Raw genomic sequence first — 60,948 nt, forward strand, 5'->3', positions numbered from 1 at the left:
ACACACAAGACAATGAAACTTTTTTGTTTTATTTTTTTGCCCTGAGAGGGATAGGCAATTCAATCCCAATGTGGCAATAAGCATTTCTAAAAAGTTAACAGAACTGCTTTCATTTCAATATTAGGCAATAAAACAGCATGGTGACAAGACCTACAATGAGGGAAAAAAATCCACTATGATAAGAAATATGGCTATTTCTGTCTAGAGGAACAAAAACATTTTGTAAAGTACCCAGTTCTCTGAAACAAATAATTTTTACTGCTGCATTTACAGTGCTTTATCTTTGGGGAAATCAGTTCCAGAACTATGCTGACCTCCTTTTCCAGAAGCTTTTGGACTTTCTGATTTAAGTGTGATGTAAATGGCATGTGCTGCCACACTGTTGTCCCAAATACACTTTGACACTACAGTTTTAACCATGCTTTTCCAAGTTGTGTTACACAGTTTAAATAGACTGTGTATATGTTGGTTGGATGGGAACTCTGAAGTTCACCTACCCAAATCTCATATTCAGTGGGTTACATTAAAATTCAATGCTATGAGGAAGGAAACTTTCCTGGTGTAAAAGCACACTTAGCTCATGTGTATGAGTGTTCCCAGCTAAACCAGTCCACTTTCTGCAGGAAAAGGGCTTGCAAGAGCAAAATTAAATGCATTGACCTTCTTCTGAGATTTTCTTTAATGAAAAAAGCCTGTAAAACAACTTTGGTGGCTTCCTGAAACAGCAGTAGTCAAGGGCACACATTCACAATCTACTTAAAGGTCTACTAGCACTAAAATATCACAATAGGAAAGGAAGAGTAAATTTGAAGGTTCAGTAATGAAAACTAACAAAATTACACTATTTTTAAACTAGGGAAATATGTTAAGCATTTATTCAGAGTAAAATCCTAGGAAAAAGAAGCATAAGGATGATCACAATATAAACAGATGAAATATGACTAGAGTAGATTAAAAAACAAATCAGGCTTATTCAAAATGCTGATTAAGTGGGCTGTTTTCTTCCCATAAGAAATAAAAGGACTAGTGGTCTTCCTGTGAGAAGGAAATGAACGCACTGAAAATACTAAGGTTCAGGTCACTAGGTAAAGGAGAAAGGAAATGAGAAAGCCTACAGACTGCGGACATTTACATGGGGAGTATTCCCCTCCCTAACACTGAACATCCAACTCAGACTTTTAAGCCTGCATGCAGTGGGACCAACTTCATGGGTCTTGAGAGATGTCTGAGTCAGAGGCTCTGCTCACAGGCAGCACGGGGAGAGTCTGAAAAAAACAAAATACTGAGAGAAAAGAAGTAGATATTTTCTTTGCAGAGTCCATGATCAATTTAGAAACCTATCCCTCAAGTTCAACTTATAATACTATTACCAATTTGTGAATCTTCCAGTTGTGTGCTCCCTATGTTGACAATACTAAAGGTCAGTAGGAGGACTAGCAGCATTTCTTCCTCATGAAATTCGTTCCATTTGGTAACCCACACTGTTACAACTGGTACTTATTTCATCCATTACTCAAAACTGAAATGTGGATTCTCTAATAACAAGGAAGAGACTATAATTTCTGATGAATTATTGTATTTTCCTGAGAAAAACCTGCAGGTTATCTGTAAAATATATAAATACCTACATAAATAAATAAGTCTGGTTATGTAGTAATACACGTTACATACGTGCATGCAAAGAGCAAAAGACATTTGGCTCTGATTTCCTCCCTCTGATCTCCCAGCATGTGCTCTCACAAAACCCTGTCCATGGTTCCTCACTGCACCTTTCTCTGATTTTGAATGGATGATCAGAGGGTATGAGTTTTCTGAGAGCTTATTCTTTAGCAAGGGCTACCTGAAGTGTGAGTTGCACATGGGAAAATTCAGGAATTGCAGGTCTGTCAATAGAGATGATGATGGGATGTGAGGGAGAAAGCATTAGCAGTGTGGAAGCAGTGCATGATGTGGTAAAGGAAGTCTCATCTGAGTTTCATCTTGTTTTCTAACTCAGGAATAAGATGTATAGCATACTCCATTGTTGGACTGCCACTACTGCTGACCTTCTCACTCATAATTAGTATATCTTAACCATTGTTAAAGGAATAGAGGTGATAATTTTGGAAGCAGCTGATGGAAGCATCATCCCACCAGTAACCCGAAACAGATCTCTGATGGAGATCAGTGGCAGACACTGCTGGGGACCTGGGCCACAGACTCTCCCATGCATCTTGTCACACCATCCAGCTGTCCTCATGGTCCCTGTCATCACAGTGGTAAGGGTCTGGAAGAGATAATGGAAAATGGCTCCTTTCCCACCAGGTAAAACTCACACAAGCCCTTTGAGTGAGTTTTAAGCTCTTGTAATTGTCTTTTATGCTGAAACAAAAAAAGACAGGCCTTGATCTTGCAAACACAAAGGCCATCTTATTCCTCTCACCTGAAAAAAAGAAAAAAACCCAATCCCACTGCAGCTTGCAAAACTTTTGCCAGAAATACCTATAAGAGGAAAATTTCATCCTCCTTGTAAAATACAGAATGGAAAACTTCCTCAGGAGAGGAAGCCTAAGTCACACTCTTGTATTCGATAAGCAGAATTTTCAGTCTGGGATCCACATACTCCCTTAGCTCTGGCCCATACAGACACTCAGACACAGCTGCAGAGCCAGGAGTCAGCACTGCAGGAAAGGCTTCCCCTTCTGTCCCTGACAGTGGGTACCAGGCAGGACTTGGCTGAGCCCGAGCCCAAACCCAAACCTGATCGAGCCCAAGCCCAGACCTGGCCAAGCCTAAGCTCAAGGACCATTATCTGCTGTACCTGGGCTGACCCAATGTCCCACCTACCAAATGCTTGGCTTCCTGCATGTTGGTGAAACTAATAACCCTGCTTGAGTCACTGCTCTGGTGAAGGAAAATTTAAAATTAGGCAAGGGTTTGTCAGATTTTCCCTACTGCCAGTCATAACATTCTACATATATCTCCAAGGGAATTCTGCAACCCAGTATTTCGCTGCCAATGGCAGGAACACATACAAAACATTTCAGCAGGAAGATTCTGGTATCCTGTGGGTATCCTCCTAGCCTTCCTCAGGGTGTCATCTTCACTGCATACGCCTACGTATGACCAAGGGACTCAGGAGTGTGTCTGGGCTCCCAGGTTTGGACGCTCACCCTGGCTGTACCCTAACTCCAAACGCAAAGGTAAGCACGAACACCCCCATTCCACCTCCCACAGACGGGCAGTAAGGTGTCCTGCCAGCCCTGAGCACCACGCAGTGACCATTACAAAGATGGTGACACCAGTGGTCCTGCCCAAAAGAACTCGCAGCCTAACGGGGGAGAGCTGCAGTTCCACGTGGTAAACACGTGACATGTATTTGTTTGCTGTGACATTTTGCTTTGAATCTCGCACCGCTAAGCACAAAAGCCAATGATAAAATAAATCACTCGGACACAGTATTGATTCTTGAATGATGATTACATAAAAAAAAAAGTAAATGCTTCGGTGTGTTACATAAATAATTCCCCTCTGGCATCTATTATGCATGTTGCGACCATACCTTTAATTTCATTTACGCAGCTTTTTTTGAGGAAAGACATCTAAATTTTTGCCTCAGCCTATTCCACTCACTTTATACAGTGAAGTACATGCAAAGGAAGGGGAGAAGCAGAGAAAAGAGAGGGAAATTGATTGCTGCCAGCCTGGTAGGGAAACGTTAACCTTGCAGGCTGGAGACAAACAGCAGAGTCATCTGCAACATGCAAACCAGCTTCTTCATTTCCATAGTGAGGCAAAGGAAATGCCCTTCAGAAATTTGCAAAACTACTGCAGTTATAAAAAAGTTGTCTTTAGTGGGATCCTGTGTACAAAAACTAATTTAAAAATAAATACTAGGACTAAATGTATCAGCTAAGCAGTTTCTGACAGAGAAAACTATTCTGGGTGGTTAGTGTTCATGTAACACAGATGCAGACTACTCATCAGTCCCTAAAGGCAACCTCAAGAGAACATTTTCAGCTATCAGAGATGCTAAAACTGCCTCCACTTCAGTATCCCGCCCTCTCCAGTCCCTCTCCTATCCTATATTTCTGTCATGGTCAAAAGACTTTTTATCCAGACAAGATTTCTATCACACTTGATCAAACGGGGCTTGTTCGAATCAGGACTGTGGTGTTGGGCCTATTTCTCAAAGTAATTATATTTCCGAGGTTAATTTGAAGAGGTTTGGCGCAGCTCGACCCAGTTTGCACGAAGAAACACCAGCTTTACATCTACTATCCCATCCAGTACAGCCAGCGGCACTGCTGCGGAAGGGCAGAGCTTGAAACCAGGAGCAGGGAGCACCGCGCCCACCCCTCCGATCCTGTCCGCTTCCCGAGCACGGCTCCGCACCCGCACCCGCGTTCTCAGTCACGCACCGCAACCCGCTCCCCGTGCCATCCCCGGCTGGACCGCCGCCGGCACTCCTGCACCGCTCCCTGCAGCGGAAAGAGTCACCGCCGGGATTCCCACACTGCTCCCCCCGGTCCCGCACAGCGAAAGGTCACTGCCGGCACTCCGGCACGGCTCCCCTCGGTCCCGCAGGGAGAAGGCTCACTGCCGGGATTCCCGCACCGCTCCCCCCTGTCCCGCAGCGGAGACAGTCACCCTGGATGCCTCGCCGGGCGTCCGCTCTCCCCGGGCCCTCCCTGGCGGGCGACGGGGGATCAGTTTAATTGTGACTTTAATTTTAATCTTTTTTCCGTAAGCATCGAGTGGAAAATAATAATAACAACAATAACAATAATAATAACAACAATAACAGTAATAATGATGATGATAAACCCACCATCATAATTTCCTCCACCTATCAATGACAATTACAGAGAATAGTTACCAGCGAGGAGCGGCGCAGCAACAGGCGATGCCGGCAGCGGGGGGTGGGCGCGCTCCCGCTGCCGCAGCCCCTCCGCCCGCTCCCACCGGCGCCGCCGCCTGTGCCCCGTCCGTCCCCCCTGTGGGCACGCCCCAGGACACGCCCCTCCACCGGGAGTCTTGTGGTACGCTGGACAGTCACTGTATTGCTCAATAAAATACAAAATTTAAGGGTACCTCTGTAACGAGTTCTGCTTTAAGCAGAAACACAGAACAGATGCTTCTTCCCCAGCAGCGTTAACGTGGTTTTGATACTGTGCAGCAGAAAGTTCCTGATATTTGGCCACGGTTAGAGTAGAATACAACTTTACCCAGGTTCCTTTGGATCCACATCTGAAGTCTCTCTGTGCCACTGTCCCTCTTCATGATATATTTGTTGTGAATCGGTTCCCACTCCCACTCCCCTGCCTTCAGACCCTGACTTTGGTCTTCTTGCAAAGCAAGGAGAATTGGCAGGGTTCATCACAGACACATCCTTCCTTTGCTCCTGTATCCTTCACCAGGCTGAATTTCCTCACTACTAGTTTTCTTCTTCCCTTCTGCAGCACTGATAAGTCTTGCTGGCTCAACTGTCTGGAGCCTTGAACTAGATTACACCTACAGCAGTGACTACAGCCATATTTTTGTGGCCACAGCCTTTATTCTTCTGTGTTCTGCTTTCATTTTTATTTTTTTCTAGAAACTCACCAAATATAATGGTCAATTTTATCTCATGAGAAAATTGTGTTCCCTCTCCCTTTGACTTGCTTTTATCCTCCTTTCTGTCTCTTGTAGCCTGTACAACTCTACTTTTCTTCACTTCCAGAAGCACTAGGGTTTCTCGTCTGTGTGGCATTTGCTCCACTCCCCCCACTGAGACTCCTGCTTTTCTTCTTATCAGTCCTGCTCATCTCCATAACTTCAGGTCTCCTCTTATGCTTTCACCACCTTCTCTGTCTGTGAGTCAATCCAACATGCTGTGTATATCACTATGAGGAATTCTTTCACTCCACTTCCACCCTAGGCCTTCATTTCTTTCCAATCTGTTCTTCTGCCAGGAATTTTGCAGGCACTGGTCCTCAAGGCACTGATAATTTCTTCTTAACCAAGTCTGTGAACATTTCTCTACATCTTTGATCTGTCAGCCAGTTTCAATAGAGGTTACCTATAAATGGAGAAAACAAGAAGACTTACCTTTAAATGTGTGCCCTAATCAGGTGTGTACTCTCTGTCTTGTTTTTTATTGATGTTGGAAGGAGGCCCAGGGGTTGCCCAGAAAGGTTGTGGTGTCTCCACCTCTGGGTATAGCTCTGATCAATCTGCTCAGACCTCATAGTCAACCCTGCTGTGAGCAGGAGGTTGGACTAGACACATCCTGGGGTATCTTCCAAGCATGCAACGATCCATGAGGGAGGTGCCAGGACCCTTATCTTGAAGAGTAAAAGACTGGAATGCTAAGGTGCAGTGTACCACCAGGGAAGTACAAACATGGTTTATAGAGCATTTTGTTCCTGTTCTTCAAACTCAACTTCTTTGGCTTTTTAAGAAGCCTTGCATTGGAGGAGGGAGGTGTTATTGGGTTGTTTGTTTGTTGTTATTGGGTTGTTTGGTGTTTGGTTGGGTTTTTTTAATATTATATATATATTATGTACAAAATATATAATATATATTATATATTTTATATATATTATATATAATATACATATTATACATATTATATATTCTTCCTCCTATACCTCCAGTTTATTGCAAGGTTACTGTCCCCAGCCTCTGGTTAACATTGTGTCGTGGTATCTCATCTTGTTGCAATATTTGCCCATTTATTCAAACTCAGCGTGGTTATAGTTAATTCCAGGCTTCCTTTTCAATCTTCCCCTGTTTCTCCCATTCTCCAACCACTTGTTTAATTGCCATTCAAGTCCACTAGGTAAGTTTCAAATCTGAATTAATTTCTGCTTATAGGCTTCAGGACTGTCTTTGTTTTTTTCATCACAGTTTTATATAATGCTACACTTCATTTAAATTCATTTTTTCCACATGAAAAATTGCCCCAAAGTCTCAACTTTATCTACATTCAAATTAAATTACTGAAAAAAAATTTTCCTGGAGATGTCCTTGCTTCTAGCTGTGTGTGACAGTTTTCTTAACTTTGTAAATCTTTCTGTGAGCCATTAGCTTCCTGATGGCACTTTCAGTTTCTCTTCAGTCACTTTCATCAGTGCTTTCCCTCTTCTGTTTTCTTTCTGATTTCCAGTTCTTTAGGACTGAGTCTTTATACTGTGTGATGTCTTATATATATTTAGCCCTATAAGGAAAAAATATATAACCAACAAACTCTGCAATTTAGGATGCAGACAATCTTGAAAACTACTGTGAATCAGAGTTTTGCTAAAATTGGCTACTATTTAGAGGATTTCTGAAACCAAATCAGGGAGTCTTTTATTAAAATCAGTGCCATTGTATGCATTCATAAACTAATAGAAACTAGAAAGAAGCATAAATTTGCTACTTGCAGACTTGGCTTTTTACAAGGGTTAACAGTTGCTCTTATTAAATCTGTTTATCAAGCAAAAAACTGTTTCTTGGAAGCTTTCAGAGCTTTCATGGTTGACATGGGACATTTCTGTATTTTACTGTTCCTCCTTTGGCTCGGAGATTAAATACCCTAATTGCGTCACCTTTCGCGACAGACGTCATAGAATTATAAATCCTGGAATCATAGAATATCCTGAGTTGGGAGGGACCCACAAGGATCATCAAAATCCAACTCACAGTGCTGCACAGGACCACTGCAAGTGCTGAAAAACATTCTTTAATGGAAGAATTTGAAGTCAATAGAATAGGCCTTTTTTGTGTTTGTGTGTGTGTCACTGATTTATTTCCTGAAACACTAACGATAAAATAGGAAACCTGTTGAATCAGTCAGTAAGAGAACCAATGCCCTTTTTGGCCACTTCTTATGTTTTGTGACTTTTATCATTTGATTTATTTAAGCAGATATTTATAGCTTAGCACCTTAAGAGATGACTACTTCTTTTGTTTTGCACTGTAAGATTTTTTCTGATTTTTTAAATATCTTCAGTCATCCATCAGGAAAAAAGGGTAAGCAGGAAATGGTTGAGCAGCCAAAACTGTTTCACAGACCTGCCTCCTAAGCTGCTGTCTAAACTGTCTATGCCAAGGAAGAACGTTGAGAAAGGTAAACTGCACAAAGACAGTTCCTGTAGTGCATAGGTAAAAATTCCATGTGTTCTCTAAAATTAACGTAGAAGAAGATAGATTGGCAGTTAAGTTACTAGTGCAAAGCAGTGTGAATGAGACTGCAGTATGACCCACATGACCTGCATCTTTTTGGGATGCTCTTCTTGTAAATAGGGGAAGAGTCTTCTGGGCAGGTCCTGGAAGCAGAGCCTTCCACCTATCAGACTTGAATACTACCCACTGGATAACAGAGGCACTCTCCCTAGCTCATCAAAAAATATGAGAGATAACGTGGAAAACTGCTGGCATCAAGAAAAATTAAATTAGAGCACGTGGAGTCAGACCACAGGGGAAGTGAGATACAACCTAGATTCAGAAAAAATGAAAAAAATTACGTTGTGGTGGATGGACCTGCTCTTCTCAGAATATACATCCCTGTGAAAAGACAAATTTTGGCTTATATTATTTTATGCTTATCAGGGGTTTCTAATTAAAACCAAGGACTTGCCATGCAGGATGCTTCAGAAATAACCAGGCCATCTGTGTGCCTACATATATGAATGTAAAGATCTTTCCAGTTTATATAAAGTAGCTATTGATTAAATATTTAAGGACTAACCTTTAAAAATAAATGTGCAAAACAATAACATGATCTCTAATCAAAACATTTTAACCTAAGTAATACAAAAACAAGATGAAAACTAGGCACCACTCCTTAAAACAGAACTGTAGAAAAGGACCCTGGCATATGTACAGGTTCATTGACTTCTGTCAACATCATCAAGCTCCAGAATCTACTGCAGAAGAACAGCATACAGAAAACTTACAATGTTTTTTCTCAGATCAGCACAGTAGAACAAAGTTGCAGCATGAAAAAACAATGCTGTCCCTTTGAATTGAGATAAAGAGACCAAATCAAGTTTTGTTTTTTAATCCATTTAGCTTCTGTAATTCTACAGAAGTATTTAAATAGCTAAAACTCCTCAATATTCAAATAGTCAATAAAGCAGGTAAAGAGAAAGAAAATAAATTAAAATGATTTTTATTATGTTTGAGAGAAATGGTAATTTGAATTTTCATTTTGTTAGAATACTGTCATACTATATTTCTTATCATCATTATGTAATATTAAATTAGAAAGAATAACAATAATATATTAAAAGTAATACCTTTATAACAGTATGAAAAATAGTAAAGAAAATTCAGTTAGAGAAGTAAGGTTGAAAAATCAGATAATACAATTATTGTTCCTTTGATATTATTAAGCCCTTCTGAATATTAGTTTGAAAGGCTGGTAAAATCTGCTTCTCTACAATACAGTTCCAGTCTGGTGCTGCCCAAACAGATGTAAATATTTCTGGCTTGTATCCTGAAACAAAGTTCTGTTGTGATGGCTCTTGTTGCAGTAGTACTTGTTAGTGATGAATGCTATTTATAGATTGCGTATATGTACAGTAAACATGACAAAAATCTAACAGCTCACTTTAAAGTTTGTTTAAGGATCATTTGCTCTAAATGTAACTATCATACCTGAAAGATATTTATACAGCAGCATTCCCACTGATCAGCAAGTAACACTTCATCAACGGTAATTCCATCATTTTGGTGGATGGAATTGTTTTGTGCTTCATGAAGTGTGAGACTGAAACCTAAGAGCAGAAGCCCTGGGCTAGAAAAAAAAATAATGTCATGTGGTCTAAGTGTCTTTTCCCCACAGGGGAGTGTAGAAAGTGAGGATGTAACAAAATGAAGTTGATTGAAAAGGCAGCAGAAATGTCATGGGGGTGGACTGTGCCCAGCTGAGGGTTGAAAGCTGTCAGTCACTGTGGTGGGTCAAGAAAACCAAGGAGGTAAGCCAGTAGCCCCAGATTTCTTTGAGAACCGAGTTGTAGCAGAGAGCTATAAAGAGTGACTTCTGCCTCAGAAGGACCCTGGAAATGAATCTTCCTAGTAAAAGGTACAGAGCACAAACCTTGTGGAACTGAACAGGCTGAATGAAGGATAATTTACTAAGTATTTCTTTGTTGATAAAAATGTTCAGAACTAACTGACTGCTGGCTGCAGTACTGTTCTGGGGACCAGCTAAGGAATCAATGGTCCTCCCGAATGAGGTCTTTGGAGATAGCCCTGACAGAAATATCCAAAATCCAATTTTAATGTGAGGTGTATGAAATGAACCTTTGACACATTTAGTTTCCATGGCACAGTTTTGGTAGGAAGGATGTCTTCTGTGAGAAGCTGCCAGAAGCTTCCCCCATGTCCAACAGAGTCAATGCCAGCTGGCTCCAGGATGGATCTGCCGATGGCCAAAGCCGAGCCCATCAGCAACAGTGGTAGCACCTGTGGGATAGGAGATTTAAGAAGGGAAAAAATGTTATTGCACAGAAGCAATTGTAGCCAGAGATGAAATGACTGAGAATACCTGACAGAAACAGCCCTGCAGACACCAAGGTCAGTGAAGAAGGAGGAGGAGGAGGAGGTGATCCAGGTGCTAGAACACAGATTCCCCTACAGCCTGTGGTGAAGACCATGGTGAGGCAGCTGTGCTCCTGCAGCCTATGGGAAGTTCTCATGTCAGAGGTGTGTGTGGAGAACTCCCATGGGAGAGACCCACGCTGGAGCAGGGGAAGAGTGCAAAGAGACCCAAGAGGAAGGAGCATCAGAGACAATGTGACAACTGACCACAATCCCCATTCCCCATCCTCCTGCATCACTGAGGGGGAGGACATAGAGAAATCAGGAGTCAATTAAGCCCAGAAAGGCAGATGTGAGGGGAAGGTGGCTTAAGATTTTGTTTTATTTTTCATTACTCTACTCTGATTCAATTGCTAATAAATTCAGCTAATTTCCCCAAGTCAATTCTGTTTTCCCCATGATGCTAACTGGTGAATGATCTCTCCCTATCCTTATCTCAACCCACAAGACTGTCATTATATTTTCCCTCCCTGTGTAGCCCAGAGTAGTTTTGGTGGGCACCTGGCATACAGCCAGGGTCAACCCCCCGCAGTGGTGTAGGACACTAGGGCTCAGTGCCAGCTGTTGCATTAAGGATATAAAAATCTAGCAGAAAATAAAGCCCCTTGAACTCCAGCTGGTCCTCAAAGATCAGAGGGGCTGGGTGTGCCTGGGCTTAATTTCTGATTATAGCAAATTTGGCACTACCAGCCAGGTCAAATTCAATAAGAACTTGTATGATCCAGATTCAAAAACAGGGCAGTTTATTGAAGCAACAGGAAAGCAGGTTCAGAATTGTTGGGGGTAAATGCACTGAGTGTTAATATTTGTCGGTACTGAAGGTATAGTAACAGAGATCTATTAGCGACCTACATATTCTAAATACATGTATAATATATCTGCTCCAACACAGTTGAAGGTGCAAAGCTCACCTCAGCATCCCTTCAGGGAGGAGGAGAAACACAGTCCATTGACCAATCCAGAGCAGGCAGAGGTTCTTCCCCTTCTCTTTTTTCTTTTTTTTTTTTTAGTCCCAAAATTCCCCTTGTATCATAATATAATTTTGGCCTTTCTTGATAAGGTAGAACAAACACTTTCTATAAGTGGAGTTTTGGTGACTGTGGTCATACATGTAAGGCATGTTAACTTTTCATTTGCATTCTTAGAGGGGTGAAAGTTTGTATGCAAATTTGGCTTAATGAGGGTCTTGGTTAATTTTGGTCAGAATTTACAGTCGACACAAGAGGTAGAATAAACACTTTGATCATCCTCCACATGCTGAGGTGACAGTAAAGGCTGTCTGAGCTTCACCAGAGAATCTGTGCACGCATCCTTGTCTCCTTAACAGACCAGATCTGAAACAAGGCTTGTTACACACAATGAAGGAAGAGTGAGGCCAATGGACAGTACAGTGGTGTGAGTGCTCTTTGTGCCTCACTGCAACAACATCAGGCTGTGAGGCCTCTGTTTTATTCCAGATATTGTCCCATTGTTAGCCCTTGCTTGAGCCAGGTTCAAGGTAAGCTAGAGGCCCAGGTCGTGTTTGTCACAATCAGCCTCATCAATTCTTCATAGATTTAAGGCACGTCTGACAGTTTAACCCATTACCCACCCAATGACCACAGTCACACAAGCACACATGCCTATAAAAGGCATCAGAAATTCTGTGAAGCTGCCTGTGACTGAAATTCTGTGAAGTGCCTGATCCTACAGTCACTGTTGAGACAATTTTTAGAAGCTGATTTCCTTGTTCCTTTCACAGTCCAACCACAACTGACTTCACTTTCGTCATCGTACTTTAAACACAGCCCTTCCATGGCGCTTTTTTCATATGGAATCTGCCCAAGTTGCCTTTCCCATTTGGTAAGATTAGCATGAGGTTTAAGTGATACGGGGAACACAATAGAGCACACAGGGCAACATTCACCGAAGGAACCCCATCTACTTCTCAGGTCAAAGATCACATTGCATTGGCACATGACTCCTTGCAAATGGATTGAAGATCCCTAAAGAGGGACTTGTCAGTGATATAAATGGTCATATTTCACACATAGTAGAACAAACACTGCTCATTCATTCTTTGTTAAACTCACAAGGTGCCTCTGAAAACCTGCCCTTTCTGTCCTGCTCTTCTACTATCCAACTCTTCTACTGCATACTTCACATCATTCAAAACAGTGTGTAGTGAATTGCATTTGTGTTGAAAAAAAAAGACTAACGTATTTTGCAATTGGCAGCACTGAGATGCTTAGTCTTAATTGTTGGTACATTTTCTCTGAACAAGAAAAATCCATATAGGGCATGGAGAATTTGTAACACAATCTTTTCCTCAAAAACGATGCCAGAGCATGCCTCATTATAAATGTCTTTTTTCCTCTTGTTTTCAGCAGGAGGGATTTTTGGACAGTATCTAACTAGGGTAATAAAGGGCACAAATTATGAAAATAGAAGAGTCTGGCAGTGCTCAAGGGCAAGTCAGGCAGACAGATGCTTCCTGCAGCAATGAGCACATATTCCACAGTCCCTTGAAAATTTAAGAATAACAACCCTGCATATTGGTCTTCACCAGGCATAAACGCAAGTATTCCTGTCTAGCCAGGCAGCAAAATGCCAAACCAGCTTTGTGTGGTGCTGACATAACTTGGGTTGAATTACACTTTCACAATAGGTGTAGTGCTGGTCAAGTGCCATGAAAGTTATCCAGAATGCATCAGGAAGAAGACGAGACACAGTAAAGGTACAAATGAAATGGCAAAATAAGGTGAGACAGAAGAAAGGAGAAATAAACAATGGAGAACTTAAGGCAAGGGTACTATAGAAAAAAGCATGTAAATCAGTTATCCCACAGCTACAATAATATTAAGTTTTAAATCATTAATATTTAGTTTTAAATAATTCTAAGCACTTCTATTTCATGCAGTGACAGCCTAAGAACTACAAGATCATTTTTCAAGGTTACAGTTCCAAAAGATGCTTTGAATGAAAGCTGCTATTGACTCTTAAACACAACAACATGAGTAATGCATCTTTAAAGGATATATCTGAAGGCTAAAAGCAATTTTCTGCTACAAGAAGTGACACAACATTTCCACTTGGGACCTAGACATCAGTTTTTCCCCAAACTGTCTTGTTCATATTACATCTCTTGACTGTTTCACAGGTACCATCACCTGTATGTCTGCATTGGATTTTCGTTTTTGCTGGCAGTGGTTTTCATCTTTCAAATCACATGTTGTAGATTTTAGTTTACACAAAACAAAGAAAGATTTTCATTTGGATTTTTAATTTTAATGAAATATAGACAATGCTGTCTTACTCTGACTATAATCGTCTGTTACTACCCTGGTACTTCAGCACTGAAGCATTGCTTTTCTTGCAAAATGGATGCCAGGAATCTGAGAAAATTCTAAACTCCAGTGAAGTATATAAATTCTCTTTCATTATATTAATCTTGATTATTTGCATTCATCTACCTACTTATTATAACATAAATTTTATTGGAACACTTAGATTTAGATTTGATATTACTAGAGGCATTAATAAGTAATGTATGTTATATTGGTATACCTTATTGTATATCTGTCATGAAAAGGATTGTCTGGTTTACACAGAACCAGATGCAGATTATATACATTAACATGCATTTGAAATTATATGTGACAATAGTTAAATATTATCTCAGCATCTATGTAGTTTGAGACAGTGTATGTAATAATAATAATAATAATTTTAATATGCATAAGCAGTGCTCTCCTATCAGAGTTTGTATAAAATTTCCTAGGTTAGAAATGAAAGAAAGAATTTAATAAAAGAGCAACAAACTGAAAAATAATTTCTCTGCCTGGGCTCTGGAGATGTTTTGGATTGCATGTTTGGATGGTTTGGATCCTCTCTAGGGGATGACTAGAGTCCAGAATTTGACTAGGCTTCTTGAGTGAGTATATTCAATATGCCTTAGGAAGGTTACAAAGGGAAGCCTAACACAGTTGGAACAACATGGGAGAGTGGGATAAAAAGAAAATGCAAGCCAAAAATAACAGAGTTTAGAGACAGCCACAGAACTGGGCCAATTATTTCATTGCACAATTAGGAAAGCCTGAACCAGGGCACTGACAAGAGAGAGATGACCTCGCTGCTCTCAATGACTGCAGGTGTAGAGCTTGTGTGTTAGTGTCTGTGCTCTATTTCATGTTGGTTCCCTGATCATCTACATTGCAAAAATATTCATTTGTCTCCAGTTTTTCTTGGTGGGAGCAAACAGTTTCTTCTAAAACAAAACTCTACTGTAGCGCTGTGGGTGGTTCATGCAGATGGCCAGCCTACGAAGCAGAACGGTCAAGACTGCACATGATTTGTCCCCTTTTTCCGTATTAATTGAATGATTTAGGGCTTGTCATCCTCTACCCTCTTGTATGTTAAGTGTTCTCGCTTTACTTTAGACTCTCTAATCTAAAAAAAACATCCTACCTTGCAGAATAATACTTATGCATGAAAGCAGAGAGAACACTGGTGGATGAGCAGAGTGGGTACTGGTGCATTAGAGACTGAACACGACCCAGCAATATATGCTGACAGCCCAGAAAGCCAACTCTATCCTGGACTGCATCAAAAGTGTCATGGACAGCAGGTTGAGTCCACTCTCCTGAGACCCCAAGTGGAGTACTGAGTCCAGCTTTGGCCATGCCCAAAATAAGAAGGACATAGGCCTGGAGCAGGTCCAGAGCAGGCTATGAAGATGATCAGAGAAATGGAACATCTCTCCTATAAGGAACAGCTGAGACAGTTGGGATTGTTCTTCCTGAAGAAGAGAAGGCTCCGGGGAGACCTTATAGTTTATAGCCTTCCAGTACGTCAAGGGTCTTACAGGAAAGATGGGAACAAACTTTTTAGCAGGGCCTGTTTCAATAGCACAAGGGGTAATGGTTTCAAACTAAAAGAGGGCAGATTTAGATTAGATATAAGGAAGAAATTTCTTATGATGGTTTCCCCTGATCGGGCCCAGGACTGTGTCTCCCTGGGCAAAGGCTATCCTTGGATGATTTAGAGTTGTAGATGCAGGCTGGAAGGGAGTTTTGGAGGTTATACATGTCCACATACTCCTGATTTGTATCAAAAGGAAAGAGAAACTGTATTTCTAAACCATGTGCGGTTATTTTCAAACTGTGTGAAGTGCTGGTGCGATAAGAATTAAAATGGGAACCCACCGAATAGAAACTGTAGAAAAAGAATTATTCATACATGAGATAGTGTTGCTCTTTGTTGACCTTAGTGTTGATGTTGTCTATGCACAGGTCTAATGCATTCAGCTACACACACCCCTGTCCCTCTAGATAACCCAGGTATTTAAATTATCATTAGAAAAATCTCGTATGTACAGTTGTGTCTAGAATGTAAAGTGCACTGTGAGAAACATATAGCATTTTTTATATACATACCAGCTTGGTTTATTAATTCATCAAACAGGACTTAGGACATTATATAACTGTGGTCAAGTTGACTGTGGACGTAATGTGAAGAGCCTATAAATGCCTAGTGGTCCCTAAAACTACTGAAAACTGAAATATCTGAACACTGAAGAGAACCAGCTCTCTGCTTTGCCATCTGGGATTGTGAATCTTCCACTAAAATCCTCAGAATGGAAAATAACTTTATACACCCCTTGTTCTGAAAGAAAAGATTCAGAATTAGCTTCAGAAGCTCACTCATCTGGCTGCCCTTTGCTTCTCCAGAAATAATCTAAAGGAAAGATACCTACACAACACAGAAGATAATAAAAAAATTGGATGAGTAATACAGTAGTATGTCCCATTTCCTTGCTCCCTCCCCTGAGGAATATTGTGAGCAAGAAATATACATAGATGGCCCCTAATCAGTAACTGTACAAGTATTTGGAGAGTGGAAGTTCATAACTGGTCTACTCTTTCACATGAAATTAATGTTGATCAAAGCCTGCTATTATATTACATGGGGTATATCATGGTTTCCAGCCAGCTATGCTCAGTTCAGATTCTGAGTGTAGCTGAATGAACATGAAACTACTTTTAAGGGAGATTCATTAGGTATGCAAATATTTTCTTGTATCTATGGTTCCTAGGACTTTACACTGCCACCTGTCCTCCAGCTTCATATTGTGGCTATGCATCAAACCAGTCTGTTTGGAAGGGCAATTGACCTGAAGCTCATGGCTGAGACAAAAATTATATCGGTTCCATTTCTGGGAATTGCAGAATCATTTTCTTCCCTCTGTCTCCACCTCATTCCACTGTACAGTTCATCTTTCTATTTTTGATGTATCTGTCTGCTTCTTCCCCATGGGAGCCACACAGACTTGTGCATTAAGACTAGCGTAATTACTTCTTTGCAATGGTGAGGGCCTCTGCTAAAGTGGAGCTGAAGAAGTTTAAGCACCTTCTTTAGTGACGAACCACAGTAATTTTAGGCCAGTTAATTTCTTTAATCTGCATTTATGAGTGAGGAGGTTGAGTTGCTACGGCTGTGGATATAATCTTAGAAGGATGATGCAAAGATTTTTTCCCAGTTTCTTCCCCAATATAGTTTTACTGTCTGTGATTGCTGCAGTGGACCTTGGTATGGCAAAGCACTTTGGCTCATCTGACATTACAGGAACATACTTCAATTTGGAAGACTTCCTTTTTGTTTCCATGCTTACCCATCATTATTCCACAGAAACCTCATGTTCAGTACTTTGTGGAAAGGATCTGAATTGCAGCAGAGGAACTCTGGACAGGATAAAATAGTCAAGATATACAAGATCTCATGTTATGTTACGTTATTCTGTTGGACAACCTAAGACTCAGCTGGAGTGATGAGATCAGTGCTTTCAGCTCTGAATGGTCTGTTTCATATCAAAGAGTATGCAGTTGTGTCAGAATGAAAGGCAGACTCAGCCCTATGTAAAATCAATAAAGTTATATGCTGACCCTGTGCTTCCTCCAGTGTTACCTAGAGAGGGATCAAATTCTTTCTCTCTGCTAGCATTATGTCATTTTACATCATAAGACTTGACATTGCTTAAAAAAAAAAAGGATAACTTTATTCCTGGACTACAAATTACATATAGGACCTATTTGTCAAAACTGCAACATTTTTGCAAACTATAGAAGGTCTTGTAAATAAATCTCGGCATTTCTTGTAAATACATTTCTTTTTTACTGTGGGAAATATGGTGGTCCCCAAATCTGAAATGCCTCATGTTTTTTCTAAACACAAAACCCCCAAACAAACAAAACCCCATTGCCTAAGTGATGACAAAGACAGTCTGCAACAAAACTGGAATCAGAGCTCCAGCTTCTGATTTGTTACCCCTTAACCACAGTACTGCTCAGTGATGCTTCGTATTCTTTCCCACATACTACAACTTCTAATGATACAATATACAAACACAGTGAAACTCAATTGCTGTTTCAATTTTAAAAATAAAAACTGCAACCCTTGATTTTATTATAATTCATTTAACAAGACAGATAACAGAATTATTAAGTGTGACAGATTTTCATATTTTTTGGTTAAATTACAAAAATTCAGCATTTTTTCACAGCTACAGTTGAAGGGTTTTGTGCTCATCTCTGTAACAAACATTGTACTTTTGCCTATTCTAAAGCAAACATTTCCTACATTGAAGGATTTTTATCACAGATCTGTAACAGACTTTGGACCCTGATGCACTGAAGTCAGTGCCTGAGATTTCCCTGGCTGTGGAATACCCACAACTACAACCTGGACAGAACAAGAGAAAGGGACTTTCCAGTATGGCCCTGTGGGGCTGTCCCAAGCCTGGTGTTTTCACAACCTTCATTTGGAAGTGCCTTGGATTTGTTGTGTGTCTTAAGAGCCACTCCATATTGTTTGACTTGAGGTTGGAAAGTCTGCAAATGGCTTTTCACAGATGTTGTATATACAGCACTATAAAGGCAGGTGGGACTCTCAGACAGAGGAGGGAAATGCTGAGGGAGAGATGAAAAACTATTGACACAGGTCTTCTTTGTATCCGAGCACTCCTATGGACAGATGGACACCTGTGCCCCAGTGATAGGAACACAGTATTTGTCCCAAAATAATTGCTGGATAAATTGCATCAGTAGCATCAAGGACAGAGCCTAACACACAGGCCTCCTGCTTCTATGAGCATTGAGCCGCAAAGGCAGGTGCCTTCTGCTGACTTCTTGCTCCAGCCCTATGAATATTGCATGCCTGATGACAGCTATGTAGCTGTAGTAGCCCCCCTCTTTCTCTCCCCACCACTGCTTCTCCTTTCCACAGCATATCACTTTATTCCTATTGATTTGTGACTGGTGAGCTCTTCTGCAACAAAGTTACAAGTAGTGAAACCGCCTCATACTCAGTCTCAGAAGGAATGCTTTTCACCTCCGGGTAAGTGCTCCAACCTCTGCTCAGTTGGGCAGTTTCCTTTCTCCCTTCCTCCTAATCAATCTCAAGTGAACTCCACGTTGTCCTTGTGTGGTTTCTACAGAACAGTAACCCATCTGTGCATGCAGCAGCGAGTTTTCAAGTGCCTCAGGGAGCTACAAGGAGAATTTAGATGCCTGTGGACAAAGGCCAAGCCAGGGATGCAGCCATGCTTCTCTGTGTTAATACATCTGAAATCATGTTTCTGTGGAGCTGAAGGATGGAAGTAACTTTGTGACTCTTTCTTCATTTGCTATACTAATCATAGTGAAAAACTCAACTACTCATTTCCGCTGGGATTTTAACTGAGGCCAGTTAATCTCTGTACAAGTACCCAGGTACAGGCTGCCAGAAATGGGGGTAGACAGCAGTGGGGACTGGGAGTGAAACTAGAGACATTTAAATGTAGAAGCAGAAATGGATGTTGCAGAAAGAGAACTGAAAGAGGGAATTCAGAGGTTAAGCAAAACTCAGGGACATTACACTGAAGAGGGAAGATCTGAAGAAGTTTATGCAAATGATAATCAGCATTATTCAAACACAGAAAACAGGGCAATGTGTCACTTGCGTAAAGATTGCCATTGGCTAAGTGTTAAAGCTTCACATACAGAGGAGAAAATTGATCTAGACACCAAAGCAGTTTCACTGCCTACCATGGAGCAGGTAGTCTGAACAACCACTCCATCATTTTGAGAGGAGCAGGAAAGGAAAAGGTCCATGGTTAAGAAGGAAGAGAGATTTTTCTTTTTCTTCCAAGTTGTTTGTGACTGATGTATTCCAGAAGATTTGTGCACACTGTAGAGCCCATGGCTGAAATTCAGAAATAAGCCATGAACTAGCAAGATGCCCAGTAAAATTAACAGCAACCTTTGGCTTTCTCTCACCTGTTCCTGGCTGCTTATTGTGAGGAAAATGAACTGACACTGGAGAGTACAGTAGGTGCTTCTGCAAGGCGGGATGCAGGCATAGATAAACATGGATACATGTGATCTCCTGTGCTCTGGGCTCAAAGCTGGCTGGCAGAGGAGAAGTTGTGAGCTGCAGTTACATTGTCTTCCATGCAAATTTATAGTAGTAGTAGTAGTAGCAGCAGCAGCAGCAGCAGCAGCAGTATCTCAAGTGCAGCACTCCTTTACCCTCTGGCTTCCAAGTGAGAGCTAGGCTGTGCCAGACACATGGAGGACCATTCCTCCATGTCTTCCAAAGAAAAAATGTTCCCTAATATTGAGCTGCTAGGGATATCTAAGGATAACTTTGAGCAATTTCTTCCATTATTTTAGGAATGGCTGTAAAGCTTCCCAGGACTAATTAATAGGAAGTGTTTTCAGACTGAAAGACCTACAAATGCATTCAGGATTTCTGGCCCAGATTCCCAGCCTATCTGCCAGGCTCCAGGGGCAGAGGGATGTACTTTGCATTGCTAACCTGGCAGCAGCAGAGAGAGTTGGCATTCAGTGTATCTTTCACAAAACATGAATAATAAAAGGAGTCAAGGGAATATAGGAATAGAAGTGGGCAAGCTTGGAGAAGTGAGAATGAGGTGCCAGAGCTGGATGCAAACACACAGTGCAGCTGTGTTCCGCAGCCACTAAAACGGCTGGGAGTGTGGGCATTGCTTCTTGGGGATGAACCTGTGCTCATCTCCAGCTTGGGGTGGCTCTGCAGACGCACCTTTGGAACGGAGAGCAGCACGAACGCAGCAATACAGCATTGTCGAACTCAGCAATCTGGGTTCTTCCCCTGGTTCCGGGCAGGATTTGCAGTTTATGTGGCTACGGCTACAGTGAGGTCTGTTTGCCCAGAAGGTGGTGTCCCAGCCATTCCTGTACCCTCCTTATGCTGCAGCACTGGAACCCACCTGAGCTGCGTACAACCAGCCCCCTCTAGTGGCACTTGTCTCGTGAAGTTCTGATGTTTTGTGAAACTGGGCTGGGATTTTTTGGTTTTTTTATACATATAGTGACATAGAATCACAGATTCACAGGGGTTTAAACTGTTTGACCCGCCTACAGTCTCTCTTACCCTACAGAGCAAGGCATATGGAGCAAGTCATCTTCTGAAGTACCTGTGACAGAGTGAAATGAAAATTATGATCAAACTGTTTAAATGTGAACGAAGCTTCTGCTTGGGAATACACAGCTTTTAACTTTAACACTAATGCTTCTATCACCTCCTCTGTGAAATTCTTCAAACCTCATTTGCTTTCCTCTTCATCAAGATCACTTCCAAACACACCTTTAAATGTAAAGCTAGTGTCAGAGGAGATCCACCCCCTAAACTACACTTGAGCATTTTAGTAGCAGTATTTATTGCACTGTAACTTAAGGTATCTGACCCACATTCTGGACCATAGGCATCATATTTTACATGTGATGGGCTACATACAGAGCTCATGTTTACACAGTTCCTCAGAGGAATGGAAAAGATTAAAATTACATCCAGTTTGTGCTGGGGACCTAAGTTTGATCTTCCCACTAACTCAGGATTTTGAAATGGTGTACTCTGAAGGCAGAGGATGAAGCTTTGGTGAAGTAAGAAGTTTATTCTTCTCTTGTTTTATCAGAAAACCTCTAACTACATAATTCTGACTTTCACATTGTGTTTAGATAGTGCAGAAATTACTTATTACTGGGTGATCAATACACAGCATTCTTGCTTCTTAAATGTAGCCTGATTTGAGACAAGATGTAATTTAGCCAAAGTTAATATTGGCATTTCTTGATGGTTTTGCATTGGGCCCTGCTCCTACAAACACACACGTGTGTGTGTGTGTGTGTGTGTGTGTGTGTGTGTAAAAGGAGGTATGTGTGGACATACCTGTACAGGCAGATAGGGATAGAGGGGAAGGAACCTTTTTGCTGAAAGTCCTTCATCAATTCACTTCTGTGGTCAGCTGGAACGTGGCTTAAGGGTGCAGGTAATAAGAATGGTGTGGCAAGACACCCCAAGAGCTCTTCCCTTTATATGCAGAGGACAAGGTAGCTGTGAGAGACATACACCCATGCACTGATTTTGCACAGCCAGTGGGGAGGTTTTGGGCCACAGATAACTGACTGCATGGCCTCTCCCATTGCTTTCAGGGGAAAAGCCAATGATTGAGGACTGTGTACTGCCTCTCTTGGCCATGTGGCTACACCTGTGGCATTTTGTACCTGTAAAATACAGACTAGGCCAACACACATGGATCGTTGACAGACCAGCTGGAGCATGAGGTGCGGTTGCCTAGTCCATTCTGGAGTGTGCCCTCCTCCCAGGAAGCAACATTTCCTGCAACCGGATTCTGAGTTAGGCAAGCACAGGAAAGATGTGTGTGCAGGGGGCGTGAAGTGAAGCTTACAACAGGAAAAACTGCAATCATCTGTCCTTAACAGCACTGGGCTGTTGCCCCATCAGACCTACAAAACTCCCAAGAGACTTGCTCCTGCTGTTCTGAGTATTTGCTTTTCACTCTTATCTGCTCCCTGCTTTGTCTTGCTGAGCTGAGCACACTTGATTATTCCTGTCATCCACAATAGCCCCATCTCCTGTGCCATCTACACTGTCTCTTGGAGTCCAGCAGAGCAAGCACCTTGCACCTCTCACAATGAGAGGAAAACTGAAGTTTCTGCTTTATTGATTGAGGCTTTGGGGAAGGGAGGTGAACAGATACAAGTCACTGCTCTCCTCATTCTTCCTGCTTGTGAACTGTGCCAAAATCCCTTTGGAGGTCAAGGCACATCTTTCTGATCAACATATGAAACACACCCCTCTTCATTCCTTTCTTGCCTCTCATCTTGGCTTAGGGCAAAGTCCTTGGGCAGTGCACAGGGTAGAATTTCAGTGATGTCTTACTTTTCAGTGTTCAGTTGCCTGTGACCGATATACCTATATGCAGGCACAGAGCTGACCTTTAAATACCAGACTTGCCACTGGGGGTTTCTACAGGCAAATTATAACCCATACATATAACGAGAAGCTCAAGTTTATATATATAAATTCCACAATTTCCTGCAGGGTCAATGCATAAACTACCACATGGTGGGTGATACACTATGCCTAAACGTATTGTTTGAGTGGCACCTTCAGCTCTCAGCCTCAGTGTGACCCTGGAACCTCTTTCTCACTCTGTGATTCACAGGTGTCAAATGCTGTAGCACTGCATGTCCTAGTACAAATCCCCCTTCTTGCTTCATTCTGAAACATGCTTAGCAGAGAGGAGAGAGGGGACAACTATTTATTTGCAAAAAGCAGAAAGTCCCTGGGTCAGCTCTTATTTCACCATGATAGAAACAGAAATGATTAAGTTTCAGCAACTTTCCTTTTGTTTCTCATTCCCCTCATTCGGGCAGAACCCTGGAGAGAAGCCAATTTTCATTAGACAGGTTTTTGTACACATACTTGGTCAGACAGGATGAGTTAGTGGCAAACAGTAAATACCAGCTGCCCCCCATCCTTGAATGAGTAGTGCTGGAAATGATCTATGGCACAGCATAGTGACAGGACCAGCACGTAGGTTTTATGCCATCTGCTGCCAAATTTGGATGGTAGGTTTTGTTTGAGAAATCTGCCCTAAGGCAGTTTCAGTATTTCTTTTCCTGGTAAGACCTGGTGGACATAAAAGACTGTCAGCACCTATGGATTTTTTGACGTTGCAAACAGCATCCTAAGGACAGCCAGATACTATAGCAGGTGTGGTCACAGTCCACATGTTCATTTTTTCATGACACACAGTAAATGGCATTTCTAGAACTAGAGCATGTGTGACTCTCTGGATTATAAAAAACGAGGATTTACAATCAATTTTTTTTCTGGGACAAAAGCATGTGCTTGTGTTCTGTCCTAAAGAGGATGCAGGAAACAAAGGTGTGCGCTAGCTCATTCTTACACCATCAGAAAGAGCTTTGGTCCTCTAAGCTTGACTGGAATTGTGAATTCCTTGGACTGGGAAGTTAAGTATGTGAACAAAGGTCATTGGGAAACAGTCATAGTTTAGATGTTGAAAGGTGTTTCAGGTTTCACTGGCAGTCAGGTCAAGTTGGAAATAAGGATGAGTAGTGAAATGGTACCTGGTAGAGAACAGTGGGGATTTCAGTCATGAAGAAAAGTGAAAAGTCTTAGTAATAGTCAAAAGCTAATACATGTGATATGTGCTGGAAAATTAGAGTTCTTTGGATCGCTCCTCTGGAGGTAGAACAGGGATAGAGAGTAGGAGAGGACTTCGGAGAGCGATAAATGCCCAGGTGAGACAGTGGCCAGAGGCAATAAGCTTGCTGGCACTAAGGTGCACCTTCTTGGCAGGTAAGGTGAGAAGGAAGGAATGCTGAAAGCTCCAGACAAGCACCTGTGGCAGGTGCTAGAGGAAGAGGGGAGGAAATGCAGAGAAAAAAGGTGTGACTGGGGAAGCTATGAACCCCTGGGAAAGTAGGAGTGAACAGCGTGTCTGCGGGAACCCAGAGAAGAAAGGATGGGGTAGGATGGTCTGAAGAGCTTCCCTGTGGAAAGGAGACCCGAAAAGACAAAAATGTAAGGAAGATTGCTGGGAAAATATGAGAGTAATGTCATCATGTTCCTTTGGTGAGCACTCAGCACAGTGCTGAGACAAGACCACCATGAAGGCAGGCCCGTAGCCCAGCATCAAAGGCTAGATCAAGACCCAGTAGACAGGCTGTTTCTGGATATCCCCATCTCGTAGCAGGAGCAACTGGAAGATTGACTTGGGGAAGCATCTTGGCCATCTCCAGCCAGCATGTGCTGGAGCAGCAGTTGTGCACATTTGCTGTGTGAAAGGGGAAGCAACTAGCCAGAAAGCAATTTTGAAATAGGAAGTGTGCAGGATATGCTGGTAGTTATTTCTGCTTTCCCATCAACCTGTCAAATACGAAAATCGTGGGGATTAAGAGTAGGGGGGCCCAGCCTATTCAGCTCCGGCACAGACCTTGTGCCTGACTGCTGGGACTTACAGAAGAAGCCCTACTACAGCAGACACAGTGCTATTCAACAAGGAGAGTGAGCTAGGCATCTTTGAAGGCAATTAGAGTGGAGTGTGGGGCAATCAGATCTCCATGTTGAGCAGACTCTGAGAAGGATGGTTGATAAGTGGTGCTGTTAACATGTTGACTAATAAATTGATGAAACATATGAAAATTCAATTTTTCTTCACTACGGGGACCAGATGACCTCTTCATCCGTCTCTGTGCATTTCATCCTTCCGGAGTCAAGGTTAGAAATGAAAGATGCTCCTCTGCTCAGTCTGCTGGTCTACATCTGAGATGTGCTTCCGTCTGTACCATCACCTTCCTCAGGGCTGTTTAAGCCTCGCTTCAACTGTATTTTGCTATGCACAAAATGATGCAAACACTTTTCTCCAATTACACGTTATCTCATCTCATCTCATCATATTTTCCTACTTCAGTGACTTCTCAATCTTTTGTTACACTTCAAAGTAGCCCTCTGGCTCTCTTTCAGTCACAGACCCACAAACATTTTTTCTAGTGTGACACAGCACAACATGCTGATCATGTTAGTGCTGTGCTGGCACAGGAAAATGCTGTGCCAAAGCATTTTCCTGTGAGAGGAACATTGCAATTGCAGCCAGATGTTACCAGGGTCTGAGTTAGCTTAGGAAATCTTCTGTGTACAGGAGAAGCACAGACATATCCTCTGTGCTGTGTTAGCACATAAACTACTACTCACCTTCTTTTGTCTCATCCATGAAACATGCTGGAGACCTAAAAACATAACATATTCCAGTAAAACCATTCCAGCTTTGATTTAGTTTCACCTTCTGAGAATCCAGGGAGGGAGAACTTGATTTACAGTAACTGTTGGACCAAGATGAGAGCACAGTAAAATGGCTCCCAGTTCCAGGTGAGGCAAATAAATTCTCCTTTACCACATCATGCTCCTTGATGCACAACAGCAGCACTTCAGCAGTCACTGACTCACTTTGTACTGACCACAACACTGCATTCCTTCTGATTTATGCAAGGCACTATGATCCCTTTCTTCTAGGAATTACTGCTTGGTGCTGTCTCCTAAGGCAGAACACAGGTCTTCCCAAGGACCTGCCAACACTTATCATTTCTTCAGGCTGACAACACCTTAATGAATTTGCTTGTCTTCTTTTTTCCCCCAACATCTTCTTCAGTATCATCCTTAGGTTATGGAATAGCAGAAGTATTTTATTATATTATTTATTTTATAAGGAGCACATCTCATAAAGGAATTTATCTGGGCTGTTAAGAGGTAAAAATGGCTTAAAAAGTGAATAAAACAGGCAGGCCTAGGAGAAGAGGGGCTGGTAACTTTGGAGATTTATGTCTGTTTCATTTTGCCTCTATGGACAACTGGAAATGCCTTGGCTAAAATAGCAGAGAAAGGAATCCGAAAGGAACTGCTGCTGCTGCTGCTTGGGGGAGTGAGGCAAGTGAGATCATTTCAGATATGTGACACAGAGGCAGTGGGAGCAGCTGTCAAAAATCAGTCTAGCTTAACTCCTACAAATGTCCATTGTCCAAACAACTACATGTGTTTTCAGATCCTGCACCATTCACAGCATCAGCAACAAATTATCAGGATGGATAATTTATTTGGTGCAGAGCTTCTTTGACTGCTGTCAGTCTTGCTCAGCTCTCTCTACACTCCACTAAAGTGTACACTAACCAAGCCTTTCTTGTAAATCTATTTCCTACCTCTCCTTTTCCTCCTTTACTGATCAGATTTCTTTAATGACCTCCTGCTTTTGCAATCTTCAGGAGACTTTTCAGTCTGGTCAGACAGATAACACAATGTGTGATGAAACATGGAGCTTTCACATACAAAACAAAAGGGTCAGGCAGCTTTCTTCAGAATCAAGAGGGAGAGCAAATACACTAGACTAAAGGATATCATGATTACATGAGAGTTGAACCATGTAAGTAAAACTGGCATCTTAGAGAGAAGACATCAGGTGTTTTTCAGAGTATTCAGCTCACTGGCCTAAAAGAAAATTATATCAAGCAGCAGTCACAGAACAAATGTGGGGAAATAGGGGTAATTTTCCTTTAAAAAATTAAAAACATGAATACAGGCCTAGTAAGGGATGAAAGACTGCTACTGAAGGAGTTTGTGTATTCTGTGTCCAAAAGCAAACAACATATAATTTCTCAAAGAACACATTGATATTTTCCTTCTCTTAAAGTGAATGGGTGTGACAGACATCCCTGGAATTACATGGACCCATAAAAATATATAAGTACTTGACGTACTTGCTTACAGTTGCAACAAGACCTGTATTTGTGAGACCATACTATGCCTGACAATTGGTATTATTCTGTTGTTTACAATAATAGCTGTATGATGCATCATGAAAATGCAGTACATTGCAGTCAGAATTTAAGTCTTAGCAAAGCACTTCCACCTCCAGACAACTAACAACTGAAGTGAAGAGGGAAAATACAACAAATCAGTATAAATAACTAACCAGTGGAAACCCAGGTAAAATTGTTAGCTGCAAGAGTGAGATGTTGGTATTGTGTTCCTTTAAAAACTGCCTTGATCTGAATTCTGCTGTGGAGTGAGGGCAGGCAGTTAACTAGGAATAGGTTTCTCTGCCTCTAATGCCCCTGAGAGTGCTCCTCAAAGGTGCTCCTGTTGTATCCACGTGGCACCATGGAAACCCACAGTTAGGAATGAGCTTTGATCATCATTGCTCAGGCAAACAGAAAGTGTGACAATGCCCTTTCTTTCCCTAGCTGAGGAGTCAGGTCTCGTCACTGTCCCCTGTGAAACACGTTCAGCTTTCTAGCTAGCAGGCAGCTTTTTCTGAACCAGCCCAACTCCCTGGTGAGATTGTCTAACCCTTTAATGTCTGCTCCTATCAAAGAATTCAGAGCTTACACATGTAGGATTTCACTTTCTGCAAAGAAGTTCACTGTAGTCATATACCTTTTCTTTCTGAAAAATAATCTTGTCTTGGATCTGCCTTATCATCTGGTTTAGCCTCAGAAATGACCATAGAGATATGCTCAGGATGAGCACAGCATTGATCTAGGGAGCTTAGTGAGTCTCAAAACTTAATTCAAAGAACTTGGCAACATCTAAAGATATTTAGTGGGTTTGTAGCACAGAAGTCATCCCTTTCTGTCCAAGCCACTTTATCACCAAATACAGAAAGATATTTGCATGCTTTCAGTTATGCTATATGCTATCCTAGGATGAAAGCTGTTAAGAAACTCTCACCTCAGCGACACTGAGAGCACCTTGTGGCTACAGGTTTAGTCACCCATGCTTTGCTTCTCAACAGAGAAGATATTCAGGGTAAATAGCCTCAGCATGTTCCTGTGGTATCTTGTGCTGACACCAGAACAGAAGAATGTGGGTTTGGTATGACCCTCCTCCAGACATAACAGTCAAGAACCCTATCCCCTCAAATGCAGCAAATTGTGGCCTCTGTTGTTCCTTCCAACTTGGGACCAACCTGCTGGCATCTCACAACTTAGTCCTTCTTACTCTAGCTTCAGCAGCAGAACATTTTGACTAGTTTTACTTGGTTTACAAGCGTGTTGATACTCTTGGGCCTTTCGCTTTCTGTTAGCTATACAAACTCATTGAGGATCTCCTCTTGCTGCAATCTATGTTGTGGTATGTAGCAACAATTAGTCTGGATAAGCTGCACAGGCTCTAGAGAGACCTGGACTGAACTGAGCAAATGTAAAGTATCAACACTTGGTGCATGAAACTCCCACTCTGATGCTCCCCCTCCTGCGTACTGCTACTGCTTATTAAGACTTGAACATTCATGAAAAGCGCAGCCAGAAACCAGATCAGCTCTTCTGAATTAATGAATAGTGAAAAATATGTATTCAGTTGCCCTGCAGGTTATCCCACAGAAGGATCATTCAAGTCAACTCCTTAATAAGAACAAAATCCCTGCAGCAAGGCCTTTCATGTGATTCAGTTAACTGTGCACCCAATCTACATGAGAATTTACTCTTGTGTAACATTAAATACAGTCAGCTGCACAAGCAAGCTCTTTCTTACCCCATCTTACCCTGCACTGGTGATCTTCAGTAAGAGATGCTAATCTTGCTTCAGACCAGTAGGTAGGCAAGCTGCTTTTGGCCACAGGAAAAATAGCTTAGTGGAAGTGTTAGTGAGTTTAGTAGTATCATTACCATTAACGTGGAGGCAAACTTACAAAGTTCCAGGTAACAGATCCTTTCCTTGCTAAAAGGTGGAGCAAGTAGGTGAGGAGAAGAAGCACAAAGCACAAAAATGATAGCAACAAATTCAAAATATTAAAAGCACACCAGTAGAGAGATTAGAACTTTGGTATGTGCTTTCAAGTTCTGGGGTTTCTCTGTTCATTGGTACTTCATAGCACAAACAGAAAAATGGTTTTACAGGTTCAAGCAGCTATTCTACCTTTCTGAAGGCAAGGGCTGCTTCCTCAGCCAGTTTCATTAGAAGTAACCAATCAGGCAGGGAAAGCAAGCTGCTTTCCATTTCCAGCACTTCCCCTTTAGGCAAGGACTCAGTCTGCAAGTGTGAGGGTGGATTTAAACAGGAGCTCTCTCCTGATCATTCACTGCCTCTCCTCACATTTATAAGTGTTCTGGAAAGAAACTTCTAGAGCAGATACTGGGTGTAACTGGCAAGATGTTGGCAGTGAGGGACTGCATGGTGGCTTCTCTGTGAAGAGGTCAGGACTGCCCCATGCCAGACACAACCGCTTCTAGCCAGCTCTGATGGACCCACTGCAGAACACAGCCAAGCACCTCAGCCAAGATGGTGCTACCTCTAAGTGTATTTAAAAAAGGGCATGAGAAACAGCAGTACAAACACCAAGGCCAGTAAAAAAAGGAGGGGGAGGAGGTGCTCTAGGCACCAGAACACAGATTCCCCTGCAGTCCATGGAAAGGGTCCCACTGGAGCAAACAGATACCACCTGAAGGAACTACATCTTCCTGGAGAGCCCATGCAGGAGCAGGTTTATCCTGAAGGACTGCAGTCCATGGGAAGGACCCACATTGGAGCAGGTAAACAGTGGAAGGAGGAAGAAGCAGCAGAAAGTAGCAGTTATAGCACTGACAGCAATGCCAATTTCCCATTTCCCTGCACCATTTGGGACAGGGGATAAGGTAGAAGAGTTGGGAGTGAAGAGAAGTTGAACCTGGAAAAATGGGTGGGTGAGGTAGGGGAAAACCACTCTTCTAATCTTTGCTTTTCACCACCATACTCAATTTCTAATTGGCAATAAATTTAATTTTCCCCAATTCAAGTCTGTTTCACCCATGACAGTAGTTGGTAAGTGATATCCCGTCTGTATTTTGACCTGTGAGCTCTTCCATCTTGTTTTCTCCCTCTCTCCTCTGGAGGAATGGGGGTGAGAGAGCAGCTGAGTGAACACCTAGCAGTAGGCCAAGGTCAACCCACCACAAGCTGTTGAATAGATCTGTTTAAAAGAAGCTTAAAATCCACTGGTTCACATTAAGCATTTGCCATAACAATTCCAGATCAGCATCTGCCTAAAACTTGCAGACAAGCTTTTCCTATTTATTGTAGAGCTTTTCAGAGAATGATTTTGTACATTACCACTTTTTCCCCATTTCCAAAATCTGACACAGATAACGATTTTGAATGCTCATTTACTATCTATACATTATCTGCAGAATTACAGAGATGAACCATTTTTCTATGAAAAAATATAATACTAAAAATCTTACATACAAAGACAAAACATAGCAACAAAAGGCTGCCCACAGAATTAACATCCAGTCTTTCTGTCACCAGTTAGGATGAAATTCCTTTCGGGTGAGTTTTCAATGAGGATATTAAAGTTGTTGTTTGGTTTTTGTTTAGCCTCCCCTCCCATAAAGGGGATATGCATTAAAAACAGTAATGTCTAAAACAACATTATTTAGTTTTTAGTCATGCATTTGAAGATTTGGCTTTGAGCACCTTCTGAAGTTAGCAGTCAGAGGAATTCAGTTTCACTGAAGTACCAGCGACGGAGTTTCTGAAGGTGTCCTCCGAGCTGAGATCCGCAGACATCTGGGGCAGCTTCCAGATCTGAAGCATGCTTTGTGAAAGCATGTTTTGCACTCTGTTTATACATACAGAATAGCATTCAGGGAAAAAAAAAATTAATCAATAGCTGTGTTCCTTGAATGATGTTCTATCAAATACATACAAGTACAAAAGTAAACAGAAGCAGTGCAAGGCCAGGACAACCACCACCACTGCAATAATTTACAATGAATGCAAGCAAGATCGGATAAAACAGCTCTCTCTCATGCCCAGACCCAAAATAATAGCCTACCCCCGGGAGCATAATCATGCTCAGGCAAATCCCTGGTTTTGTGCTCTGAATTCACTGATGCAAAACAGCTGCCAGAGGCTGATTTTCAAAGATACACGCTGTCCACAGTTTCCAAATGCACATCCAGGTTTTCAAATACACATGCTTTCAGTGAAGCTAGTTCTCAAAGTTTAAAATAAGTTCAAACAGTTTAACGCACCAAAATTCTGCCAAGGAAGAAAGTAAAAACATTCACTCTGGAACATACCTGTGCACCTTTTACATTTGGCAGTCTGATATGGAAAGAGCAGGTCTGCGCTCTGACAGAATTCACAGATAAACCCCTTCGCTTGACAGAGCTACAACGACAGCAAAAGGGTTGAATTTAGATCCAAGAAAAAATTATATGGGAATGGTAGCAGGGATATTCCTCATACTAGCAGCCGCAAGGACATTAAAAGCCCTAGCTTTTCCTTACCTCACAGCCATCTACATGGGAGATAGAGCTCTTCAGAATATCTTTAAGAAGGGGCAGTAACTGCCCTCGTTTGATCTTCACTAGATCATCCAGTGAGAAGAGATGCAGCCCATCTGTCAGATGGCTGGGGACCTGTTCAAATTCTTTCAGTACACTGCAAAGAGAAATGGAACCCAATCCAAGCTACAAAAAGTTGTTTTTCAAGTATATTTCAAGAATAAGCCTCTTTCACTTCTCTAGTCACACAGGGGTTATACAAGGCAAGTTCATGCTAAATCCTACCTCCCCTCCCAGTCTGAAATCACTTTAACAAAAACTGGGGTTTGGGATTTAGAATAAACTGTCTGCTTTAAATGTGCATTCCTCAGGCATTGGAATTGCCATACACAGTTATCCCAGCAATTCTTAAATAACGTGTAAAGGGTTCTCTCCTACTTCAGGAACAGTAGGTAAAATCCCATATAGTATCTAATATAATAAGCTAGGTTTATTTATTTTCATTTGCAAAGAGAACATTGATGAGTTTTGTCCTATGTAGGTCACCACTGGGTGCTTGTACTGAGTGGGTGAATGCTGAAAATACAGCTCCTGCTTTTAAAATATCACTGATGTAGATACAGGTACAGTGAGAATTCTAATGCTTATTTCTATAATGGAATCACAGGTGGTTGATCAGAAGAGAGACATAAAAATACATTTTTTCTTAATTTTGGTGACTAACACATAATTGATGCATAAAAGAGGCTTATATCAAAGAGGGAACAGAACCTACTTATAAAGCTTATTTTGCTTAAGTCTGTTTTTAAAAAGGTCAGCAATTCTGCAGTGAAGGTCTTATTATTCACATGTCTACGTATTAGTTAAGCCCATAGTTTGGGAAGGTGAACACCACAAATCTTTCATTTGCAGCAACAAGCAAGGTCGTGTTTTGGTCTTTATCACTTTTGGTTACTACTTTCATTTGAATAAGTTTATAGAAAAAACTGAATTTAGCATTATGACAGAGTCTTGGAAGAAATGTTTAAACCCATGAGGAACACATTTGTTAACTTAAAAAAATCTAATTTTTTTTAAAGATAAATATTCTCAGAGAGATAAGTATCTTTGACCTTTTAAGAATGAGTGAGAACTTAAGAGAGATGGAGCAGGAAAAAAAACATACACCAAATTAAAATCATTCAACATCTAAACCCAAGAAACAGAAAGCTACTATATAAAACCTGTACTTCACTCAACATCTGCAGTGCAATGAAGGCAATTTTGTTATTAGAATTTTCTCTAATGATCACATTAAGTTATTTAAAACTGGACTCTAATGTCACTAGAGAAGAAGGCTCTATAAGCACCTCGTACATTTTACTAAGCTATTTTTCACGTACAATCATGGTCCATACCTTTCACCAAACCTGCAGGTTTTCAAAAGCTTTTTCAAATGAAAAAGCTGTTCTTGGGCCTCCTAAAAGATGAAGGGGAAAAGACAATCAATTTTCAAATTAAAAACAATTGCATTTATATATTCATAAATGAGAAACTTGAGTCAGCAACTCTTGCAACTACATCAAACCATATCTAAAAATAGGAACTTCATACTTAGCACAGAATTAAACAACTGGATTTTCTAATGCACAGAAGACCAAGGTGGGCAAAGGCTGTTTTTATTTCCCGACAATTAAGCAAGTCCTAATGCTACAAATGACTCCATGTCTGCACACCAAGATGTTAGACCCAAACCTGTGTAAGAACAGGTAAGTGTCTCCTCAGCCAAGAAGGAAGCACATGGCTACTTGTAATATTCAGTAGAACACCCTTCCTCAAGCTGTAGGAGGTACAGCCCTTAGATGAGCCAAAGGTGTTTTCTCCAATGGCCCACAAAATTAAGGAGTCATTCAAAACTCTCAGAACTTTGCAACAGCCGAAAACTATGGAGAGGTAAATATCTACTGTTGGAGCCCAACTCTCCTTCATGAACTGAAACTGCAAACCAATAAGGAAACAATTCTCAAAGACAACAAGACAGACCTCTGGCATAATCTTCATCTGAGGTTAAAGAGAACAAGTCCCAAAAGCAGTGATGGACAAGCAAGAGAAACCAACTCTCCTCCTTCACACATACACATAGAGCAAAGGACACCCTGCCCTAAGGAGTTTTTCCCAAAAGTCTCTGACCCATAAATTCCTAATAAAAAAAGGCTGCACTTACCCTCACCCTGTCCATTTCTTTACTTTTTGTGTAGAGGGTTTTGTTAATACAGGACACATTGAAAATTGGGTGCTGCCATATGCTGTCCAATAGGTGTTTGGAGAAGTTGCATACATAGTATTTTTTGAAGTCCCATTTTGAAAGTATTCGGGCAGGAATAGAAGACTGGGCATAGCTGTGGCAGCAGTCACAAAAGTATTTTCCCAGGTAGTCACAATAGCGGAGTCTCCTGATATATTCTGCAAGTAGACAGGAATGAAATTGTGACTATTTCTAAAATAGGAAATTTAGATTTAGAAATTTTATGGGACATATCTCTTGTTTGTATGCCTATTCTGTCTTAATAATTCCAATCTACTGGAGTGAGGGGAAAGGGATTTTTTAAAGTAGAGCATTTTATTATTGTGGCAAACACATGCACAAGCTCTGAACTTTGCATTAGAACAGAAAGCCTTCCTCGTTTCCACATTTGTTGAACTGATTATAATTATCACCCTGAGATCTTAAAGAAACTATTGCTGCTTTACCCACAAAAGAGACACATGATAAAAAACAAAACAAAAAACTTCCACCAATTTTGGAGTCACATTTGTATAATAGTTTTTCATATAAAGAGTTTTGTGGGTTTTTCCCAGCTATTACAGCATCTCAGACTTGCTTGAATAAATGTGCTGCCATAGATTGTTGATACTTTACAGGCCAAATGCTGCTCTTGTGAGCTGACCCAGAACAAGTCTTGGTCGCCACTTCAAAGATTTCTTAGGTAAGGTCTGTTTGTCAGATCTGTAAATAATTGTGCTTTTGACCAGTTCTCACGAAGTATCACAAATAAAAAATTAAAAAGACACCCTGAAAGAGCAAAACCACACATTCCATAAGCTTGCATAAAGTTTCTGGCATAGAAAAAGAATTATTGGAAGAAACAATTGGAAGATGTAAAACCAGCACTTTCCAGCGTGGAAGCTTGATTTTTTTAATAGTTTTTCCTGTTTTGTTGTTGACTGTCATGAATTTTTATTGTATATGAGAAGGACATCTATCAAGTATTGTATTCCGTCCACAATGAGAAACTCCAGACACTAGAAAGATCCCACTGTCTGTTTTACTATTGCAGGCACATCCAACAATGAGATTTTTTTTCTAGCTCAGATAATTTTACATCTGCATTGGTGAAGATTGTGGTCTGATTACTAGTAATGCACTAAGTAGGGGTTTTTTTCTGCTTTTGGTAATACTTACTGCTTTCTATCGGGGTTCCGCAACCAACACACGTGAAGTTTTGAGCAGCCACCACTGCATCTCTCCTGTGTACAGAGGCAAATAGTTAGACCTTTCAGCATTCAAAATACAGTTTTAGTTAACTTTCTTCCAAAGTACAAAAGAGCTACACTGGCACCAATGAAAATGCCCCAACTTAGGAGCTGAGTTCTACTCCTCCACATGAAGAAGGGGGGTTCTGTAAGGAGATGTAGATTATTATTTTAGTGGGAGACCCTCTAAGCTCTTCTGTGGAGAACACAAAATCAAATACAGGTTGCTGAAAGAATTAAATTATTTTACATTTCTTAAGATGGCATCAGTATCAAGTGGTTAGGAGAGGGGAAAGTCCACATGTGCAACTGAAAAAGCAAACAAACCTGCGGCAACACAAGGATTAGCCAGTTTGCCTTCTGTGTGCACTTTACAGCACCTCATGCAGGGTGAGACAGCAATTTCCCCAAACATGACCTGTTTTCCTCCCCACTTTCTGAAAACCTACTATCCATAAAATATTAGCAGGAAAGTGGGGAAAGTCAAGAATATTCTTCAGGTAGTGTCACAAAATGAAATTTTTAGGAGCCATCTAAGTATGCTGCCACTCTAACACCAAATGGTATGTGCATTATCACATGCAGAAGCGCACACGCCATGTTAATCAGGACATGCCAACAGACAGAAAAAGATGGTATCTGCTTTCTAGTGAGGCTGGTGACAGGTACTGCAGAACGTTGTGCCATGCACTAGCTCTAACCTTAGGATCTCTTAGTCACCCAAGCTCCTTCCATCAACTTCCCCCCTGCTATACTAAATGACAATGCTCAGATCCCTCAAAACTTACTTGACTGAAGGATGAATATTAAATATAATCTGAGATCTTGGTGGGGACCAGCCAGAAGATCCTCTTAATTTGGATATGATCTTTATTTCTTCAGCCAGATTCAAACTAGACTCAAGTTCTCTTGGAATCTCTTCTTTCAGCACAGACTATTGGGAAAGATAAACTTGTGAACACAACCAGCCCATCAGCTGGACATATGTTAAATGCTATGGGAGATGTTTATCTCCCTTTATACTCCAGGATTCTAAAGTTCAGTTTTCACCTGCATGTAGTCCACCCTTAGTTAAACTCCCTCATATCAGTCCCAGAAGAAAGCACATTCTGATCGTTCACAACTCCACGTCTTAAATATATTGAAAATTGCTGAAGAAAGGAGACATTTTCTAAAAATTTATCTAAAGTGAAGCAATAAACTGTAAGCACTCATCTATATTTGTTTGGGTTTTGTTTTCTGGTCTTTTTTTAATTTAGCTTCCCCCTTTTGCTAGCAGTGAAGCAGCTGTAGTGAGACAATGATTATTTGGGGAACTGAATAAAGAGCTTGTTGTTTTCAGATCAGACTCACTCTCTGCTTAGATGAGCTCAGGCAATCAGACAGCTGAACTACAGAGTCTGTCTGCAACCAGTATTTTCTGAAAGCTCTGCACAACTCCTGGGCTGTTGCTTCAGCAGAATTGCTGCCTGGTTCAAAAGATGATCTGAAAGTTAAGGAATACAGTCAGTGAAAAATAGCAGCATGCCATCAGCATCTCCAGTGCCTCTTCCACATCCTTGAAAAGTTTTCTCCCATCCCGTCATTTCTACCCTCTTTCTTTGATACACCCAGGCCCTTGAAGAGCCACAGACACCACCCTCCAGCAAGACTCAGGGACCAGAGAAACACTCTGCTAAGCCAAGGGCCACAGACATTTGCTGTCAAGCAGCATTCCTTCCCCTTCTTTGGAAGGACCAACTTTACCACTCCCACACCTTTCCCTGCCCCAGCCAGAAAAACCACCAGAAAGCTGCTCCAGCAGAAAACGTAGTGACACCGGGGTTTATATTAGAGATACACACCTTTTATCTGGAGTGACAGACAGATTTTCAAGGTCTTCAAGTTCTGTGGTAAAGGAGAAAACACTATCAAGCCATCTAAGAAACAAAGCTTCTGTTACTCAGCACTGTTTTACATCTACCTTCTGTATTACCACAGTGTCAGTTTCATATATATTCATCTTTACAACATCCCTGCTGGATGCAGGAAATAACCTCAATCCTAGTTGTAAAACAGGCATAAGGAGTGTTATCTCCTCTGCATATCTCTGACATCTGTAAATGAAGAAGACTCCCCAACACCTGTGCATCCTAACATCACCATCAGCCTCCCTTCAAGAGCAGAAGTCCTAAGGACAGAAAGTGTCTGCTAGTCAAGGTCCAACCATAAGGCACCTGATGTAAGTAATAACATACAGAGCCAAGAGAGTGCACACTGATTTTCTTGGACACTGACAGATACTTGGAGACACTGATCACAAACTTACCAGCTAATGCTATAAGCAAGTTAGTAACAGGTGAGATGAATGGAATTAAAGCACACACTTCTTCATTATGTTTATATAGACACAATATGCTTATACCAACAAGGTATTGGTAGCATTAGTTTTGGCCATTCTTATTGCTCTCAAGACAAACGTTTTCCCATTCATATATCTCAAAGTAGCTCTTGCTACTAGGAATGGAGTTTTGAGAGCTAGTTTTCATTCTTTGATCAGGGAAAGAAGAGGTGAAAAAATAAATCTCTAAAACCAAAGAGAGCAATAAACCCCCTATTTTTTATCAGGAAAAAATAAAACAGAGGTTAAATGCAGGCTCTTTTAAGGGTTTCTATTTCTGTATGTGTTAAACCCAGAAGCTAACCAAAGAAAAATCAGGATGTCCTGACGAGAAGCAAAACACATGATGATAAGGGAACAGAGACATTCTGCTCTAGTCCTGAAGCAGAGGGAGGGCTGCCAAAAACCTAGTCAACCTGTTTAATCAGGAAATGATCATATCCTAAATTCTCTTAAACAATGTTCCTATAAGTGGCTGAGGCTGTGCCAGTTTCACATTTTTCTCACCTATATTCCTTGGGTTTAATCCTTAGTCATAACTTCAGTCCCTGTGTTGGGTTTGCATGGCAAAATTTTGGTAGAGGGGGGCTACTGAGATGGCTTCTGTGAGAAGCTGCCAGATGTTTCCCTTATGTCTGACAGAGCCAATGCCAGCCAGCTCCAAGACGAATCCACTGTTGGACAAGCCTGAGCCCATGAGCCATAGTGGTAGCATCTCTAGACATAACAGAGTTTTAAGATGGGGTGAAAAAAAACCTGTACAGTTGCAGCTGCAGAGAGGTGTGAGAACGTGAGAGGAACAGTTCTGCAGACACCAAGGTCAGTGAAGAAGGAGGGGCAGGAGAGTAGAGATTCCCCTGCAGCCCATGGTACAGACCATGGTGAAGCAGCTGTGTCCCTGCAGCCCATGGAAGTCCATGGGGGAGCAGAGACCCACCTGCAGCCTGTGGAGGAGCCCACTCTGAGGCAGATGGATGTCTGAAGGAGGCTGAGACCCAGAGGGAAGCCCATGCTGTAGCAGGCTCCTGGCAGGACCCGTGGGAAGCACCAGGAGGTAGAGAAATAGGGAATTAAGTTTATCCCAGGAAGGCGGGGGGGGGGGAGGAAGGTACTTTGAAATTTGGTTTTATTTCTCATTACCCTACTCTGATTTGATTGGCAATAAATTAAACTAATTTCCCCAAGGTGACTGTGTTTTGCCTGTGACAGTAATTGGTGAATGATCTCTCCTTGTCCTGATCTTGACCTACAAGCCTTTCCTTGTATTTTCTGTCCCCTTTCTAGTGGAGGGGGGGAGTGACATAGTGGTTTGGTGGTCACTTGGTATCCAGCCAGGGCCAGCCCACCACACTCTCAAATCAGCAAAGATATTCTTTTCTAGAAAGGAAATCCTGCACCAGTCTGGTATTTCTGCATGTGTTTTAATAAGGAACCATCGTTGTTTCCATTTTCTCATGTTATTTCTCCTTCAATAACCTCTAGAAAGTCAATGGAATTCCCAAGCAATGGAATAGATTCAGCTGAACAATAAATCTGTTTTTGCAGTTATAATTTTAAAGTCTTACCGATAATTACATATTCATCCTCTGAGTCACTGTGGCAACAAAATCTGGTAACCTCATGATGTGATGGTAGATGCACTGGGGAGCTGACAGGCAGCAAAGCACAGCCTGTCCAGGAAAAAAGACAGTCAGTTAAACTTTTCCAGCATATAAGTATCTGCAATTATACTTACATTTTTCATCACTTAACAAAACTTTAGCACACAGACTGTAGTTATGGAGCAATTTTAATTATTTATTTCTATACATACACAGAGGAAGACAGTCTGTCATACAGTATATCCTTCAGTTTCTCAGCAAGAAGCTTCGAGTGAAAGACCAAAATCTTTTATATTATCAGCAGTCTCTCCCCTTCTCACATGCAAGCACACCGTTCATTTTTCCACAGAAGTTACGACATTTAGACTTGAGACTTATGATCCATCACTAAGAGCTGTATTACTCAAGTAACTAAAATCTACTTTAAAAATGTGTGTGCTGACTCAAGCATTACAGTGCCAGGAGCATTTATTATTTGCCTGAAACTATATGTGAATGAACACTCTGGGCAGTTTCATACAAACTAATTGCATGGCCTGATCTGCATACTGTAGAAGTAAGCATAGAATTAAAAAGTCAGGCTGCAAATCCTTAAAAAAAAAAAGGATTTAAGCAGAAAGAAAATTAGCCAACTACAGGCACTCTTTTTGGATAGTCATGCTTGTTATGTAGCACGTGAACCTTATATTTTCTTTTAAATGTATAAAATAATTTAATTATAATAATTAAAACATAGATGTGAGCATTCAAAAGGAAATATTTGACCCACAGGAAAAACACTTGTGGTATAATGATCCTTGAGGGGTACAGCTCTCCAGAGAGATGGGTAACAGAGGATTTGATTCCATGCAGTACCCCAATTAATTTAGTATTTTCTTGCACAAAAACAAACGGCAAAGGCTTTCAGACAAGGTTACATTCTAGACTAAGTAACTTGCCTTCATAACCACTGTCTGAAGAGGCAACAGAAGAATCAGACTTCTTTACTTCAGGGTAAGAATTTAACTCCGAATCAGTGTGATAGCTGCCATCTGATCCACTTGTTTCTTCCACACCCCAGGACTCTGCTTGTTGACTTAAGATATTACATTTCATTTTTTCTAGTGATGCTATAATCATATCTGCAACAAAGAAGTGTGCGTTTTCCTGGACACAAGAATGGAATGCTCATTACTACCCAGCATATTTGATATTTACTTAAGATGAATTGAAATATATAATCTCCCCCTGTACTTTTTCAACTCTGTAAATAAAAATGTAAACCTATCCCACCTTTCATTTAAACACATTAAAAAACCTCCAAGGGAAATTCAGAGACAACATGCAAAAGTCAACTGCCCAGATAATTGTCTCACCCTTGATTAAAACATACAATTTACTTTTATCTTAGCCATCTATTAGATAAAAATAAACTTCATTACGTGACTAACTGATGAATATGTATGCATTTTAGGAGCAAAGTCTTCTAGTTACACTACATTATTTAGTATGCAAGTGTGCATCCATGTAACCTATTTAATATGATTTAATTTCCAGTAAAGGTGTACAAGCAGTTTTGCACACATGCTAGCTTGGAGGGGGTCAGAAGTGGTAAGTTTTGGAGGGACTGCAGATCTTCAGGCAGTGGATAGTACAAGAGCTAGTAAAATGCTTTCATGTGTTAAGAGTTGAGGCAGTGAAGTAGGGAATATGCAGTGAGATAGCTTACATGGTCAACTCAACGCTACATAGAAAGTCTGTGATAAGGGTAAGCGGAAACCTGGCTCCCCTAGGCTTCGTACTGCCTTCAACAAAAGGTAGCTGTTTCAAAGTTTCACTGTAGAATGTCCCTTGTCATCTTGCCTGCCCGGGTCACCCATTCTCTAGGAAAACAGACCACTGAGACATCCAGACAAACCTGGGGCTCCCTGTCCCAACGTCACTGTTGTATTGTTTGCTTCCTGTGGGCTAACACCAGCCCCACCTGTGCTACTGCAATTGGCATGGGCACAGCTTCCCAAACCAGCCTCAGCTCAAAAGTGGATGCATCATGGTGTAGTGGTTTGAGCCAGGTTTTCCCCCTGAATCTAAGAAAGTGGTAACCCCCAGGGGGTGGTGACCCTTGGGGCTTTACCCAATCAGTGCTCCTGCAAAATATAAACATATCTCTGGAGACCGGAAGAGAAGCAGTGGTACTTGTTGTAAGAAGAAGAGGTGGCCATGTTGTAGAGGCCACGAGGAGAAGGGGCTCCGGCCCCTTGGGGGCCTCTGCCCCCCCAGCCCCAGTTGGGGGGCTGCAGGGACTTGGAACAGTGTTAGCTGGACTGAGTGCCTGTGGCTAGGAGCTGGGAGAGTTTTCTCCCCTGTAAGCAGAAGTGGGAGACGCTGGGAGCAGCGACGGAGCAGCAGCAGAACAGCAGTGTCCGAAGAGCAGTGGCAAAGAGCCAACTGATAAGAACCAAGAGAAGCAGCAGATGCCGGTATGCAACTGAAGCAGACAGAGAGCTGTCTGAGGAAACTAAAAGAGCCAGCAGCAGAAAGCAAGACAAGAGACCCGAGCTAGCAGCAGGAAGAGAGTTTCGGAGGGTAAGAACTGGACAAACCAAAACCCCCAAACTCGCCAGAGACCCCTCTGAGAAAGAGGAGGGGGTGGTGGACTGAGAGGAGTCCTAAAGTGCAGTATGCACTGCTGAGAGGAGCTAGGAAGCTCCGGCCTCCTGAGAGCTCAGCCAGGATGGCCAAAGGAATGTGTGTGGAGGGGGTGATCTTGGGTTTCCCCCCCCTCCTTGCTGCAGCTTCAGAGAAGCTGGCAGCCATCTTTGGGGCAGAGCACAGAAGCTCTGAGAAGGGGCTTGATTTCCCCTGAGGATACCAGACCGTCACGGAGACCCCGGTGCTTCGTGATATGACCATGGTGTAGCGGCCGTGTCTGGGGTTACGCAGCCCATGGAAAGACCCCTTGTTTGGAGACGGGGGCCGAGAGAGACTTGGAAACCTCCCTCGTGTGTGCTGGCAGAGAGCCAGCAACTGTTTCTGGTGGAAGAGAAGAAGAGAGCCTGCTGCCTAGAGAGGAAGACCTGCTGCTCACAGACTGGAAGGGGTCTTTTCTTCTTCTTCTCTCCTGGACTTTTATTTGGAGGGAGAAGAGATTCGGCCCATTGTAAATATTACTGTCATGGTAGAGATAGATATAGGGTTAAGATTGTATGCAGTGTATTACAGTATTTATTTATGTGTATAGTCTTTGTAATATATTCCTTCCCCCCATATTGAGTCTTGTGTTTTTGTCTGGAAAACCCATTTCACATGGGGTTGAGACTGTGGGAGGGGGGCTAGGAATCAGAACTGGATTTTGGGCCTGCTCAAACCATGACACATGGAGAGACAGGTGCACTCAGGCACATGGGTGTAAACCAAGAGATGCCCAGAATACTCTCCCTCTCTCCCCTCAACTGCATCATGCAAACCTAAACTTATGTCTAAAACGTTGTGGAAGTATCTAAGGCTAGAGATTCTGAGTACAGAATAATTAAAGCTTTATAAAAGTGGCTTATGTTCAGAAAATTGTACCACTTGACATCAGTATTTATGACATACCCTCAACTTGTATGGGAAGCATGAAGAAAGACATCAGTGTTTAGAAATAGCTAAATCTCAAGGAGCACAGTATACTAGCAGTTTTCTTATTGCTCACAGGTAAATACATTTAGACAAGATTAGTTTCAACATTAGAGAGCACCCACCAAGTCCCTGTAGGTGTTTAAAAAGACTTTTATCTTTTCCCTAACACTGATTAACATCACTTGCTTGGTACACAGTTTCTCCAGAGACAACTTTGAATGAACTTCAGAAGTCCAGGAGTTTGCTACATTAGAAAAGAAATAATTAAACAGCTTTTCTTCCTTTTGGGAGATTTCTCCTACTCTGAAGATTTGAAAAGTCTCAAGTTAGGGGCAGAGCAGCCCCTATCAGCATGTCCTGCTGATAAAAGCAATTACGAGTGTAAGAGAGAGCTACATTGTAAAAAGCTGGAACAGAATACAAGGACTCCTGTACTCAGCATGACTATCAACTTTCACCTTTGCCTACTGATATCTCCCTCACCCTAGGAAGCAGTCCCAACTCAGCTGTGACACACCAACCTTCTCATTTCTGTTCTCCCCCACTAACATCAACGGAAAGTCCCTCTAAGATTCTCTGGCCCATTTCCTTCCTGGCACACAACTACAACTTGACTACAACTCTCAGACTTGCAGACACCACACATACCTTAGTTTTCAGTCCTAAAGTTCAAAGAGATTATTTAACAACCTAGAAGTATTTTTGTGTTTTGGGGTTTTTTGCTTGTTTGGGTTTTTTCTGGTTTGGTTTCTATAAAGGCAGCATTTGCAGCTCATTTTGACTGAGCTCTTACTATCTTCTAACCTGTAATCACATCAGGTCCCAGTCCCCTGCACAGAAGTAGTAGCTGATATGATCTTGACTCACTCAATACTTGTCAGTCTGTGGTTTCTAATCCAGATACCTAATCACTGGTCTCCTGGTGACTGAAATCAAATTACTTTTGTTCTCATTCTCACATTATAGACAGAAACCTTGTCTCCTTTCTGAAACACCTTTCATAAAAAAGCAACGCGAAAAGCTAATTCACAAGTTTGTTTGGCGTATGATTTAGTGGGTCGCAGTTTTTTGTTTGAAATGCACCTTAAGGATGCTGAGAGCTTCAAACCAAATGCAGAACTTGTCACTCCAGTGAAACCAGTGCTGTGTACAAAGATGATTACTTCCTGGGCCCAGGACATGGGACCATTTACAGTCCAACAAAAAAATCTCCTTTTCCAGGTACATTTTTAAAGCTCTTTTGTATTAAGTCCTACTTGTTGCAATTCATTAACCCCTCTTTTCCCACTGCTAGGAAAGATTAATATTTAGCACACAGAGTGATGTGTGACAGCATTATCTCCTGTTCTTTAGCTCTGTTTATAAGCTTGAGTGGACTGCCTATCTGTCAACACACCTAAGACTGTTTGGGCCCCTTATTAGAAACCATGAGAAACTTCTTAAATTACTGCAGTTTTTTGAGTTATTGTGCCTGTTATTCATACTGTAACTCTTTGACAGCAATCTCACATGATCATCATAAGCAGACGCAAAAAAAAAGCCAGCTTCTCCCATCTTCTAACAGTAAAAGCATGAGGTAAATCCCATCCATATGCACATAGCTGCAACAAATTCTATGTAACATATTGTAATATAACTTTAAAGTTACTAGAGTTATCCTATTTTTCTCAAGAGATGTGCAGGAAAATAATGGAATGAAAAGTGGAAATGTACAGTGTTCCTAAATAAGTCCATTATTTTAAAATAATTAAAATGTTTAATTAAGGGGATTTAGAGTAGAAAATAAATTATAAAATAGGCATGTTAGGTTTGTAGGTTCACCCACAGAGGGCAAGAAGAGGGAAAATACAGTATTTGTAAAGATTAGTACATCTATCAGGAAGTTCTTTTATTGAGAAACACCTCTTGTCATTTGGTTTTGCAACTGTAAAATGGAAAAAACAGTACGATGATAGTATTTGTTGTCCTCACCTTCTCCACATCCTCTGGAAGCATGCAGATGTCCTGCAATGAACGATTCAAGGGTATAGCACTTATGCTCAAAAGAGAAGTAGAACCTGTGGGTATAACAAGAACTTTTATTAGTTATTTCTTCCTCTGCAGCTCACAGGATGTGTGCAGACTGATTTTCAGAAAGCAAAGTAAACTTTCTTTCCCAAACAGAACACCGCTGGGGCTGGAGGTTGTGGTGGAAGTTAAAGAGGAGAGAAATGTGAGGGACACACCGGCATTTAAACTACTTTGGTAACCTGAAGCACAAGCATCAACTATCAGAGAAACATAGTTTAAACGTCATGTGGTGACAGCACTGCACTCCCACACCAGTCCTCTGTCAGCTACAGCCTAAGCTGCTGGGGACAACCACAGGCAGAACATGAGGCTGGGTTTACAGTGATGTTCTGCAGTTGGCAACACAGCCAGCTGACACTGTGCTCTTCTCGTTCACAATTCCTGGAACAAAAAGAAATCTCACTGCTGACGCAGAGAGACGCATCAGCCTGAAAAGATTCCCTGTGTCACTGCTGTGACTACAGCAAGTTTAGAAAACACTTTGCCATTATGTTTCCATACCCCAAGGAAATCTCTCTCCTGTTTCCAAATGCAACCCATACTGCATGGTAATAAGTACATTAGCTGCACTACTCCCTGCTTTCCAGAATACCAGTTTTCTTCTCCTGGCATTCACTGATGAGTATGGTTAAGCATATGAAACAAAATTAATCTCTTTTTCCCCCGATAAGAACTTTTCACTGTGCAGCAGAGCGCACATTAGGTTTTTTATAGATGAACCACGGACAGCTTTTTATACGTAAATATACGTATAGCTGTAATATTCTTTCCCAGAAAACTGAAGGTGTGAGATCATGCCCTCAGAAGCATTTGGCCAATGCTCTCAGGCACATGATGAGGTTCTTGGAGCGTCCTGAGTAGGGCCAAGAGTTAGACTCGATAATCCTCATGGTTCCAACTCAGTGTATTCAATGATTCTATATATTGTTTTCAAAGCACTCACAGCTACTGCTACAAGAAATTTACTGGAAAGATGATAAAGATTATATATAATGTCTATGAATGTACACACTAATGAGATACGAAAGAAAACAACTGACACTGACAGGTGTTTACTACCTCTTCTTTCACCTTAAACTCAAGCAATTTCTCTTTCATTCTCGTGATGTTTTCAGGATAAAACAGACTGTAAGTAAATGGCCACCACACACAGTATTTAAAGCCTTTGCAGATAGTATGGCTTAATCAAAGGCTTTTTATTTTAAAAATTGTCATTTTTAAATTTGTTTAAAATTCACAGAAAGGCTAAAGAGGTCCCACAAAATATGATCGTAATTTATAAAAACTTTTTCTACAACTAAGGGGCACTGACTCTCAGGCCTAGTTTAGATTATTTATAATGCCTTATTTATAGAAGCCACGTTATGCAGCCCTGAGCATTGATTACATCAGGCTGAAAAGTCAATACTGTGCTTGAGCGTAGCAATGTAGTGTTTTTGTACAGAATTATTAATACCTCCATTGTGTATACCATGAAGGAAAAATGAAAAGCCTGTCAATATGACTTTTCAAAACAGATTTAATGGCCTAATTAGGCTATTTTCATACCTACTGGATGATTCATCTTACCGGATAAGCAATGCTAAAAGCTCTAAATGCTAAAAGGTTGATAAAAGCCTACATTCTCATCTGTTAAGATAACAAACACTACTCTCTGAACTAAAAATAATAAGCAGAAATAAGGAAATGAGAAAATTATTCCTTTCTCTTTCAAATATAAGATACAACTCATCCTAAATGTAATTTTGAAATCTAATGGGAGCTTTCTCTTTTGCTCACCTCTTGCATCCCATTTGTGTCTTAAAGTAAAAAGAATGTTAAGTGAGAAGAAGCACAGGAAGGAAGCTGGGTCTGATGCAGAAAAATTATCAGGTTGCCACCGTGCTCCTGAACATTATTGCCTGGAAGCTGCTGGGGTTGAGGAAAGAGCCCTAAAGAGCCAAAGAAGGAAGTGACCTTGATGTACGTAGAGGTCAAAAGCAAGAACAAGCCCTGTGAACTGTCAGTGACACATCAGCCACAACAAAGCCCCCAGCAAACTGCAAACTCCGTCACAAACTCTTCATTAACAATGACAGAGCCTTTTCAGAACGTTGCATGAGGTCACCAGAGAATGGCCCTTAAATATATAAACAAGGCCTAACAGAAATCTCCTAGGACCAGTAGAAAAATCTCACTAAACACAAACATTAAACCCCACTGAAAAAAAAATTATTTATTCTGATTTAAGTTATATTATGTAATTTTCTTACATCTTGTGCATCTGTCACCAATTCTCCTGTGAGAAACCACCTCTGAGATAGCAATAGAAAGGATAGTAAGTCGGGAAATGCTATTCCACAATTCCTTCCTTCAAATTAGGCATTTTGTTTCTTCTTTTTCATTTTGCTATTTGCTTTTCATATCTTCATAGTCCTGGACAACGCAGGAGACCTCCCTCCCCAGGCTACCCAGTAGCAAGTTAAATGGCTAAAAGCAACAAGGAATGATGAAATGCAGAAGTTTTCACTTTGTACAGGCCAGAGTCTAAAGCAGAGAAAGCCCACCACATTATGCAGTGCCTAACAGGATCCTTTACTCCTATTTTTAGTAAAATCAAGGATGCTACTTTTTCAGTCACTTGGCTGCCACATTCCTCCCTTTGCTTTCTGGAGAGCCAGCAGTACTACTAACCCAACACAAGCTTGTGGCACGTCCGACTCGTGCCAGAAGATCGAGTCATACACAATTTATTTGCTCTTACACACGTGCCTCTCAGTCTCCGCTGACCCCGAGAGCCTGGGCTGTGTTTTCCAGACCCAGTTACCCAAACCCGCGTGACTGGTTGCAGCCAGCCCAAACTGCTGGGTGCGGTTTCCTTCTCTCTGATGGGCACTTCTCAAAGGCACTGAGCCAACAAAACACCCAGCAGAAGGAAACAACCATAATCGTCACCTAACTGTTGACGACAGCCTATCCTGGATGACAAAGGTGTAATTATTAAGAGCTCCCAGTCCTGTAATGGCACGTTCCTGTTTGAGTTCTGACTGCCAATTTGAGACCTTGGAGGAGCTCTGGGTGAATAGCTAGGAAGGATCAGAACTTGGAAGTGGTTCTCAACGGAGTTCCAGTCTAGGACTACTACTGACCAAAGGGAGAAGAAAAAAACCAAAACAGAAACAAAAAAAACAAATGCTAGCCTCTGTCATTTTTATTTCTAATAGAAAGGCAGGATGAAAACTCCCTGCTGTTTGCTTTTATTCCAGTAGAAAAATCAGGCCTCAGCTGCAGCATCTTTCTGAGGCTCAATGTCTATCATCACAGAATCATAGAATGGTTTGGGTTGGAAGGGACCTTAAAGATTATGTAGTTCCAACCCCCTGCCATGGGCAGGGATGCCACTCACTAGATCAGGTTGCTCAGGAACCCCTCCAACCTGGCCTTGAACACTGCCAGGGACAGGGTATCCACAACTTCCTCAGAGAACCTGTTTTGGTGCCTCACTCACAGCCAAACCAGCTGCTCCCCTATCCATCTCTGGGGCACATGCCAAAAATTTCCACTGAATGGCTCCTTACGGAGCTGCCCCGAGCCCCCTGACACTGCATGGACAGAAGGCACCCTGCTCAGGGGGCACCTTCTGCCAGCAGCCCTCAGCTGGTGTCTCTTCACAGACAACACACAGGATTTCTGTATGGTTGGAAACTGGTGATGCGTAAAAAGATCCTCTTCTGTCTTGGCTGGGGGTTTGTGTCTCTAAGACCTCAGGTGCACTTGGAAACGGGAAAAGGAAAAACAGTCCCACTCTGGCACAAGCCTATTTAGTCGTAACAAGAATGGATGGTAATGCCCTGCCTCCAAAATCCCAGAAGCCAAGGACTCCCTCTCCTCCAGCTAATGCCAAACACAAGGTGACTCAGGGAGCCCACGCACACCAGTAAATCACTACCCAGTGCCCCGATTCATGCTCTCTGCTATTGGGAGAAGGGTAACAGTGAAAACAAGACAAAGTTGGTAGAAAGCCCATCCAGTGCACGTTCTACATTGCTCACAGCTCAGCAATTTTTACATTTTACCAACAGTTGCATATTACAGAAGCATTTCTGCATCACGAGAGATGCCTACCACAAGCATGAGAGTCTCCTGTTTTACCAAGTCCAACCTTCTGGTTCTCGTTGTTTTTTAAGCTTTCCCTTTCTCCCCTCTCTCCTATTTTGAATGACAGCATTTGTCTAATTTGCAATCACCATAAGCAAGGCCTACTTCAATTACAGTTGTCTTTCCTAGTGCAAAAATCTTACAACAAAAATGCACCTGCAAAGTTACCTGTTGGATTGACTGGCTCTGACTGGGGAAAGCCACTGGGAGAACTGCTGTCACTGTTGCTGAAGGGCACAGGCTCCAAGGCATCAGGGTATTGCACTAGATCTGCTGGCTTACCAACAGTTGAATTGGAAAGAAACCTTGTCAAAGTCAAGTCTCTTTCAGGGGAAGTATAACATGCTTTTCCAGAATGCACAACAGCCGATGTGACAGTGCCTCCTGTTAAAGTCACCTGGGTAAAGCAGTCCTGCTTCAGAGGGGACACGTCTGAAAGAGTGAAACCGTTCAAGGAGGATGCAGCGGGATCTCCACCAGAGAAACGGGGACAAAAAAAAGTATCCAGCAAAGGTTTGGAGGAATCAGAGTCTGTGTTGTTCCAACATGCCCGGTGCCTTGTAAACCGAATGTCTGTTTGCGTACAGGCAGCGTTGCGATGCGCAGAATCGCTGTCGCTGTCATCGTGGCTATCCCCAGCACTGCTTTCTTCCCACTGCTCCATATCACTGTCCGGATGCTCTGCTCCCTGCATTGTGTTCTGCTCCAGCACCAAAGAGGGCTTCAAACCAGATGCATTTAAAACAGACATGAGAATGTCTTTGATAGCTTCAGCATTGTTTGGATATGATCCAAAACTTCCAGCATGTCCAATCACTGCTGGCCTTGAAGATTCATCTGTTCAGAAAAAGGAAGAAACCAAAAGGTTAAGAAACAGTCCTAAGAAAAGGTTAATATACAATGTGAACAAAATGCACGTGAATAAAATTATTTTTGACACAGGCAAGAAGACAGGAAAGAGATGAATTCACTCACCACTCAGTGCTGCCTCTTCCTACAAGAAAGCTCTTGCTTTCTGTACACAGGAAGCAATTCTGTCATTGATAAGGCTAGGCAATAAAGCAACAGTAAAGTATTCTGCTGTTAGCCAAACACAATTAGCTAAGACTTTAATGGTGACTGATTGTCAGCGCGCTCAAAAACATCGCTGTTCTACAAAACAGGATGAGGTATAGCTACTGATACAGGTACTGGTCCTATTGCCAGTAAAAGAGAAGATTACATTATAGCAACACAGATGGAGGATCAATAGAGCAAAAAGAAAAAAAAAATATCCTTAGTCACAGGGTAATAAAAAGTCAAGTGCTTCTGTGCTTCAGTTCATTCAGACACTCTTTCTCATGAGGAAATGGCTAAAGTAACCTTCAATCCATTATTTATAGGGGTGGCAACATTTACATGAACCTATAAAAACCTTAACTCTGTCACAAGTTCATTACAATGCCTCTGAAGGAATCAAAAACACTGCCTGCCAAGATCCTGTGTGATCCACTGCAAAACTGTAGTTCAACAGAAAACTGAAAAACTGCTTTTAGTGGCAGATATGGCAACATTAGCAGGGCACAGAAGCACACACTGCAACCAGTAGCTGTTGAAGAATAAGTTGAAGTCCTGTACCTTGAAAAAAAACGCCTCAAAGGAACTGCCATAATCCAAGTAATTGAGAGATTAGACACAACCTCTATGTTCAAGAAGGAACCACTGACCATATCAACACAATGAAGTTAACAATTGTCTCCTTTGGGTAAGATAAGTGGTTGTAAAATTCTAAGAATAGATACAATCAAGAAGAATAATTTCCAGGACAAAGAACTCCTACCTAGGACCACAAGGAATGTTAAACACTGCTGGTGAAAAAAGCAGCAAGTCTTGTAGACTGCAGACTTTGCCCAGAGGTTGCTCTCCTTGAACATATCTCAACAGAAAACAGTAAACTTCTGCACGAGTCACTCACCTGGAAGCCAGCATGCACTCAAACAACATAAGAAAGTTTACAAATTAAAACAAAAACCCTCACATACTTCGGAATAGCAAGTCTATATAAAGACCAGCTCTCATCAAGAAAAAGCTGAAAAAATTGAGAACATCACGTATAAGCTAGACTGTGAGAGCTGTTAGCAAAGCTATCCTAGTAAAGCCAGATCAAAAACAGCTGAAGAGCATGTCAGTAACTGGGATCAGTCACCTGCCACTTAGGACAGATCTCTTGCAGAAATAGCAGCAAAACTGTGCATTTTACCAGCTGCATCTGCAAAGAAATACCTTGCCAATGTAGCCGGCCATGGCAGTACAAGGGCAGGAATGGGAAAATTAAAACTAGCTGACTTTCAAGCAAACATATTTCAATCTTTTTAGGAAAAGAAAGCTATTTTGGTAATACACACAAATACCTTAACTTGGGCTGCAAACATCATCTTTTCCATGCAAAATAAAACATTTAGTGTTAGAATAAAAAAAAAAAAAATAATTGAATTGTATGGGTTGAAAGGGAATTGAAAGATCACCTGGTTGCAACCCCCTGCCATGGGCAGGGACACCTTCCACTAGACCAGGTTGCTCAAAGCCCCATCCAAGCTGGCCTTCCAAGAATGGGTCATCCACAACTTCTCTCGGCAACCTAATGCAGTGCCTCACCAATCCCCTAGTAAAGAATTTCTTCCTAATATCTAATCTAAATCTACCCTTCCAGTTTACAACTATTTCCCCTTCTGTCACTACATGCTATTGTCCCTCTCCAACATTCTTTTTGGCCCCCTTTAGGTACTGGAAGGTAGCTAGAAGGTTTCTCTGGAGCCTTTTCTTCTCCAGGCTGAACAACCCCAACCCTCCCAGCCTGTCTTCATAGGAGAGGTGCTCCCGCTCTCTGAGCATCTTCATGATCTACTCTGGACTTGCTCCAACAGGTCCAAGTTCTTCTTATGTTGTTGGCCCCAAGAGCTGGATGCAGTACTCCAGTTGGGGTCTTACAAGAGCAGTGGGGCAGAATCACCTCCCTTGCCCTACTGGCCACGCTGCTTTTGATGTAGCTCAGGATACAGTTGGGTCGCTGGGCTGCAAGCGCACACTGCTGGGTCATACTGAGCTTCTCATCAATCAACATCCCAAGTATTACTCCTCAGGGCTGCTCTCAATCCATTCTCTGCCCAGCCTGTATTTGTGCTTGGGATTGCCCCAACCTAGATGCAGGACCTTAAACTTGGTCGTCTTCAACCTTCATGAGGTCAGCACAGGCCCACCCCTCAAGTCTGTCAAGGTCCCTCTGGATGGCATCCCTTCCCTTCAGCCTGTTGACCACACCACACAGCTTAGTGTCATTTGAAAACGTGCTGAGGGTGTGCTCAATCCCGCAACTGTCTTCAATTCTTCTGCTCTGCTCTCCTATCGCAAAGCCACTCCAGTAGCCTTTCCATCCCCTTTCCTCCTTTGTCATCTCCACTTCTCTAGCATCATGGTACATCTCTAGTACTAATCATACAACCATGCTGACTAAATCTGCTAAATCCTAGTTCTCAGTGGATTATAAGAGAAAAAAGAACAAGTTTTAAAAATTTAGTTTGTTCTTCTGCTCTGCAAATCTTTAAAAAAAACCCAACCCCATAGAAACAAAACAAACAAAAAACTAAACCAACCAAACAAGAAATAAAAAAACAATCCGAACCCAAACACCCTACTTTAAGGTACTATCAGAAATAAGTTAGTTCCAATTAAAAAAAAAATCTCAAAATCAGTTTTGTAACTGATACTCGTGAGTAATTATGATAATCTGCTAAAATCTGAGAAACTATTTCCTGAATGAAGAAGTTAACCTTCCAAGGATCATCCAAACAGTTCAAGTATTTTACTCATGAGCACACAAAATGTCAATGTAAGTAAAATGGCGAGACTGTCATTTAAAAGACAAAAAGCACTCATACTTTCAAATTGTATAATATATTTTGACATTGTACAACCCTCAAAGCCAATAAACAAGCAACCCTCTTCAATCAGACTATAGTCTTTAGTACACCCAAACACTGATAGCTTTTGTTACCACTACAAGCACCAGCAAAACACCCCCCAGGGAGGCATTTTAGAACTAACTGGCTGGCATACCTGAGAGAACAGAGATTTGAGGTGTTGGAGCAAGGCAGCTAATCCTCGTTGAGGGATCTGAAGAACACGCTGACTCAGTGAAAGCCACCTTTAGGCTTTCGTGGTTTAACTAGAACAAGAACACAGAGGCAGACAATTTTGTTATAAGACAACAACACTCTGTTAATGATAATCTCTGTCCCACGCTCATCCCAGCAGGAAGAACACTGTTCTGCCTGTCGACAGTCACCTAACCACTCCCTCCGTTTCTGGCTGTCTGACAATCTCCCCAGAAGCATGCACTGTCTGAAGAGCACTGGCATCTCAGCTCTGCATCTCTCATTTTACTCCAGAATGCAGGTGACCATAAGAAACTCTCCACAGTAGGAGGATTAAACACGTGTATAAGGCATATACAAGACAAAATCCTGAATCAGAAGTCTGTGTATCTGCCAAAACAACAGCAATGAAGTAGAAAAGAACTGAAGGAACCACCAATCTGTATCTGGAAGCATGGGCCTATTTAGATGTATACAAGGTATAAGCTAAATCTATGAAGCCCCAACTCCATGAACACCTGATCCACGTGCTACTTGATGTCCCAGCTCTAAAAACTGGGAGGAAGCGTGGTCATGTCATCTACTTTGATAGAATACACTACCTGTGGTTCACATCAGCAAGGCAGCTGACTCAGCATAAAGAAGCACCACAGATAAATAATATTCAGCCTGGCATACAGCCTGGTTTTATTTGGTCAGTATAAGCTGACCAAAACTTTGAACTGACTGAACAGGTTTGTACCAGATCAGCACTTCACTTTCTGCAGTCGTGATGCTTCCAATTCAGTATTTTTACCACCAAAGCTGGATTTACGATATTGTCAAACCACTGCAAACTGAATCAGGGAAGCAGTTTAATGCAGATAATGAGGGGCTAATTCCAACAAAGGAGTAAGATGCACACAGCAAAGCAAAATGTTAACTCCATAAGCTCACAAATTCCATGGGGAGGACCCCATCCGCTACCTCAGGTATGTCAGGGACCTTAAGAGCACATCACAGAAACCTGGGAAATCAAAGGGATGCCCTGCTCTGACATGTGCATTATTAAAAGGCACTTCACCAAGGAGTACCTCGTGCCTTCTCCCCACATCAGTGAGAAGTATCCACATAAAGGCATCCCCAGGATTCCTGTCACCCTCCTCCGCACCCCGTGAAAAGGGAGTTAATGGTGTGCTGTTCTCTGCTGCCCTGTTTCGTTGACCTTTACACTCCCTACATGGAAAAGTGAGGTGACTCAGGGTGCAGATCTCATCCAGATACTCCTCAGACCCACAGAAAGCAGAAGAAATTAAAACCCACATAGAAATTATCTTTTAACTGAAGAACAACATTTCAGGCCAAAAATAGTATGCTGAATTTAAAATATTAAGCATTTGATTATGCAAGTGCTTAGAAAAATACTCTTTTCAGTATCCGATGGTGTTCTTCCCCTTCTTTTGAGAAACCAGCATGTAAGCAGGCTTTATACACAACATATTGTCAATATTATGGAATAAAGTAGGAACTATTTTTGATTACTTCTATTAAATTAAAAAAATTCTTATCAATATCAGCAATTAACAGACTCTACCTCTTAGGATGCAAGTATCCCAACTGCCTCATACCAGCATAAATGGAGTACTGATAAGTAAACATAACTATCAAGAGTGATAAGTTTTAAGATTTTTATCTCTTTTTAAACAACCCTCACATGTCTTCGGTCTTATCAGATGCAACCAGTGTTCTGTGAATTCAGATAAAATATTTCCATTTACTTTCATAATGTTACAATTTGAACAACATTGGGTGTGAGCCGCCTTAGTTATCAAACAACTACCATCTTCATAGCAAAAAAGAAGTCAGCCTTTCCCCCCTCAATACTGGGACAGTATTTCCCAAGTTAAGTCTGTATTGAAGCCTCCAGCATTTAAAAAATAAAGTATTTACTACAACCACTGACAACTAAAAGAAGTTTTTTGAAACAAGTCCCCTCAGTCAACGAGCACACTGAGCCACCACTTGAGCTCCCTTGACTCACCTTTTCAGAGCAGGGGTGCTTGAAGACTTCTGGTCTGCTGTAGCTGGCGAGTGCTACTGCATCGAGAGACATGATGGGAGAGCTTTCATTTTTTGGTGCTGTTAAGTATCTGGAAGTAATAGAGAAATCATTACAGTCACCACCACGTTATCCGTGGTTCTCCATCTGTTTTGCAGACTCCGCAGTTAATATTCTGAACTGTTTTCCGTCTTGATTTGGCATGCTTATAAGCTTACCGAAAAGCAGAGCTCAGCAACAATGGAAATGTGCTAAAAAAGGCCTAACTTAGAGGTCTGGAGGTTTGTTGTTTTCTGCAGTTTTTTTTAAACAACACAACAGGAACGCCTACTACATGCATAAGACGAAGGTATTGATCTGTAGTACCCCGCAGTTGGCTGCAAAAGGAAGAAGAGAAGGAGCCGGCTGGGCAGCAGCGAAGCCCCCGTGCTCCGGCTCCGCAGCAGACGCTGCTCCCCCCACCCTGCTCCGGGCAGGGCAAGGCACCGGTGATGGAAACAACCCAGCGTTGTCCCCGGCACGCACGGGAGGGCTCAGCCTGCCGCACCGCTCTGGGCAGCGCTTCATCCGGAGGGAGACACCGAAACATCCCGCGGCCCCAACCAGACACGCCATGCTCCCCGCAAGGCACCGACTGCCCGCCCGTCCGTCCCCGGCTCCCCATTCCCGGGTTCCCGTTCCCACCTGCAGCCGCGGCGCCCGCCTCCCTCCTGCCCTCCGAGGCACTGCGCGGATGCTGTCGATGCCACCGCCGCAGCCTGCCCGCTCGCCGTCCCTCCCACCCTCGGCCCGCCGGCCCGCCTCCCCTCCCTCCCTCTCTCTGTCTGCCCTCCCTCCCGAGGCGGAGCCCAAACCGAACAACTCCGAACAAATCTACACAACAAAAAGTATTTTCGAAGGGCGGCTCTTAGCTGTGTTCTTGTCTGGTTTGGAGTAAAGGAGGCTGAGGGGTGACCTCGTTGCTCTCTGCAACTTCCTGAGGAGGGGAAGTGGAGAGGGAGAGAGTGTAATTCTTCTTTTTGGTACCCAGCGACAGGATGTGTGGGAATGGTTCAAAGTTGTTCCTGAAGTTTACACTGGACACTGGAAAGCATTTTTTTTTCCTGAGCGGGCTTCCTAGAGAGATGGTCAATGCCCTAAGGCTGTCTGGGTTTAAGAGGCATTTGGACAGTGCCTTTATCAACGTGCTTTAACTCGGCCAGCCCTCAATTAGGCAGTTGGACTAGAGGATTGTCATAGGTTCTTTCCAAATGGAATGTCTATTCTATTATATTCTAAAACCAAACAAACCCAAGACAAGTCAACTGAGGGTGAATGGAGGGTGTTTTCTCAGTCGGTGAGGCCTGCTGAGGCCAATGGGCAACACGAATAGACACACCTCAAGAATCAGCTTTATCTGAGGATTTGCAATCAGCTGTTATATTAGAAATTACAGGTCCATTCTCACTGAGCTTTTGGAAAGGAATTGAGCCATCTAGTCCATGAGTCAGCTGCCTAGCAGGCTCAAAACTAGCAACTGTAGTTATTAGTAGCCGGTTTGGGCTAAAAATAAAGTGAAGGAATGCTGAGCTGGATTTGTGGAGCTAAAAAATTGCTGATTGTCCATAAAATGCAAAAAATATGTGCAGGAACTTAGGAAATTGCAAACCATGAGGAAGTAGAAAGGAGGTAGAGTCCAGATGCTACCATGCAGAAATAAGTTGAAGCAGTAAATAGAATACAAAACTGCTGCAGCTGTAAGTGGGGCTTTCAGATGCTCTGAAGTAATTACCTCCCTTTTTAAGCACAGATGATGACTTAGCCAGTAAATAGGTTAGTGGATTTGGGCTGTGGAAACTTAGGAGTAGCCGCTGGCCAAGATATGCAGTTGGTGTCTGAACTTAGTCTGGATGGGGTTCTTAGCAACCTGATCTAGTAGAAGATGTCCTTCATTGTGGGGGAGTTGGACTAGATGACCTTTAAAGGTCCCTTCCAACACTAACTATTCTATGATTCTGTGTTACCCTATGGTGTGTGTTTCAAATTCCCAGCTATAAAATGGTAATTTCAAGTGGTTATTTGTCAAAATAAATTCTACTCTTGAGACACATTCATGGGGGAAAGAGCAGGTAGTAAGATGGAAAAGGTTATAGATTTGTTTGTAGTTGGCAAAAAAATATAGCCTGGCAAAAAAATGTGCTAGGGAATTTGTGCCTTATTCCCATAAAGTTTTCCAAAATCTTTACAGGAAAGAATATATCTGAAAGCAACACAACACCAAAAAAAGCATGGTAGCATTTTCACATCCGTTTAGTGCTTTTTTTTCCCTCTCTCTGCTGCATTCTTTACATATATATATATATGTATGCATTGCCTGGAACTCTTGTATTATGTCAGACCCCTTGCTTGGGATGCGATTAAAAGCCTCTCTGTTTTTTGCAGATGTCACCAACAGAAAACTGGACAGATACAAAATCACAAGGAAAATGAGGAAGGAAATGTCAGACTGTTTTTAAAGTTGATTAGGTGGAAACGCAACAAGGCCAGGGCACACCAAACTGGCACCTTGCCCTAATATCAGAATCACCCACATTGGCTTAGGAAGAGGCAAACCCAGGCTAGCGTATATACTTTTTTTTTTTTTATTTAAAGGACAATGTTGGAGAATAACCAAACTCTACCTTTTGAGAAGAATCAGTATTCCTAATTCTCCAGAAAAGAGTTACCAGTTAAAGTTAAACATGTAGGCAATATGCTAAAAGAAGGAAGTATACAAGTAATTGCATGTAAAACTAAAATAATTACAAGAATAGGAGAACTATCCCAAGCCAAGTGTACATCCAGGAAATTGGTGGTCAGTTGACCCTCTAAAGAATTACAGACATGCTGAATTACAGGCATCCACTCAAAATACAAAACATGTCTGAGAGTGCTGGTGCCCTGGCAGAAGATTACAGCTTGAGGCAGTGTCCTCAGCTTTCTACCCCACTGGGTGGCTGGCCACGCTGCTCCTGAGTGAGATACCATAGCCTCGCTGTGCTGGTAGACCTTATGATGCTGTGGCACAACTCCATCAGAGCAATGCACATCCTGTTTCGGGGGTTTTCCAGGTAGATATTTAATTACAAATAGGTAATAAATTCTAATACAGCCAAAGACCATAGTTTCTGTGGCAACAGCATTTGATTCTAGTAATTTTTCTTAGATGTTTATGAGTTGAAACTTCCACCCAAGTTGGAAGGACAAGGAGACTGTAGGCATTTTAGTCATTCCTGTTCAGCAACTCTGACTGTGCTTTACTGGTACTATGCAACTGCCATAATTAAGACATACTCATGTTTTAGATGAGATTAAGCCTTTTTTAAAGACCCTATAATGAGTGAAATGATTGTCTGTAGAAGACAGAATCAAGTGCCCTTCCACTCATCCTTTTAACCATTGGAGATCTTGGAGCAGAGTAGAGAACAGAGGGGAGCTGGTCTCAGGAAGAGTAGAGCTGGACTCAGAAGGTCAAAGAAAGAAAAATGGAACGACCTTGCAGTTTTCCATTAAAATCAGTCTGTAAAGGGCTTCCAGTATTGTCCGTTTCAAGGCATATGGGAAAATCTGGTATCTTGGGAAAAGGCTAATCCTTACAGCTATGAACTGAACAACAGAAATAGTTGAAAAAACATCACTTTTGGATGTTTTTAATAGTGAACTGTACCAGTACAACTGTTGAGGCAAGGATTATACATGGTATTTAAAGTCAGTAAAATACCATATGTACATTCATACATTCATATTTAATTAATTTCTGTTTTTAACCTGTCCCATAGCTCAGGATGCAACTATTCCTCATGAGTACAACTTTAAAAAACCCTCAGTCATATAGAAACATGATTTGAATAGCAATTTCTGAAGTGAAGCAGGGTGTGAGGAAGAGTGGATCATGGAGAAAAAGGGAGAAGAGTGAATCCCACAAGAGGTTAAAGACACAGGAAATGGAGACATTTAAGAGATAACTGGTAAATTTACATGAGGTAGAGAGTCAAACACGCAATGCTTACCCACACAGTGGAGTTTCTTGGCATGAAATTCCATGCCAAGAGAGAGAGAACAGATACCGTTAAGGTGGATCAAACTTCTCCATGTCCCATCTAGGTAGATATATCATATATTTTCTAGGATAGCAAAACTGGCTTAAGTAGTTTTTATCCTTGCTGCCAGGTATCTTGTCTCATAGCTATGTGTTCCCACATCTACTGTGCAGTTTATTGCTCCTTCAGTTGCCAGTGCCACTCTAATTCAGACTATATATTAAAAGGAAAAAAAAGACCTATTATAGGTTATTATTAAATTTAATTATTTGGCAGTCCAATGTACAGTACACCCTCCATAGCACTGATACCAATGAGAAAGTGTATGTGTATAATGAGAAGAAAAAGCAGACAAGGGCAAAATATGGGTCTGGTTGCCTGTTAAACCAGTTTTGTCATAAAATAAAATGGATCAAGGAGCTACAGCTGTATTACTAGACTAGTAACTTGTAGAGAGATTGTTTTTCCTTTTTCATTTTGCCCATCACAGAGGCCGAATGGCTTATTATGAGGAAAGGATTTGTTCTTTTGACAAAACTTCAGTAGCAAATTATTTCATGTGCATTAAATAATGCATCAAAGCACCCAAAATAAAAATGCTGAGAACTGAAATTGCAAAGAGGGAAAGTAAAAGATCAAGCATGATCAGTAACTGCAAGTCATTAAAGTAGGCACGCCTGATAGACACATCTTCTTTTCCTACAGTCTTTGCTGGGAAAACTATGTGAATGGAATGAAAATGTGAAGTTGATGCACCAAATTTACATTAAGGTCTCTCCTTCATTTAAACAGAACAAAAGGGTGAGCATGGCTCTTTTTGATTCAAATGTTTAATACTCAACAGATAAGTGATAAGCATTTTATTCACAGAACCACAAGTTTAACTACTGAAGTCTTAGCTGTGTGATCACTGCATTGGAGAGCTGCATGTTGAGGAAGTGATGCTTTATCTGTTCTGGTGAGAAGCAGTTGCCAGACAAGGTCCTGGAAGAACTGAGTATTTTCACAGGATGTCTTACCCTGAGAAATGTTAGAGCTGCTGCTGAGAAAGGTCCATTTGTCAGAGACAGACCCTCAGAGGCTTTCATATGGTAATACTGAAGAGCATTCTGTAGTGTCTTCTTATGCCATTTCCTTAGCCTGCAGGACTGCTGCTTAAAAGATTAATTTCTAAGATAAGTCCCATTGACATCTGCTGTTGTGAAAATGAAATAAAATGTATGAAAATATCATGGAAAAAAAAATTCCTGCTGAGTGATTGAGCAGCAGAAGCAAGACAAGTGACATCACATTACAAAATATTTTCAGTTGCTTCAAGATACTTGTGCTTGCCTCTGTCATCAAACTTTTACGTCATTATCTACATGGAAAAGTACACAAAATGTATATCAGTTCAACAGAAAAGTTTCTTTTTTCCCCCAAGCATTTTGAGTTCACAGAATATGAAAAAGTACTTACAGATGGTACATTTCATCACTGTTAACAGTGTTGATGGAAATGCAGATGTTTGTAGTTCAGCATCTTTGAAACAGATGACTAGACATTCACTTACTTCCACCCTTCCATTTTTAAACAGAAGTTCTGCTATTTAGACATCCTCTGTCCTTTCAAATGTGACATGAACCAAGCTGGGCCAAGGTTATTTTATTAACTTCTGCTTTTCAGCATTGGCAGCACTGAATTGATTTAATTAAACAAATCTTGCAAAAGCAGTTCAACTTTCTCTCTAG

At 41.7% G+C, this 60,948-nt stretch overlaps 2 protein-coding genes across 2 annotated transcripts in view; both read right to left on the bottom strand.

Annotated features, from left to right (window-relative positions):
- LCP1 (lymphocyte cytosolic protein 1) overlaps window positions 1-4,918 on the bottom strand; it is a 49,432-nt gene extending 44,514 nt beyond the window's left edge. The window contains exon 1 of the mRNA XM_027674350.1: window positions 4,859-4,918. The gene's annotated coding sequence lies outside the window, so the exon portion shown is untranslated. The remainder of the gene's footprint in view (window positions 1-4,858) is intronic.
- Window positions 4,919-30,454: 25,536 nt separating this feature from the next.
- RUBCNL (rubicon like autophagy enhancer) lies at window positions 30,455-55,893 on the bottom strand. The gene is made up of 16 exons (XM_027674352.1): window positions 55,845-55,893; window positions 55,143-55,251; window positions 53,085-53,193; window positions 49,161-49,829; window positions 44,757-44,842; window positions 40,124-40,331; window positions 39,150-39,254; window positions 37,049-37,091; window positions 36,558-36,690; window positions 35,993-36,138; window positions 35,134-35,198; window positions 33,895-34,133; window positions 33,089-33,150; window positions 31,695-31,848; window positions 31,485-31,575; window positions 30,455-31,021 (listed from the first exon to the last, which is right to left on the bottom strand). The coding sequence occupies exons 2-16, from the start codon at window positions 55,212-55,214 to the stop codon at window positions 30,909-30,911; spliced, it is 2,295 nt and encodes a 764-aa protein (XP_027530153.1). The 5' UTR covers window positions 55,215-55,251; window positions 55,845-55,893; the 3' UTR covers window positions 30,455-30,908.
- Window positions 55,894-60,948: the final 5,055 nt, after the last annotated feature.

Source organism: Neopelma chrysocephalum, unplaced genomic scaffold, assembly GCF_003984885.1.
Source record: "Neopelma chrysocephalum unplaced genomic scaffold, ASM398488v2 Primary Assembly neopelma1_25, whole genome shotgun sequence".
NCBI lineage: Eukaryota > Metazoa > Chordata > Aves > Passeriformes > Pipridae > Neopelma > Neopelma chrysocephalum.

What these genes read in the sequence shown, in the direction of transcription:
- RUBCNL (XM_027674352.1), bottom strand. Translation starts at nt 55,214, where the DNA reads ATGTCTCTCGATGCAGTAGCACTCGCCAGCTACAGCAGACCAGAAGTC. An exon ending in TCTGTCACTCCAGATAAAAG is followed by an intron (nt 36,691 to 37,048) that starts GTGTGTATCTCT and finishes CTTAACTTTCAG; the next exon opens with ATCATCTTTTGAACCAGGCA. An exon ending in AAGAAATGGACAGGGTGAGG is followed by an intron (nt 33,151 to 33,894) that starts GTAAGTGCAGCC and finishes TTCATCTTTTAG; the next exon opens with GAGGCCCAAGAACAGCTTTT.